The sequence below is a fragment of the Cornus florida genome, unplaced genomic scaffold, assembly GCF_030987335.1.
Source record: "Cornus florida cultivar Cherokee Brave unplaced genomic scaffold, ASM3098733v1 CherokeeBrave_3.0.0_Hap2_Chr02, whole genome shotgun sequence".
Taxonomy (NCBI): domain Eukaryota; kingdom Viridiplantae; phylum Streptophyta; class Magnoliopsida; order Cornales; family Cornaceae; genus Cornus; species Cornus florida.
In genome coordinates this window covers 76661615-76723829 of record NW_026775572.1, presented here as the reverse complement: position 1 = coordinate 76723829, position 62215 = coordinate 76661615, and the positions used below count along the sequence as shown (strand labels likewise).

Below are 62215 nucleotides of genomic sequence, written 5' to 3'. Positions count from 1 at the left end.
ATTCTTAAATTGAGTATGGGGCATTTAAGTGTTCTTTGAAATATTAATCGATACTTTTGGTAGCAAGAATATAAATTTGTTGGTCTTAGTCAAAGCAATATACCCAATATCACCTTCTCCTAGATAATTATTGATAGTGGTAATCTCCTGCATATCAAATAATTTGTGTTTATGTGTATTGTAATTATAAGAAATTTTTTGATTCCTAGTTATTTCGAACGGTGATCTATAAAGATACGAGTTTCTTATACTTTCATAATTAATAGATTTATATGATAAAAGATCATATCTCTGGAGACGTTAATACAACTTCTGAAATTTTTTGGTTTTTAGTTACTTCAAACGGTGATCCATAAAGATATGAGTTCCTTTTATTTTCATAATTAATAGATTTATATGATAAAAGATCATATCTATAGAGACGTTAACACAACTTTTGAAATTTCTTGGTTCTTAGTTACTTCGAATGGTGATCCATAAAGATATGAGTTTCACTTATTTTCATGATTAATAAATTTATATGATAAAAGATCATATCTATAGAGACATTAACACAACTTTTGAAGGAGAAGGTGAAAGTAACACAATCTTTGAAGATGTAGCACCGGTATAACCTAAAGCCAGTCTTATCATGTGAAGATTTGTCTATTGTAAGTAACTTTTTTTGTTTTTGATAGATAAGAAAGCGTTCAAAAGGGTAATGCATCCCAATCACTGTACAAGGCTGAAGCCAAAGAACTAGTAGTCCTACGGACTCAAGGAACCCAAAAGAATAGTCTCCTCTATAGATTGTAAGTAACTTGTCCAATTGTTGAGAACTTGATGTAAACTTAGCTGCTGCTACTTTGTACTTTTTAGGCATTCTTTAGGTTTTGTGCCTCTGTATTTTCTTGTACTCTTTTTGAGCAAATCAGTTTTCTCTTTTTCAAGTTCATCTATTATCTAGGTTTTCTCGATACTACTTTGTTAGTTTCTTCTAAAGTTTGTTCTAACTTCTTAACTTTTTTAGTTCTTATTTAGACTCTTAGCTTGAAGAGTCTCCTCAAATAATTCATTAACAGCTACTTTAAGCTTTGAAGGATCATCATCATCCTCCTTTTCAGCTCCATTTTTTTTTTCTTAGTTGGTATTCACACACACTTGTCTCTTCTGAGACTTGAACCACTGACCTTCCTTTTGGAAGTAAGAGGTGGATACCGCTAGGCCATTGGCCGTTGGTCCTTTTCAGCTCCATTCCAGTATAATCATTTATAACATCTTCTGCAGTATTAGTATTTAATTTAGAAGTTCTATTATTGAACGTATTTAGAGATTCGAGAATTATCCGGTGGCCTTGGTAGAGTGCCTAGCTCTCCGACGGGTGTGCTTGTGTTCGAGTCCCCTTTTCCCCTAGTCTGTCGGGATATTTAAAAAAAATAAAAATAAAAATAAAAAAATTGATATTTAGAGGTTCAGCAATTGCAACTAATGCAACTTGGGATACCTCTTTAGCCCAAGTTGCAACAGTGCATTTCATTATCCTACCAAGCTCAGTTGAGTTAATGACTGCAAAATAGTGTTTAATGCTCTAGAATTAAAGTATGCATCAACTAATTCATCTTTATTTCAATCAGCCATTGATTTGTCAATTACATTCTCTGCAGTAGGCAACTTATAGCCAAGTTCTACAAATTGCCTGACCTTTTCATCTAAATACATTAGGAGCTTTCTATTCCTAACTTTCCAGTAACTATAATTAGTCCACTAATTTAGACCTACGGAGAGTGACTAGGTCTTGTAGAACAAATAAAAATTATTTTCTTGTCATTGTGACTTTGACTTGTGTCTAACTAAATAAACATTAGCCAGAACCAGAATGACAAGAAAATGATTTTTATTTGTTCTACAAGACCATTTAGATGAGTGGATCTTGCGCAACTCTATATCAGTCTCAGAGTTCCGATACTATAATGTCGTTTTATTCACTTACTTACCATAAATGAATAAGGTTTTACTCTGTTGAATCATCGTACATATGTTATATTCAAATTTACATATGTTATATTTAAAATTTGAGTAATAATATTTGAACCGATCACTTAGACAGAATTGTTAGGCTTACTATATTTGATTAGTCATGTCAAATAAAAAAAATAGAACCCTTTTTTATCTAATGCATTAATGACCAATTATATATAATAGGTCTAACAATTCTGCTTAAGTGATCGGTGCAAGTATTATTACTCTTTACAAAATTCAAGTATCTCTTGATTCATTTGGATTGGTCTGACTTTTGTTGGGATTTGACTTTCTTTGAAACCTTTTCATAAGGAAGAGAAACAATATGTTTCTTCCTATTGCCAAAAAGCATTGGGAATGTCCGAATAAATTTCTTTTTCTAATTGTTTTTAAAATTGACCAATTTGGGTTTGAAGAACAATATCAGTTAATTGACGAGAAATTTTTTCATAACTCATATTTTGTTGAAGCAAAAGTATTTGTTTTTGTTTGGAAATTAGATTATTTTTTATAGAATTAATAAGCTTTTCTTGGGGAGGATGGATGAATTTAAAATGCGTCTTTTCTCCAGCAAAATTGGAAATTAATCTTTTAGATGTTACTGTGAACGGCTGAAGTATAGCAAGGAATGGAGTTCCCAAGATAACTTGTTGGTTCATATTTTTGACAAGTATAAAATGAGTATTTATACAAATACGATTATTGCATGCATAGGCAGAAGGAAGTTTATACTTAATTTGTAGTCTGCTCCCATCAGTTGTATGAAGATAATGCTTTGTTTTCTAAAAATATTGAGGGGCATGGCCTCAATCTTGGTTAATAGTATTGTAGATGAAAAGTAGGTGATCCAACGTGGATAAAATTGTTCATGTTAGGATGCAATTGTAGGGAGAAGTACCTTGATTTTTGCAGACAACTTCCTTGTTAGAGGCTATTATTGTAAGTCAGGGTATTATTGTACTTTTGCTCATCTTAAAATATAAAAAGTGAAGGGTGTAGGGTATTTGATTACATGCTTCTTCTTTCTCAAATTTCTCTCCTCCCTCTTCTCTTCTTCTTCTTCTTCTTCTTCTTCTTCTTCTTCTTCTTCTAATCTAAAACTAATTTTTGAACTTATTACTTGTTAAACTATTTAAAATACTTGCGAATAGCTCCTAACCATTAGTGTGTTGTTAAAAATTAACATAACTTAGTCATGTGCAATGCACATGACTAATATTTTTTATGTTATAAATTTTAAGAGTAATGATACTAGCACCGATCACTTAGGCAGAATTGTTAGACCTATATGCAACTAGGAAGCATATTGATAATTTAGGTTTATCATATGATTTTGGTCATAAAATTGTCTCCTTTTAATTTATCTTTTTTTAAAATAAGTTCAAGGTACAAATATATAGTTTGGTTCATGTGTCCTTAGGCTTAAAGATAGTGAATACAACAATTAGACACATCCACAGTCTATATAACATATATTGGAATATATATCGCTGTAAACATGGTTTTGATTAATATGGAGCAGATTTTATACTTCTCTAATTCTTTCTCTTGAAGAGTATACTCTGTGAGATGGTATAGTACTATTGTTGACATGAATATTATTGCATTCATATGCGTTGGGGAAAGGAATGCCAACAGCCTCCAGATTAAGTTTGCCCCAAACATCGTTAAGTATTACATACAATCATTTAATCAAGGAAAGGGAAGGCCCAAGTAGACCTACCCAGGGCCTAAAGAACCCAACAAAATAGAGCATTGAAGCAATGAGGAACTGGCCAACATTAAGCATTCCGGTAACCGTGGAGATCATTGCCTCCAAACTTCATCATCAGTTTGTATGATCAGGTGGCTCGAATCCTCCCTGCATGAGGCCAAAAGGGGTAACATATGATAGAATTAAGGGCTGTTTGGAGAAGCGAAAGAAAAAGGCAAAAAAAAGGGAATCTTACACTATCACAAGCTGAAGAAATCCAATATTACCAACTCAGACATAACTTTAAACTAATTTATAGATAAAAAATACTCTATACTCCGGTATTTTGTTCACAATCCATCCTTTCAGAATAAACTCTAAGGTATTGATATCTCTTCAAGCAGTTAGAATACTGTAACTTATAAACCCTATACTACTGAAATGTTCCATTTCTCCAGTCCATTGTCTGATTTATATGATATATCTCAAAAATCAATATTACAATCCTTCTGTTTACTAGTTACTAAGTTGTCATGAACTGATTTAGTTATCTACCTTGAAGGGAGGACAGTAATACATCAGAGTTTGCTACATCCCAAGTTATTTAGCTATATGATCACTTGAGGCTTCGAACCTAATCTATGTAAAAGTAGTACCAGCTTCAGTAATGATTAAGAGATAGAAGATGGGAATAAGTGACTGGCCAAATATCTAAGGTTTTGATTCCAGGAGGGTAAGCATCAAACATGGTGAAAATGATAACTTCTTGAAAAGAAAAAACTTCATTTGGAGTCCGGATGAAGAAGATATGAAACTCCAAAGTTTCATAAAACTAAACTTTTAGGTTTCAAATCAATGTAGCAAGGGTACTTGATAAAGGGTAAAATGGTCTTTTCAAACAAAACTGGATGCAATTGAGCATACCATTAGATATACAAGGAAAAATTAACAAATCTTGACTCAAGAATCACTTGATTCGGAGTACGGATGAAGAAGATATGAAATATCAAAGTTTCAAAAAAATCAACTTTTGGGTTTCAAATCAGTGTGGCAAAAGTACTTGATAAGAGGTAAAATGGTCTTTAATAAGGTTCCATTGGCTTAATTAAGTTTTTAACTTGATATTTGTAATGATTAGGACTTGTTTACTAGCATATATTAATTTGGGACCATTTGGAATTTGCATCGGCGATATTTTTAAGCCGTGGACCATTGTAGTACATCTTAATAGGTAAGTTACGTTTGCGTGCATGATCGTTTTCAAGAAAAACCTATTCCTTGGTGATTTGAGCCTCCTATGGACTCATTTTGCATTTTTATTGCATAATCTGGTCTTAAGGCATTTTGGGGTTTTCCTTCGAGAACTGCAAGTTACAAAATTTAGATAATCAAAACAATATATAGAACAAGGAAAATGAATAGAAAATTTCCATTTTAGGTACTACTTGCAGAAGAATTTGAGAGTGAACATTGGTAGTACTTTAATTTCTAGAAAAGTCTATTTATTATTTTAGCGGTCATTTATTCATTGCACAAGTGATTATAGTAACACTTATAAGGGATTGTGATACATTATCACATTTTATTTGTCCCTCATGGTGGGAATCAAGTGTCTTCCTCCCCTAATTATGTTCATCATTCATTTAATGAAACATGCATGACTTATTCTAGTGTTTTACATTCTACTTCCAATTGTCCCCATGGACATGTGCAAAGTGAGCACCATGAACAAGTAAATGCTACTTTTGTTAACCAAGGGAATAATCCTTATGGCACATATTACAATCTCGGGTGCCCTATCATAACCTTTTTGGGTTAGGCCAACAGAAACTCTTCTTCTCACTGCCCTTCCTCTTATCATTGGCCCACATTAATTCATATGCGTACGGAAAGAAACCTGTTTTGGCAAAGAAGAATGCTGAGATGAACTAAGAGCACTAACAGCTGACAATACTCCAGAGTCAAACAAAACACCGGCCCAAAAACCAAACACTGAAAATATACCTCAGAGAACTGATGGATAAGAAGATGTATCGGCCTGTGCAAGTGCAAAAACACGTCCCTGTGGTGCCTGTGCCTGAGAACTGCCAACATTCGGAGGGGTTGGGATGACTTCTATAAGCATGTTCATTTTTGGATTAAGGATGGTAGGAGGATCAGATTTTGGGAGGATCTTTGGTGTGGGGAGCTTCCTCTGTCTACATATATATATATCACTCACGTGCTTCTGTAATTTTTTAATTATAGATTTTTTTGGACAAGGAAAGAATTTTCAGAAAAAATGCTCGCCAGGGAATGCACCGGTTGCCATTTCGGCATTTTTTCATTTTTCGGACAAGAAGGTTCCGTGTGGGACCCGTTACCGGAATTGTTACGTATGGGGGTGTTGTTTGGGCCTTGGCGCACGCGCTGATGCCCTTTTGTGTGCTCGCACTACCTCTGTGCGCATGCGTGATGCCTTTCTGAGTGCGCGTGACGTCTTTGCATGTGCGTGCTTGCACGCCCGCAAGCTGATGCTTCTATGCGAGCGTATGCCTGCACGTCCGCGCGCACTGATGCTCCTGTGCGCTCGTGCGCCTGAACGCCCACGCGCACTGATTCCGTTATGCGTGCACGCCACTGCACACTTGTTTGCCCGGGAAATTAGGTTTCAAGACTATCAGAAAGATAGTGGAGATATTCCTGAAGAGTGTAGTTGGTGTTCTTTAAGGAGATCCATCGATGATCATTGCATCTGTGGTGAGAAGAACTTTCATGCTCGGCTGCAGGAGCGGGTTTCCTCCTAACCTGAGGTTGGGAGTCGGAGAGACACATCTCCTCATCCGTAGCCTCATCATCGTCTCTCCTATCAATAACCACTACATATCCTTCATCACCAAACTCTATCGCATCTCTCCGATGTGCCGGCATATGGGACCAAACTTTATTCCATTCCCTCATTCCAAATTTTGGAGATTCTTCACATGATTCCAAATTGTGGAGAATCCATTTGGACTAACGTCTTGGTTCTCAGACTAATGGTCACTCATCCATGGCTCGAGCTTTGCCTCCAAGGCTCGAGCACTGTTACGCGAATCAATGCAGAATTCTACTGTGAACTTATTATTTACTGTTTAAGGATTCTAAGGCATGTTTCTAGGTTCCATCAATACTCAGATATGAAAATACATCATTTAAAACATTAAAATGATTATACCTTAACTAGTTTTCTTTCTCCTCTTCCTTTATTTTGAGTGGAGCGCTTTGGAGCGCTAATATCATTATCTGAAATTAAAATATTAATATAATTATATCTCTAAATTAAGACATTAAAAATAAGTGCAACACAAAAATACTTTTTACTCCCTCTGCCCCTTAATAATAGTCCAATTTCACATTTCACACTTTTTAAGGCAACAACATTTATTATATTTTATTAGGTTGGCAAAAGATGCATTGACTAAAAGAGTATTTTGAGACTGTTTGTCTTTGTATATTTTAAAATTATAGGGTGAAAATTATTTTTGGAGTATATTTCATAATTTTTCAGTTCTTAAAATTTCAATAAAGTTTGACATTTATTTAGTATTTTGAAATATTTGGAGGCATAACAGCTGCACTTCAGAATCAGCCACAGGTTCAGCAGGCACCTGTGCCATTACCGGTAGTTCAGGCTAGTCCTTGGGAGAAGGCTAAGAGTTCTTTCACAAAGGGGAGCCTCCCTAAGTTCTCAGGCTCCACCAATGTGAGTGTGGCTCATTAGTGGAAGAAGGACATAGAGCGTCATCTTCGCATGGTTAAGTACACGGAGGTGCAGAAACAGATGCTTGCTACCTTCAAGCTTGTTAGGGATGCACTCCAGTGGTGGGAGTCAGTTACCAGCGTAGAGGAGAGGACTTCATTAACTTATGATCAGTTTAGTGATCGCTTTGATGAAAAGTACTTTCCATATGCAATTAGAACAGCTATAAAGAAGGAGTTCCTTAACTTAGATCAGGGGAACATGACCGTAGCAGAGTATGAGCAGCAGTTTACACGCTTATCTCTATTTGCTCCAGAAAAAGTGGATACCGAGATGAAGAAACGTACTAGTTTTGTTAAAGGGCATAAATTGTCACCATGTCAGAAGGAGGATTTCGTACTGGTTTAGGTACTTATTGGAATGACATCGATTGAGGATAGTAGACTGAATAAATCTTCATCAGTCTATTCTTAATCAAGAATTTTATTCACGAGGCGTGTCATTAGGAGGAGTTGCCGTTGTTGCACATAGAGGAGGAAACAAAGTCTCTTCATTGCATAAATAATATAGATTTTTTTTTTTTTTTTTTTTTTTTAAGGTCATAATTCGCAACAATTAGTTGTTGCTAGACTTTTGGTAGTATTCTAAACCAAGTAGGAAGAATAATCAGAACAGGAAACTAAGTTACCAAATCTTGCTGAAAGCCTTGAACCGGTTCAAGGAAAGTTGAACCGGTTTACTTCTAAAACATTCTTTAATCCACAAATTCATAAAAACTTTCTATAATTCTCTACATAGAAATGCCAAATAGAGTCTTTAATGTTTGAGTGTCACCTACATGATGTTCGCGAGACCAAGCTAATTAAGAACTTGTAATAATTTTATTATCATTTTACCTTAAGTCAAAACGCGAGCAAGAAAGCGTTAAATTCTAAATAAAAAAAAATTGAGAACGAGAATGTCATGAAGGTATCTATATTTTTTTACTTATATATTGCTGGAATGGTTTGATATTAGACTGGGTTACTTAGATAAAACAATTGGTATATTGAATTGTTAAAAATCAACAAGACATCAACTATAGTCGCCTTTGTATTTTTTGATTAAATGTGGTATAACTGTAGTTTTGTAACATACTCAAAAATAAAATGTTTTGTATGAGGTTTTAGGATGCCGTAGAAGTTTTTTCTTTATTGAATTTAGGTTCCTTTTATTGTCAAATCATCATAGTGAAAAGCTCTGGGAATTCACTGAACAAGCCTACTGCCAACCCTTGGATAGTTGTCCGAAAGCAAGGCATAGGTGGTGCAGTCGTGTTGTAACACCCCAAATTGCATATAAAAGTGTGGCCAAGTTTAAATTTATAAAGTGCCACTACTACCTCTAACTACTAATATAGCTAGGGTGAGTAGGGATCGTCCCATGTGCCTGCAATTTGATAATTTGAGTAAGGAGTCTAGAAAATGCAACATTATGAGTAGAAAACAAACAAACATGTGACCACCGTGTTGAGGCATCAATTAAGACCATAAAATAACGAAATGGTCCGCAAGGTGGATGAATTGGGCCACATATATCCCTGTGAATTCATTGTAAAAAGGAGCATCCTTCCCACCTTAGGGAAATGGACAGCTCAAGACAAAATAAATGTGGCAACTCCTCTACAAGTGTCCAAATTATAATCAGCCATTAGCGAAAAATCAGCCGCCAGTGGTATATCAGCCAAAACCTTTGGTACTCGGGGGGCAGTCGATGGCTAATCAGCCACAAATGGTAAATAAGCCGCTACTGGTAAATCAAGATCGACTAATTGTTGATCATCCTAATCAGCCAACGGCGGTCGATAATGTTCAGGTGACTGATATTATTAAGCAAGAATATGGTAATGGCCTGAGGAGAATGGATTCCCGAGTTGTACTCTTGGAGGTTTTGGAAAGGTTGGATTATATTAATCTTTATCGTTTGGAGGATTTTAATATTTAGAACTCTTTTCAGCTTTTATTATTTTATTTATTAATTCATTTTTGTATTCCGTGTTCAATTACATATTAATTGTCCAAACTTCTCTTGGAAAAGCCAAGGGGAAGGCTCAAACCCTCCCCAAGGTGGTTTTGTGATATATTCTGGTGGATGGAGTTGATATGTCCCAGAATTAATTATAAGTAAGTATCATATATCATTGACATGAATTAAAACCAGTTTAAAATCAACCAGATCAAGATTAAAGCAAGAACATGTATATATCCCTGACCCACCATTTGTGAGTTGGGGTGGGATGTGGGGACTCTAACTCATAGTCGGTGAGTGTTGGGATTGGGGTTTTTATCTTTTTCGATTGAAAAGGATGTAATCGTTTAGCGGTCAAAAGACTTAAATGATATGGAGTACTATTAATGTTGGACTTTAAATGACTAGAATGTTCTAGCGATTTTTATTATTTAAGCCTTCATTTGCGTTTATATTACAGCTAATACCTAGGTGTTATGCGCTTTTGTTTCACTTATAGTCGTTCGACTACCCATGCCTATATAAGCAAGGTTAGCTTAGTAGACCATATTCACAATAAGGTTAGCAAGCAGTCCGGATATCTAGCTTCTAGGAAAAATACAAATATATGTATATCTATTTATACTATTATTAAAAGTGTAAAGAGTTTTAGTATTTTAATATTTATTTATTAATTTAAAAAATAGTATAACTCTTTACACTTTTAATATAAATAGAACCCATTTCTGCGAGCCCAATGTGGGTGCTCTTTATTAGGGTGCGTTTAATAACGTTTTCGTTTTCTGTTTTTGTAATCTTAAGAAAGTAGAAATATAATTTTGTTTTCTTAAGTGAAAATAGAAAGTAGAAATGATATTTATTAATACTTGTTGTTGCCACAAATTTGAATCTATTCAACGTACTCCTTTGTTTGATGGTTATAACTATACTTTTTGGAAACCTAATATGACAGCTTTTCTTTGACAATAATTGTAATTTGCTTTTTCTGCTTGGGTAGATTACATGTTATTTTTAGAGTTTTGTCATGAAATTGCCAAAGGGGGAGATTGTGAAATATATATTTTGGGGAAATTGTGAAAAATATATATATTGTATATTGGCTAATTTCGTTGTCAAAACAAGTCCGATCGAGTACAAGATAGAGCAATTGAGAGAGATTGAGAGAGAATTATCCATTGTAATTCTTCATCTTCTTCATAGTGAATTTGTTCGGTGTGCTCCATGGACGTAGCCCTAAGATTTGGGTAAACCATGTATATCTTGTGTTCTTGTGTGTGATTTTTTTTATTCTTCATGATCTTGTTTATTTTGCGTTTCGCCAAATAACCTATTTCTCTCTCTCTCCTTTATTTCTTCTTTTCCCTTCCTCTCTGTAAAACTCCATTAACATTATTCCTTCAAGCTTTTAAGCTCCATTTACACCAACTTCCCTCGTGATTCAAGCATTGCTGTAAAAGGGCAAAAAGGATGGGGGCACTGAGGCCTACAAAACCCTTATTTTTGTTTTGAGATCGGAATAACAAGGTTAAGTATCAAATTGTTTTATGTGAGCAAGAATGATGTGATTATCATATCTTTAATAGGTAAAGGAAAATTATTTATCCATTAGTGGGTACCTAAACTATTGTAGCTAAGACATTTATCATTTTTCACAATTACACAATCAACTCCAATAGACTACGCTAATTAATTAAAAATTTTATTAATTTATTCGTGTCAAATACTTCAACAAGACCTTAAGAATGAGTTTCTCTGCCACTTCCAGAACCTCGTGGACAAACCTACAGCAATTACACAGGTATGTCCTCTTCCTCAAACTTAATTTCCAAGTGTGTTCATACCTTTTACCTCCACTCACTCACATACCTACAGACTTGGACATCTTTCATGGCTTTTTTTTAATTCACGTTTTTTTGCTTCTGGTCAACTAAAAGCACAATTCACGTTTTTTCCATTATATTATATAACTCCACAACTACAAAATAATTTTTGGACATATTGTAATTTTTGAAAATCCTATTCTAGGACATGTTGGCCCACATTGAAGACTTTCCATGCTAATAACATGTGATGTTTGCTTTAATTTCAGGATTGGATAGGAACTTTTAGTCTATATAATTGAGGAGGCCATGGAGAACTCAAACACAAACATTCCAATTGTCATGATAAAAATAAATAAATAAATAAATAAAAACAACGTAGGACTACTTGGACAAGTAATTTTTCTTGATTATGCTAGGCATCCATATTAACCATGATCCTAATGTAACCCACTGAATAATGTTTCACTGGAATCGTGTTCTCCAAAATCATACAAAGCAGCGTAAAAAGCCAAAAAAAACTATTACTATGTAAAGAGGCCGAGATATCACATAGGTGGTTCTATACATGGTCTAAACACAGTTTTGATCAAAAATATATATATCTAGTTCCATCCCCTATTGCATGACGCTGCCAGTACTTGGTAATGGCCTTCTGTGCACATACAAGGGGCATGTCGTAGGTCGTTGATAATAGAAATTGCTATGATGTCAAATAGGCTTATTCTTAGTCCGAATCTTACATGTAATTGTTATATAATTACCTAAATCGTTAATATTTCTTTGCACGCTAAAGATACTAAAAATAAATAAAAAAATAAAAATGAAAAGAAGCTAAAAAGGTTTTGACGATCCTTCTTTGATTTCTCCACGGTGGTATTTTCTTTTTCATTCTTTCCCTCTCTTACTCACGGTTCTCTTTTTTACTTTGCAAAGTTGAAGGGAAAACAAAGGATTGAGAAGTCTCTATTGGTTCATAAAATCAAAAGGGAAAATACATATAAACGTATATGTTTGCTTGAAGAAAAAAAAATAAATCCTAATAAGATTGAAAGAATGTATTCATTTGGGGATTTGATTAGAAATTTTTTTTTAATAAACTTCAAAAGTTCATTACAAAGTGGATCATATATGGGTTACTCTTTTAGCATATCATATATAAGTAAAAAGTAATGTTGAATATAATCACTTGGATGAAAACAACACAAATTTATCAAAGGATATAATTATTGGTATCCTCGAATCATTCATTAATTCTATTTGCACTATACATAGTATTTACCGATATGTGTTTTTCCCTTTGATTTTATGAACCAATAGAGATTTCCCTTTGATTTTTCCCCTTTGATTTTATGAACCAATAGAGACTTCTCAATCCTTTGTTTCTCTTGAATTTTGCAAATTGGAAAAGAGAACCGTGAGTCAGAGAGAGAAAGAATGAAAACAATCATTTGTTTTCCCTTCAATTTTGCAAAGTGAAAAAGAGAACCGTGAGTCAGAAAGAGAAAGAATGGAAACGAAGATACCACTGTGGAGAAATCAAAGAGGGATCGTCAAAACCTCTTCAGCTTCTTTCCATTTTTACTTTTTTATTTATTTTTGATATCTTTAGTGTGCAAAGAAATATTAAATATGATAAGAAAAATTGAACCAAAATAAAAAATTGCAGAGGTTTTTTTATTTTTATTTTTTATTATTCTTAAAAATTATGTGGGACCCACCAGAGGAGAACAAGCAAGGTCATTTCTGAAATTTGAAAATTTTGTTGGACACATTAATTAAATGAGAGGTAGTTTTGAATATTGGAAGTTTTTATTTTTTCGGTCTTTTGTAAATTCTTTAGGAGTTCAATCGGGGCACTCTTATAATTATCAAAATTCGTGTATAGAAAATACAAATAACAGAAAATTTAATAGCAAAGGAGGGTTTTTTTTTTTTGATTCTTGTACATGGGTCTACTGAATTTTAAAAGTCTTATTGGGTAAATGATTTAAAAAATGAGGGATCTTTTCACTTTTGCAAGTTTTTATTAAGGTCTTTAATGAATATTTTAAAAAATCAGTGGGGGCAATTTTAGAATTATAAAAAATTATAAGTAAAAAATACAAATAAATGAAAAATTGTCCCAATGTGGCTCCGCCACTGGTCGTCCCAACCACCAACCCTCAATCATAACCATGTACTCTCTTGCTCCATACCAAATAACAAGCCCAACTAAACAATAAAGATGACACATTTGGTCGAGAGGTTAGGCATGATGAGTAAGAGAGGCATACTGTCTCCAAACATGAAAAGATTTTTTAGAAGTCTCGAAACTTGACCCGTGACTTCGAAGTTAAGAACCAAAGCCAACAAGAAACAGGTAGACTCGTATAAATTTTGTAATATTGAATTAGCTACTGTTGGATTATTCAAAAGCAGCATTCAAAACCAAAGAATGAGCGGATCACTTCAAGTTGTGGATTTGGAGTATACAAAGAGCTGCTGCTGTCAAATAAGTTTCATCAAAATCAACTTTCCTCCTACTTGTTTAAAGATGTAATGAGAGTCAAAATCATTGCAACACTTTTAAATTCAACTTGATGGAATTTAATGCTAACTAGAAATAAAGGGTTTCTTTTCTTCTTTTTCCAAAAATGGTGCTTCAATCATAATACAGAGGGATACAAAGTAAAAGGATATAAATAAGTGACCTGTCCGATCCGAGAAATTTTAGTCACTTGTGGTTTCTGTAAGTATTGATCTCTTGCAGTTTGGTTGCTGATCAAGTCCATCACAACAGCAACCTGTAGTTCCTTCTGTTTTGGGGAGCTTTGAATCCATTTAAGTAACGAGAATTCACCTAATGAGATTTCAGTGTCACGCCAGACATATAATATTGGCAGCTTCAGCTTGTAGAGTGATTCAAAACACTAAGGAAATGAGACGATCAGTTGTTTCATCTATGTGAGGTAGTGGATCCAATAGCTGCGGCATTTATTAGCTTGTCATCCATGCTTTCTGGGGGATACACATGGATGGTCCTGTCCCAAACAAGCTTACCAAATGCTCAACAATACATCCAACTTGAGCTTCAGCTCACATTATCAATCTATTTTATCAGACTACTCGTGTAGCTTTCACGATGTCTTCTACTGTAACCAGGAGTAAAGTCTTGAGATGGACTTCTGCCATATTTGAACATTAGTTTCCTTCCCCTCATAATGAGCTCACCATTGTTCATCTCATAACTGCAGACTGCAGTTGAGATATAAAATCACCAAAATAAATAGCTTTCATCTTCTCGCCTTTTTCACAGAAATATTTATGTCTCACAATCACCAGAAGTCATTGCATGAGCAAAAACCATCTTTGAAATGATGAAAACGGTTCTTATCTCTCATAATGATCTCTCTCATTGTAATTTCTGACGCAAGCTTAGAGAAAGTGTGGCAGTCATCACAAATTCTCAGATTCTTTATCACTCTAATTGGGAGTTCAGGTCTAACATTGAGAAGACCAAATGCAATAGCGAGCTTTTCACTATGACTGTTTAGTGTGGCTTCCTTTTCCTCCATGTCTACATCATGTAACACGGAACTAGTCTTTGGACTGTAACCCATACTCTTCATATGTTTAAATAATTGCTCTAATTTCTTGTATATCCTTGTTGCCTGGGGGTGCAATCTGTCTCCACTATATAAAACATGGATTTGACCATTAAATTCAACTGAGCTATAAGCAACCACTTTCTTTGCACCTTTCTTTTTCATTTTCAGCCTCACCTTCTCAACACAATGCCACCTCCCAGCAGCTGCATACATGTTTGACAACAGAACATGATATGAACCAATATCAGGAGCTAATTCAAAGAGTGAATCCGCCACATGCTGGCCCAATGCTACATTATGATGTATTGTGCAGGCGCCTAATAAAGCTCCCCACACCCCTAAGTCCGGTTCAATGGGCATGCTCTTGATGAAGTTATAAGCCTCGTTAAGATGTCCTGATCGGCCAAGAAGGTCAACCATGCAAGCATAATGTTCTTTTCTGGGTTTAATATCTTTTTTGTTGGATTGAACCATGTAATTGAAATAATACCATCCTTCTTTTACTAGCCCAGCATGGGTACAAGCAGATAGAACTCCAAGAAAGGTGACATAATTCGGCTGCACCCTCTCATTCTGCATTGAAGAGAACAACTCCAGTGCTTTCTTGCTCTCCCCATTCATGGCATACCCTCCAATCATAGTACTCCACGAAATGACATTCCTATTATGCATGTTTTCAAATAAGCTCCTTGCCATGTCAATGCTTCCACATTTCACATACATGTCAAGCCGTGCATTGTCAACAATTACATTGATATCAATCCCTTCTTTTCTTGCCAACCCATAAATCTCCTCTCCAATTTCCAAGCACCCTAAATGAGCACAAGCAGAAAAAGCACTCACAATAGTCACAGAATCAGGCCTAATTTCACCCACAACCATTTGATGAAACAACTGCAGAGCCCTACTAGCATGTCCATTTTGTGCATACGCAGATATCAAAGCATTCCAAGCCACTAAATCCTTCTCAACCATACTCTCAAGCAAGTAATCCGCTGAACCCATTTCACCAAACTTCACATACATAACCATCAATTCAGTCCTCACCATAGCAATGAACTCCAACCCATATTTCAAAACATGAGCATGAATAGCCACCCCAACCCACAACTCAGATAACTCGGTACAACATTTCACAACAAACGGAAACGTGAAAGGGTCAGGTCGAACATCGATATGGTGCATTTGTCTATAAACTGAGGCAACTTCATTGGGAAGTTCGTTTTTGAAGTACCCTTTAATGAGGGTGTTCCAGACGAAAGGCCTTGGCTTGTGCATTTCATCGAACAGTTGGCGTGCATATGACATATCACCCAAGACACAGAGAGAGGTAAGAAGCTGTGTTATGAGGCTGTTCTTAACGGAGAGACCTGTTGTGAGGAGTAGTGAATGGATTTGTTTGAGATGGTTGGGGTGTGAAGAGTGAGAATGTAAGAGAGAAGTAAAGGCTTGTTTGGTTATGGTCAATGATTGGCCAGAGAGGGTTTCATGGGCTTGAGATAGAGTTGAGAAATGGAAAATTGAAGGAATGAATTGAAGGTGGAGTGTGAAGAATGAAGGTTTATAGAATTGTGTTTTTGGTAGCATGGTTGTTTATGCATCAATTCCTATTGGATTTGCTGTTATTTTCACCAGCTTTCCATGTGATCGCACGTGTGTGTGTGTGTGTTTCCCCCAAAATATATTCAACGGTTTAATCAGTGAGGAGGGGATGGATCATTTGGTCCGGTGATAAAAAATCAATCGGTCATGGAAGAGAATTCAATTTGGAGCATATAAAAAATTTCTCTTCTTCTACCATTTCTTTTTTAAAATATAAAAATAAAAATAGAAATAAAAAATTAACCCTTTAATCCTGTGTAAGCACTACTCTGTTTCCATCCCCTAATTGTCATATAAGATAATTGCTGGAAATATATAAGAATATTTTTTTAAATGTTTATTTACGTTGATTTTTAAGATTTAAAAGTTATTTTTTCAGAATAGACACAACGTATACGTTGGGGTTTCAAATTCAAAAGATACATTTTCAGAAACGTTGTAACTATTCTGGAAAATTGCCTCTCATTATAAATGTGAAGGTGAACCCACATTTCTGGTAGAAATACAAACCTGCAGATTCCTTCCACCTCTAAACCTCTCGACCCAAAATACTTTCTGTTTCTCATCTTTTCAATTATTGGGTCAATGAACAGTGTTTACCATGTTTGGTTAAAAAATATATTTTTGTAATACAGAATTTTCGTGTATATATATATATATGTATATACTGTTGAAGAATACACCTTTTTTGTTTTCTCCCTTATTTCTTCTTCTTCTTCCCTCCCTCATTTCAGGCGTCATTTGAAATTAGAAATAAAATCCCGCCACTAGCCTTCTTCTCTCCCAAAATATGAATAAAGCCATTTTAGAAATTTATTTCTTTCCAAATAGAATCTGGAAGCAGCGATTGTTGTGTGAATCAACCCAAAATTTGGATGCTACAAATTGTTTCCAAATAGAAACAGTGCATCTGTCAGTGACAATAAAATTGCATATTATGATTTCCTTCCAAAAAGAAGCAGGAGTGTATTTCCAAAGCTAAGCAGGAGTGTATTTTCAAATCGAAGCAGGAGATTGCTTTATTTCCAACCCTAAGCAGGTACGATTCATAATTTCGAGATTTGATTTTAAAGGAAATTGTCTTATTTCTATAAGAATTGAATGACAGAAACAAATATAATTAGTAAGAATATATAGACACAATTTTGGTAAGAAACTCAGAAATAGAAAATTATTGGTGAATTTGAATTGATCGTTATTTTATTGTGCAGTTATTAGGGGTTTTAATGTTTGTTTGTGAGGATAAAAAATGAGAAGATTTGTAAAGTACATAACTGACCATTCCAATACTTTGGAGTGTTTGATTCTAAAATTTTCGTAATATAAATCTTAAAGTATTTGTAAAGTCTATCTCATAATTTTCCTAATTTGAATCCCAAATGTTTCTTAATTTACATCCCAACTTCTTGAAAAGGTACATCCCAAATTTTTCCTAAGGTGAGTCCCAACTATTTCGTAAGGTGAATCCCAACTGTTTGCTAACGTAAATCCCAAATTTTGCGTAATATTAATCCCAATATTTTCAGAAAGTGTATGTGAAATTAGCATCAGTTGGTTGGATATATATGTTCTGTTGTGGCAATGATGATTTTATCCTCGTTTGTCTGGGATATACTTGATTGATATATGTAAAGAAATAAATGAGATATATATCAAATTTAATTTTTCATACATGTGAAAATGTTTTTTATTTGATTGGTCATATATGGTATGTAGAAGTAAAATTATTTTTTGTTAATTTAATATTTTGTGTATATGTTAATGGAAGGTGAAGTAAATAATATTCAAGACACAATAAACAGACGAAACATTCTTGTTGTAGAACCGGAAGTGATTAAATGGAAACCAAGGTATAAAATGGAGTTTGATAGTGAGAAAGAGGCATATGATTTTTACAATGCATATAGTGGTCGAATTGGTTTTAGTATCCAGAAAGAGTATGGCAATAAAGTTAATGGAAGAATTACATCAAGGGCATTAGTTTGTAGCAAGGAAGGTGTGAAGGGGACTGATAAATGAGATGTATTTAGAAAGACTCCCGGGCTAAAACACAAACCAATTGCGGTGCATGAATGGTTCTTAGATATGACAAGACAAAGGCAAAGTACATAGTTTCTAAATTTGTAGAAAATCACAACCATCCATTCATAATTGCTGAATGCAGCCACATGATGCCGTCCTAGCGACGAATTTCCTCAGTCCAGGCCATTGATATTGAGTTGGCTTCGGATTCAGGAGTTTCGGCTTGTAATGCATATGAGTTGATGGGAAGGCAATCTGGTGGCAAAGAATCAGTTGGGTACTTGAAAGTGGATCTTAAAAATTATCTAAGGACGCGAAGACAAAAAGAGCTTTTTTATGGAGAGGCTGCATGGCTTGTGCATTATTTTGAGACGCGTGCTTGTGAAGATTCTTTGTTCTTCTATTCCTTGCAACTGGATACTGAGCAAATGATTACAAACATATTCTGGTCAGATTGTAGAATGATCATTGACTACGGCCATTTTGGAGATGTTATTAGTTTCGACACAACGTACAAAGTGGTACACGATAATAAACCATTTGCAATTTTCTTGGGTATGAATCATCACCGGGAGACCACTGTGTTTGGAGCAGCCTTAACATATGATGAGACAGCGGATTCATTTGTCTGGTTATTTGAAACGTTCTTGAAAGCGATGGGCGAAAAAGCGCCAAAGACGATTATTACGGATCAAGACGCTGCAATGGCGAAGGCATTAAAGCAGGTGAATAACTTTCATGCATCTCCATTCTTGTCACTTTCATGCTGAAACAATCGTATTATTTTAGTCGTATTTTTTGTATTTGCAATATTGTAATACAGGTATTAAGTTAATTAATCTTGCAGGTCATGCCGGTGACGAAACATCATTTATGTGTTTGGCACTTAATGAATAATGCGCAGAAGAACCTACTGTTTCTATTTAAATGCGTGGAAGGAATAAAGAAGGTCATCTCAAAATTAATGTTCCAAATTGAGGAGGAGGATGATTTTATCAGGGAATGGGATTTAATGATTGCAGAGTATGGTGTTGCTGGTAATAAGTGGCTTTCCACTGTGTTAGATTTGAGACATAAATGGGCCTTAGCATTTGTCAAACACGACTGGCCTGCAGGAATGAGTAGCACGCAATTGAGTGAAAGCTTCAATGGTCAATTGAAGTATTACCTTTCCAGACAAATTATTCTACCAGAATTCTTCACACACTTTGACAGATTATTGTCGGACAAGTGGTACAAGGAGTATCAAGCCAAGTATGGCTTGGTGGAGAGGCAACTGGAACTAAAAACAAAGTGCCACATATTACGTCAAGTGAGGAAGGTGTACAACAAGGCAATATTTTAGCTTTTCTAGGAGAAGTTTTTAGCTACCCTTACGAGTCAGGCTGCTATTAGTTGTAGCAACTTGGATAATAATGGACACAGTGTTTATAAAGTTACTGGTGAGAACGGGGTGCAACGTCGTGTAATCAGGACATTTGAAGATGAATTGCCATGCTCATGTTGTAAATTTGAAAGAGAGGGTTATTTATGCAAGCACAGTCTGAAAATCCTTAAAGACTGCATGTTTGTGAATGAGTTGCCTTCCCGATATAATAAAAAGGTGGACTAGAAATGCTAGAGATGGTAAGTTGGATGAAAATTGTTTCCACCGACGTGAATCCGGATCCTCAACTTGAGATTAGTCGACGGCATAGGATACTTTGCCGTATACTGACTGAAATATCTTCTATTGCATCGCACGATCCTGAAGGATATAATGATCTATTAGAAAAAGCACTGGACTGGAAAAGAACAGTACAAATAAGTTGTGGTCATAGGTTTGTAGAGAAAATTGCAAGGGGTAAGGGAAAAAAAAGGGTCAAAAGCAGCAATGGAACAATTCCCATGTCCCTGAAAGTTAAAGATACCTTTAAAGGACGATTCAAGAGGCTGAAACCAGCCATAGAGTTAAATAGTGGGAAGAGGAGGAAGTCAATGAAAACAATAGGCCATGTATACGTTACTGTCGCACGCACTGCTATTTCATTGTTTAACTATTTGAACATGCGAAAGAAATAAATTCGATTTCATAGCATTATATCATTCCTCAAAAAACACTCGTGAGTGGAAAAAACTAAAATTTTATGTTTTAGATATAAAATGAAACTGTTGTTTTGGGAGAGGCCGGTGGCAGCGATAGTCCATCAACCCCATCCTACGTGTTAGTGAATGTGAGTATTATTGTAAGTATATTATAGATAAGTAGTTAGTATTCAGGATTGTTGGTTAACATGTTGATTAATGTTCATATGAAATATTTTAAGGTGCATAAATTCCTGTCCAATTTATGAATGAAGAATCTTATGTAACACCACTAGATGTATTCTACAATAGATAGCTTAATATTGGTGAACCATGTACTTCATCAACTAACCATATAAGTGTGTTAATTAAGATGCATTATTTTCCTTGTTTTTCCATGAATCTTGTATTGCAGAAAAAGACTGATGTAGATCAGTTGGAATATTATCCATTTTCATCCCCAAAACCCTTGATTGAAAACTGTATGTGAATAACAAATTGACATCATTTTACCATCACTCCAAGGATGAAGAAAAATGTTGATGTCAGTTCCATTTTCAATAACATACTTACAGTTGATCTTTATGAAGTCCCCCAAAATGCAACTATACTTTTCCATATAAAAGAATCTGAAACGTTTGGAATGACCTGCCAAAAGGATGTATTCCTTAGGTAACATGAACAATGTTTATACCCAACCACCAAAATCCTATCTTTGGATAGTAAAAAATCCGAAACTAATGCACATTTTTCAGGTAAATCAATATCCAAAACTTTTCTCGCCCCCAAACCACCTTCTTCTTTAGGAGCAACAAGCTTCTTCCATTCTAAATTCCTCGTATCTTCATAATATCTTCATCATGCCCCCAAATAAAGTTCCTTATTGTATTTCACATGCCCATAATCATGTATAAAATTCGTTTCCGCATCCTGAATGATAATAATATTGGTTTGAGCCGTATGTTCTTTAATTTGTTGATGCAAAAACCTTGTGCACCTGTCTTGGTCCTTCATCCATGTAATTCTTGTCTTTTGAGACAGAATAATTGCTTCATTAGAGTTAGCACATTCAAATTTCTATCTAATATCTTACTCCTCAATGAAAACATCATTCATAGGATTCTTAGTTAACTGAATTGCACTTGCTTAAGAGACTTTGTAATAACAATAACCTCTAAAAAACAAACCCAAACTTCTCAACATTCTATTTTTTTACAGCCCTTTTAACCAATTTAAAGTTGTACAGTAGCTTCTGGATTGGATTCCTATAACTATTAGTCTTCCACACATCAGAGATAATGTGGCCAACCACTTCCTATTTATTCTACATTAACAAAAATCTAAAAGGCTTTGGACCTTTACTAATGTGCAAAGGAATTTTCAGTTGAAGTTGCCTATGATCTGAAATTAATGTTGTGGAGTAAGAATAATGTGTGAAGATGGAAATACATTATCCCAATCGTGGTTCATAAGACCTCATCCAGCGTTACATAAATTCTTCTCTGACTAAACCTTTTATTAACCTATGTAAATTATCCATTATCCACTGGAATATCAGATAAACTAAGCTGATCAATGGTATGGTTAAAATCATATAGCAGTCTGGGGGGATGCCTAAGGCCTCCCTTCTTCCTACCTTAATATGTATTGTCAACAATATAAATGTTTTAGGCTGATATTGGCGATCCAGCCATGTTATCATTTCAACTATTCAGTATTCCCTCTTCATATGATGAATCAAGTGCTCATCGTTTGGGAGGTGATGAGATAATCATTTATTTATTCATTCTCCACTAATAGATTTCATTGTTCTCATTATAGTAACGCATATAACAGTTTAGTAAAATTAGTTGGATTACATTTGCTGTTGTTTTGGTTAATTGCAGACAACTAGGCAAGCGAATGTGACGCCAACATCTCAAATGGCAATGACGTCGGGGATGAATCATCCAACTCAGCATCGACTCTTTCAATATTGAGAAGAAACTTATCATGTAATTGACTTTTCATTGATTGTGTGTATGTTTGTAACGTTTTGGACTTCTTGTATAAAGTTTATGGCCTACTTCGGCTGGCCTTGTTACCTTTAGCTGTCATGTAATTGACATTGTATTCATTGTGTGCATCCTTCTAATATTTTCCACATGTTGAGTATCACCATGTTTTGTAAATTGACTCTTCGAATATTACAAAACGTAAGTCTTATTTTGGGTATGACCATGTTTTGTAAGCAAGGAAGATATAGGAGGATCACTGTCAAATTGGATAGACTATTTGTTCAGAAATATTAATGTAACTTAAGCTACTTAAAGCATAAAAAATGTACCAATGAAACACTGAGACCAACAATGGACTCTTGGCTTAGGTGTTGGCAAATGTTGACCTTTTGTCCTGGATTTGATTCTCAGTATCATCGAGTGGCAAGTTTGAAAAAGAGGTATTCCAAAATACCTCCTTTTTCTTCTTTTATTTTTTTAATTTTTATTTTGTACAAAACATTACAAGTTAGGACAAAAATAAAGTAATGTGTAGAAAACATTCCTACATTGTTTTACCTACATGGATCAAAGATATGAATTATTTATATTGGCAATTGTAACTGGACGATAGCAAATGGTTATACAAGAATTCACCCCAATTTTAACACTCACCTTTGCACAAGTTTCACTATGTTACTTGAAGGATAAAAAATGTATCAATCAAACACTAAGACCAAGAATGGATTGTTGGCTTAGGTGTTGGGACATGTTGACCCATTGCCCTCGGTTTGACTCTCACTATCCCTGGCTAGCAATATCTAAAAAGAGGTATTGTAAAATACATCCATTTTTTTTATTTGTTTATTTGTTTATGGTAAATGAAAGGCAATGATATAAGTTGATAAAGTTATATAAGTCATATCAATTAAAAAATTTGAAGCTAAAATTTATATTGATATAAAAATAAGAGTATATATTTATGGTTTGAGACCAACAAAGCAATTACTTAATTCTGCCAGAATCGTACGAACATGTACATATGTATTTTTGCATTATAACCTAATAAATACGTAATTTTGTCAATATAATTCGTACTAAATATCCCAAAATAATCGTGCGAATACTTACGTGCATAACATCCACACACGTACGCATATAATACCTCAAGAAATTCGTACATTAAAACGCAATACATACGTACAGAAAATCCCAATACTTATAGTACATAAAATCACAACATATACGTACATAAAATCAATATAATATGTAAATATATTCCCAACAGAATAATAAATGTGTACTGGGGTAGTTCAATATTAATTGAACTATGGATTAGAATCATAAATGGTTTCAACAAACACTCCCACCCACAGCTCCACCACTTCTGCTATAAATATGTCATGAGTAGTATTAGAAGCACCCATAAGAAAATGTCTTCCTCTAGGCCAACCAATGGTTCACTACCAAACCATAGAAGACACACAGGCAGCCCCAATTACCCCATCTTTAGTTCCATTTCTGTGCGACAAGCACCCTCTGTTCCAGATCCTCCCCTACCCTGTAATACCTTATTATGCGCATAGATAATTTTGAGAGTGACCTGACTCGCTTGTCGAGTATGGTGAGGACAGTGGATCGGCGCATGAAGAGGCTTGAATCGCTGTAGAATGACGAGTCTGATAACCAGGTCTTAAAAGTTCTCAACTCCTTTAACGCCACAAATGACAACAGAACCTGAGGAAGGACGGCTATTTTGGAGGCGGCTGGTTGTGAAAGACCCCTTATCGATGTGCGGAAGGTAAACACCCTCTGTTCCAGATCCTCCCCCTACCCTATAATACCTTATTATACGCATAGATAATTTTGAGAGTGACCTGACTCGCTTGTCGAGTATGGTGAGGAGGGTGGATCGGCGCATGAAGAGGCTTGAAGCGCTGTGGAATGACGAGTCTAACAACCAGGTCTTAGAAGTTCTCAACTCCTCTGACGTCACAAATGACAATGGAACCTGAGGAAGGACGGCTGTTTTGGAGGCGGCTGGTTGTGAAGGACCCCTTATCGATGTGTGGAAGTTTGGTGTGAATGAGTATTTGGAAGGTTCTCTGTTTTGCTGTGTTTGGCTTGGACCTTCTATATATATTTATATGATGGTATTTTTTTGTATGTTTTTTGTGTAAAAATTATGTGTATGATGTATGATATTAAATGATATATGAAGTCATATATATTTAGAAATGAACGTTACTAGTTATGCAGTGTGAACATTACTATATGAAGCTATTAATATGAAGCCATATATATGTATAAATTCACGTTACTATATATATGTATGGGGGCAGTGTGAAAAAAAATGATGAATAAGAATAATATTAGACAAGTGAAGAGGAAAAAGGAAAGAAAAATTAAATATGTATGATGGCTTAAATTATGAGTAAACTACCATAAATGGGGAGTTAAATGGTGACAATTTGGTACTTAAATTGATAGGAAATGGCTGTCAATTCGCAGACACTCCAAAAACTCTACCATTAAACTCGTCATAATTGTAGTCTCTCTCATTAAGCCATAAATATGAAGCCATATATATGTATGGGGGCGCAGGGTGAACATGACAGAGTAGTGAAGCCATAAATATGAAGCCAGATATATGATCGACCAAATTTAAACACTCACCTTTGCACAACAGTCTATATGTTACTTAAAGGATAAAAAATGTACCAATCGAACACTGAGAGCAACAATGAACTCTTGGTTTAGGTGTTGGCAAATGTTGACCCTTTGTCCTGGGTTTGACTCTTAGTACCATCGAGTGGAAAGTAGGGAGAGAGGTATTATAAAATAACTCCTTTTTGTTTTTATTTTATTTTTGTTTTTTTTTACAAAACATGACAAGGTAGGAGAAAAATAAACTAATGTGTTGAAAACATTCCTACATTATTTTACCAACATGGATCAAAGACATGAATCATTGATCCTTTCCCTTGGGTTCCAGTCTCAGTATCCTTGGCTGCCAACCTCTAAAAAGAGGTATTCTAAAATACCTCCTTTTTGTTGATTTTTTTTGGGTAAATGAAAGGCAAGGATATAAGTTAATAGATATAAGTTCATAAACCTATACAACTTATATCAATTCAAAAAAATATGTCTGAAATTATTTTCTTCAAATTTAGATATAAAATTTTATGAAATATAAAATAAAGAATATATATTTAGGATATGAGACTAACAAGGCAACTACTTTATTCTGCCTGAAATTATACATATGTGTTGTACACAACATCCCAATAAGTACGTAACAAAATAGAAGTACGTATATAAAATCTCAACTACTACAAACATAAAATCAATTTAATTTATATTATCCATCCCAAGAACTGGGGTAGTTGAATATTTATTCATGGATTGGCTTATAAACATAAATTGGTTCAACCACCAGTCCCACCCACAATGCCACGACTTGTGCTATAAATATATGTGCTGAGTAGTATTCCAAGCACCTATGAACATCATGTCTTCCTCTAGGCCAAGCAACAATGGTGCACTACCATACCACAGACCAAGTAGACCCAGCCCTAATTACCCCACTTTTAGTCCTTTCTTTGTTCGTCAAGCACTCACTCGTTTAGATCCTCCCCCTACATTGCAATACCTAATCATGCGAATTGACAATTAATTGACCTCACTCACCTTTGGAGGTTGTTGATGAGGGTGGAACGACGCCTGAGGAGGCTTGAACAGGTGTGGAACTCCGAGTCTGATGATGACATGGTCATCGAGGTTCTCGACTCTTCTGATGCAACAAGTGACGATGGAACTTGAGGAACGACGAAGGATTTCGGAGGACCATTTTTGCCTAGTTGTGAATGAATGTTTTGGAGGGGGGTGGGTGTCCTTTTGTATGTGCAGAAGTTAGGTGTGACGCAGTTTTTTGAAGGTTCGCAGCCTGTGTTGCTGGGTTGGGTTTGGACCTTGTATGTTTGTTTATATTATGTTGTTTTCTTTTCTGTGTAAGAAATTTGTGTGTATGATGTGTGATGTTCAATGAAATATGAAGCCATATATATTTCAAAGTTGACGTAAATATATATATATATATATATGCATGGGGGCAGTGTTCAGAAAAATTAAGGCAAATAAGCATATTTTGTCATCCAAGAGGAAAAAGGAAAGAAAAATGACACATACGAGATGCCTTAAATTATGATGAAACTACCATAAATGGGGTGTTAAATGACGACTACTTCCGACTTAAATGGATCGAAATTGGGTGTCAATTTGCAATAACTCCAAATCCCGGCCCATTAGGGTACAACAGTTGAGAAGGACATTTAACAATTTATTGAAGTATTAATTAAGATTACTACTAATTAGGTAATCTTTTGTGGATTGATTGATTAGGTCTGGGTCTTTATTTGGACTATTAATTCTTATTAATTATGATAAGCAATATATATAATTCATAAACAATATATATAAGTCTTTTATTTTTATTGTGTTTGGTAAATTAAAGGCAAGAATATAAGTTCATCGTCCAACTTGTATAATTCATATCAATTAATCTTAGTATGTGTGAAATTATGTATTTTAAATTTAGACTGAAATTATTAATTGATATATAATTAAGACTATATATTTATGATATGAGACCAACAAGGCAACTATATAAATCTACTTCAGAATATATAATGTGCATTACATTCCAATAAATGCGTACTGTAATTAATATAATTCGCAATAAGTATCCCAACATAATCCTAGGCCAAATCCCTTGAAGGTAACCAACATAAATTTGCAACATATATAGATCCGTCTGAAATGAAAACTGCAGACATATAGTAGTCTACTTAATACATCATAATTCCCAACAACCCTAACAACATTTCACTTTCTTTTGGACGTACTACTCTTTAGCGGTGGAATTTCAAAGTCATCATCTTCGGAGTCGGAAAAATCTGACAAATCGGAATCCGATTTTAGGTCTGGCTCAATCATAATTTTTTCAACATCTTCATCCAGATCCTCGTATGTGTTTATTGCCTTTGTTAGTTTCTTCATTTTACGCCATCTTACATTTAATTGATGGATCTCACGTTTAAGTTGGATAATGACAGATTCCATATCTGCGACATTCGACTCTTGCATTTCAAGACGCCGTGCTCTAGGAATGGTCACCTCGAGTAATCTGCACTCTGCCACAATCACACTCCTTGCACCCACCAACTCGTTATACCTAATATGTTATTGAGGTTGAACTGGTTGATTGACGTCTACTGCTTCGACTTGAGAGTTTGATGTAGACCCAAGCTCGTGCATGTGCCATCGATGAACTGCTTGAACGGCCTATGCATGGCTATGGTAAGGATAATACTTACCATTAGGAAACCCTCGAGTCTGCGTTATCGCTTTTGCCCATTTCGTGTATATCCCTACTTTCTAACTAACAAAAACAGCGTAATATCGACGTCCAACCATTGATGTGGACAAACTTGGTGTATGGGTTTCGTTGGATTGGCCCTAGGGTACAATATATATAGCACTCACTTACAATATATATAGCAGTTGAGAAACCATTTACTTCTTTACTGCCTTAATTGATTAGGTCCGGGTCATATTAGGTTTATTGAACTATTAATTCCAAGGATATACTTTCACTTCTTTAGTACATATAGCAATATATATAGCAGTGAATTATGGATATGCCGAGTTTGGTAGGTTTGGAACTTTATTAGGTGTGGGTCATTCAGAACTTATTGAACTCTTAATTCCTTTCAACTACTTTTACTTCTTTAGTACATATAGCAATATATATAGCAGCAGTAAATTTTAGATATGCTGACTTTTGTAGGTTTTGATTGATTGATTACCTCTGGGTCATTCATAATTTATTAAACTCTTAATCCCTTTGAACTACTTTCACTTTTTTCGTACACTTACCACAATATATAGCAGTTAATATTGTATATGCACTTTTCATTATTATGAAGTAGTTTGACTTCTTTATTAGAATAATAAACCATATATATAGCAGTGAATATTAAAAAATACAATATTATATGAAACGCTATTTAAAAACCTATTTTAATAGGTGTCTTATTAATAAGAAACCACCCAGTAGTTTGACTTCTTAAGAAGCCATGCAGTAGCAGTTAATTTTGTATATGATGATTCATGAAGGTATAAAACGTTGTTTACAAATGTATTTAAATAGGTGTCATATTAATAACAACCCACCCACAATTACAAAAAACAATTGAAAACTTTTGTGATTACAGAGCAGTGATCCAATAGATAAAGAAATGCAATATTGGATTGACGATGTCATTCGCAGAGTTGATACTTTATGCTTTAACCATTTGAAGGACAAGCATGAATGGTTAGTTCTTATTTTTCAGTGCCCATGCATGACAGAATAAATATTTCAATAAAGATTTGGACTAAAATTTATATATCATGTTGAAGGGAAATGGAAGAACTTGGAAATGCACTGTGGACGGTGACATAGGAAGGTTACGGTGTAGCAGAGCATGTACTTGGAAGTGATGGGCCAGAATATATAATCGGAGATAGGTGTATGTACATATAACATAGCTTTCAGTTCATGAATTATGATGTAAGGTTTATAAGAAGAGTGATACGTGTCATAAGATTCTATTGTTTATATATTTAAAAATTAAAGTTCTGTACAATAATATCGTGCCAACTTTAATTTAGACTATATCACGGGTGGATTGGATTGTCTTCAATAAACGTAGAGCCTTGGCGTTCCTGCCTCGAAATGGGTTTGAGTCGTTATATGCCATATGCATTGCATTACTCTTTTGTGCTGATGATGACAAGGAGGCCGGAATTCATTTATTAACTTTGTTATGGAGAAATGAGCATCTGCGGACAGCATTGAAGACTGTCCGGAAAAAAATTCTTACATTAATTCAGAAACAAGACTGTGGGAATACTAAATTCTTTGAATATGTTCCTCAATGTTATCCGTAAGGGAACTATATTAACTGGCAATGCTGGATTTTGAACGAGGATGTCATAACTTGCCATCGTTGTTTGTGTGATTTAAATGTCATGTTATTGTAAGGAAAACTTTCAACAAATTACATTGAAGGCTTATTTTAAATGTGATGTTATGTACGTATGCATGGGGATGTTTTTTTTACGTAAAGATCGGACTTTTATGTACTAAAGTCTTGGGGTTTAATGTACGAATATTATGGGATTTAATATAGGTAAATGTTGGAATGTTATGTACGAATTATGTTTGTAATGACCCGAGTTTTTATTTAACCCGGTGCGTCAGTGATAAACCGAAGATTGACCCGTTAACGGATCCAGATGCAGAAGCAAGAAACAAGACAATGGTCTCCTAAGGCATAACACACCTCTAAGACCCTAAGATGACCTTTCATGAGGTCACGAAACCCAAAGGAATCAAGTGTGTAGACAAGAGATAGGAAAAATAACAATTACGCCCCTAGAGACGAAATAGTCATTTTTAAAATATGGATTCGGGTGCCACCGAGTACACCACTGGAAAAAGAACAAAAAACTATCAAGATGGACTCAATAATCGCATGATTCGGAGTCCGAATGAAGAAGAAACGATAAGATGCAGAAAAATGAGCAAAAACCCGTTAATCAAGGGCAAAATGGCCAATTTACAAATGAGAAGGGATATTTGATTCTATACAAGTCAAATGGGGTCCACATAACCTAAACTTATCATTTCATAACATTCCAAGAGGTTCTAAGAACTTTGGATACGAATTTCACAAAATGCCCTTTCGCGATTCAAACCCAATCCTGACACTACTTCACTAAAACTTGAATAACTCTAACTATGATTTGAATCTGAGAATGGCATTGGTATCATTGGAAATCTGACTCAAAATCCATGAATTTAGGCTCAAGAATCACCCCATTTGGATTAGAAATGAAGGAGATATGACCATTTGAAGTCGGAACATCAGTGTTGAAACAAAACTAAAGAGGCTAGTGAATGAAAGCTATTTCGGTCGACCGAAATGGAGTTTTGGATGAATGAACTGGACAAAAACTTTTCTAAAAACATATTTTTGAGGGGAGGTTACTTCGGTAGACCGAAATAAGGAATCGGTCGACCGAAATAGGCCCAAACAGTGAAAATGGCTATTGGAACAAGTGTTTTACTGTTCAATGAAGTTTCCAAAAGCCATCAGTCAACTGAACTAGTATTTCAGATGACCGAAATAACTTGAGATGGTGCTGAATGTCCTGTTATGCACAAGAAATGTTGAGGCTTCACTCAAGCCTCAAACCCCAACATGAAATTGGTTCAAAAACAAGATTTTAAGCTATGTAAGTATGCCAACAAGTGTACTTTAAGTATAGAAGTGTGTTACAATGGCCCATGACCTCATTACATGTCATTTACTCCAAATCACATATCAAATATCCAAATTTATAAAAGTTACATTTCAAGGGAAAAACTTGGAATCTAAATGCATACACTTAAACTTTAAGGTTTGTGACCCTTGGCCTCATGTCATACATATCAAATAGATCTCAAATAGTGTATCTAAGTATACTTTACATATAATAAGGCAAAAAGAGCATATTGAACTAACTAAGTGTTACAACATCAAAAGTAAAACTTAAACGTGCTAACACTTGCATGTGAACAAGAATACTTTAAAAGAAACTTCAAATCTCCAAACCACCCAAGGTAAGTGCAAATCTCCAAATCTTGAATCATGTACCTGAACAATACCCCCAGAAACTTCGGGGTGAGTAACATAAAGCTACTCGTAGGAGATGAGCATGTAAAGACATAACATTTTACGATTATATCACCTTAAGGTGAAACATGATGAAGGGCTCATGCTACCTAACATCTATGTTAAAGTGGGACTCAGGGAGCATCCTAAGCTATCTTAGAGCATTTCTAGCATAAATCACATAATTCTTGCAATTTAAATAACATAGGAGCATATAGTACAATGCAACAAGACATAGGTATCCAAAGTTATCAACTTTTAACCTAGATTGCGATAACTACTGAAATGGTTCATGCCACCTAAAATCTAAGTCAAGATGCTCATATAGGATCATTCCTAAGTCATATCAACATGAAGCAACATGAATCATGATATCTATGAAATCGAACAAGGCTGTGATAATCCAAAGAACGCGACAAATTTATAATTTAACATGAATTGCACTATCAATGAAATTGAATAAGGTTTGGCATAATCCATACAACATGACAAGAAGGGTACTTGAATATAAGGATCACATTATCAATGCAATTAATATGATTGGAATATTCCAATTAACACGACAAGAAGAATACATGATATAAAGGATAATGCATAATACCTATGCAAGTAAACAAGATTGAAACATTCCAATTAACATGACAAGTTTTAAATCTTTAAGGAATAGCAACTTGAAATTTAAAGAGTGAAATCAACCAATGTGGAAACTCGGATATCGCCTGGATTAAAACCGTACTCTTGAGATCACTTTAGGGCTACTAACCCATGGGTACCTTCCCCTAGTGCGCACTGTAGTATAGGGAGCTCTTTATCTTCCGTACTAGAACCAAGTCCTAGCCATGTCAATTCTTGATTGATATCCCAAGTTCCAAAATCAACAAGTTGTACAAATCAAGATAGTATCAAGATACAAGTAATGCATTAAACCACATTCCATGCACAACCAAGATTTGGGAACACACAAGTCATACCCTAAGTTCTCAACTATGATGGCATGTGAAATGTCAAGAAACCACGTCAAGGACAAGTTTAATATCAAGTTACAAGTTTATTTCATACATGACACAACCATATGAATTAAATTCCATACAAAGAGAATAAATAAATGTAAGTCTCAAACTTATCCGATTATTCCCAATTTGATACACGTGAAGGAACTTGTCAAGGAAATCATGAATACTAAGTTAGAAACTTAATCAAGTCCATGGAACCATTGAATGGATTTTAAATAATTCATTTAATTAAAATCTCTAGATTTTGAAACTCATTAAATGCTTTCAAATTAAAGTATGTCATTAAACATGTCAAGACTTAATTTAATACCATGATACAAGTGAATTATATACAAGCTACAACCATGATAATTAAATCTTCATACAAGAAAAATAATAAATGAAAGGTTTCAAACCTAATCAAATATTCTAGATTTAATATATGTGAAAGTATATGGCATGCACATCAAGAATATCAAGTCGGAAATCCAATGAAGTGAATAGTACACTTGGAATAAATTAATTAATCTAATTAATTAATTATCTCTAGATTTTAAAACATCACTGATTTCTCTCAAATTCACATATGTTGAAGAGCATGCTAGGGCCTAATATAATATGATATCACACATTAATTTCAAGCTAGATAAGGCCACATGAATTAAATTTTCATTCTAGAAATATATTAAATAAAAACTCCAATACTTGTCCAAATGCTCTTAATTTAATATATGTCAATGAACATACCAAGGAGTAATTTAATGTCATGCCACACGTTTAAATCAAGTTATAATCAACCGAGAAAATCAAATCTCATACAAGAAAAATAAATAATAAAATCTCTAGATTTTATATCAAGGCATGTAAATATGTTGTATAAGCATCCATAGCATGCAATACATTAAGAAAATGAAACTATAACACCCCCTATCTCCATTTGAGATGAAATCTCAAATTCCCACCGAAAGAAAAATGCTCCGAATCCGACGATACTCTTAGGTTATATCGGGGACAACGAGAGGAACACTAAACACCAAGAAGGTACCATGAAAATCCAAACTTGGCTTCAAACCCAAATTTTAAAAATGGTCAAAAATGGGTTCTAATAAGGGGGAAAGATGCGCGTCGTCATGGCGATCATAAAACACTAAGGTACTATGGCATTTACCACGAGGGAAGAGGCTGGAAAAAGAAGAAGAGGGGTGGTAACCCCTTGGCTGCCGGCCAAGAGAGGGGAGAGAGAGAGAAAAATCTGACTTTTTCTCTTAAGACCTCCTATTTATAGAAAAACCCTAAAAGTGTCCCGGAAGGGCCCCGTTGGGTCCGGAAAAGTGAAATTTGAGTAGACGCGCCCAAACGGCAAAACTCCGTGAATGAAAAAGAACTGAAATGAGAAAATATGAACAATGAAAGAAACGGCATCGAAAATTAAGTCTCGAGCAGAAAGATATGCCCTAAACAAGTTTGGTGACAACTAGGGTCAGAAATCCCTAAAACTGGGGAGAACGTCCGGAAGGAAATTCTACGAGTTCACGACTTGACGAAAAGTGAAAATGAATCCCGTGCTAGAATCCAGGCTCAAAACGAGGTATTTTGCAATAACTTTCGTTAATTGTACAATGGCCCCTACAAAAAGGGTTAACTGCAAAACGGGCCCAAAATGATATTTTCTTAAAAACCCCTAAAATAAATATCTTCAAAAGATATTTACGAAAAACACCCCAAGAAAAGGAAATGTTTCTGAAGAACTATGCATCCATGATCCTATGGACACCGGGAGCAACCAGAGTACATTTCTGCAAAAGTAAATATACGTATTTCGTGGAAACCACTTAGAATGAAGATACGTGAAGTAAAAAACCAACTCCAAGCTTGAAAAGTGAGGTTGTGCCAAATAGTGACAAACGGGGAAAAGACAAAATAAGGAAAATGATGAAAAGTGAATAGTGTCCAAAAAGTGAAAATGTGGAAATGACTCGGTCCTTAAAAGAAGTTGTCAATTCAAACGAAAGAGTCTCAGAAACCATTTCGAAGCACTCGAGACGACACCAAGTGACGAGAAACAGAACTCGGAAAAGAAAATTAAACGAAAAAAAAAAATTTTATACATAAAATTTGAGAAAAAGGAAAGAAAGGAAAATGACTGGGTTATTACAATGTTGACAATTTATCCTTCGTATTTGTTTCCTACATATTTTATTGGACAATATTAGAGTAAAAATTTTTTAATTCAAAATTTGAAAAACTTACCGTTTCTGTACTTTGATTGTCATTACTATTTATAAAGTCCTATAAATCATGACTTCCCAAATTTACTTCATATGAATTACGGTTATATTCTTCTCCTATTTGCAGATGGACTCCTATGTTTCGTAAACCAGTAGGTGTTCTCTAAAATCCCATAACAGAAGATCATCAATGACCACCTACACCAACAATCATGGAATCGCAGATCACTGCGGCCATCTAATGTTCAAAACATAGTAATGGATTCCCTCTCTTCATTTATGAAATATATTTACTTAATTCAAATAATTTTTACTTCCTGCATGATGAAATTGGATTATTGGCATTTTTTTGGAAGAAGGTTTGGTGAAGCCGTATTTAATGTGTTGATTTCCCTTTATTCAGGCTGTATCTGCATCAGGCACAGGGCCAATCGACTTACCTGACATAAGGTATATGAATACACTTTGTTGGTGTCAAGAGATAGCAGATGTTAAAATTACAGAAAAATAAATGCCAACAAAGGAAAGTTATATTATGTATGTTCAAAACCACAACATGAACGTTGTGGATTCTGGGAATGGTGCCATCCTATTTCTTCTACCAGATTTGGTCTATCTTTAACTTTCTTTGCAAATCAACCACAACACTTATCAACCGACCAGTCTATGGGAGATCGCATTAATTTGGTGGATGAAGTTGAGGAACTTAAATTTGAAACCGGAGACCTTGCTTCAACTGCGAGACTCATCCAAGCAAGTAATGCATTGGTTAAGCTACTGGCAATGTCTACCCTACTTATAACTATCTTATGCTTTCTGTTAACTGTATCTGTTTTATTTCATATGTAAGGTTTCGGTTGTAAGGTCTGATCCCTCTTTGTGGTTGTAAGCCAACTTTTGTCTTATGTTTCTTTAAACACTGCAAATTTCATATCCGCATTGTAATGGTTAAGGTGTTTTTGTAATGATGACAATGTTGGGATTTACAGTACCAAATGTTTGGATTTATCTTATGAAATTATTGAGATGTTAATTAGGAAAATATTAGGATTTAGAGTAGGAAAATGTTACGATTTCTTTTAGGAACATGGTGGGATTTACAATACGAAAATGTTGAGATGTTAATTAGGAAAATGTTGGGATTTACAGTACGAAAAAGTTGCGATTCATTTTAAGAAAATATTTGGATTTTTCCTACTAACATTTTGGGCTACGAAGTAGAAAAATATTGGAAATTTACATACTAAAATGTTGGGATTTAAAGTAGGAAAATGTTGGGATTTAAAGTAGGAAAATGCTGGGATTTATATTAGGAAAATGTTGGGATTTAAAGTAGGAAAATGTTGGGATTTAAAGTAGCAAAATTTGGGGATTTAAAGTAGCAAAATGTTGGGATTTAAAGTAGAAAAATGTTGGGATTTGGAGCATCTCTAACAGTATGTTCAATAACCGTTTTCTGTAAAATATACACCAGCATATATGATTTGTAATTTATTTTCATTTCCAGCACTCTGTTAAGATATACTGCCACATTTAACCAATGTGTAGGAGGGTTGTTTATTTTACAGAGCCCTTTCACACAGCCACGTAAGCATATTTCTCTCTCACTTGATTGACGGATATTAAATGCATGTTTACAGACATACATTCACGTGTCTATTAAAGGCGAAGTAAGAATGATATAAAGTCATGGCATGAAGTTTGTTTGAAATTTTCTTTGCAAGATCTGAACTTTGTTTTTAGAATGTTACTATTACAGGTATTATACGACATTATTACTTTATATATTCCAATAAATTCCTAACATATAAATGTGATCGACCGAAACTGTAGGTCACTGTTAAACAAACAAATTTCACTATTCCAGCAAATAAGTAACTTATTTCCCAAACTTCAAATTACTCACATATGTTGGTGCGACAATTCTGGGTCGTCACTCCCGGAACCCACACGGTTTGTGCACACCGCCAAAGGAGATAGCGGTGTAGAGCTATAATGAATGTGGCCAAGTTTTACATTTAGAAATTGTCACTATTACCTTTTTCACTAAAAATATAGATAGGGCAAGTAGGGATCATCCCAAAGGATTGGTGGGTCGTACTAGGTTGAGGAATCAAGATTAGGGTTAGTAGGTCGAATGATCAAAATAGTGGTTGGTGGTTGAATTACACTAAGATGCAATTTAAACTAAAGTAGGCAATTAAATATAGATGAGAGAAAATAAGAGAGAAATCTTGGGGTTTAGAGATCACCACTAAGCATAGCTTTTCTACACCCTTAATGAATGATTAATGAGGGGAAAAACATGTATTGCAACAAGGTGTGTGTGTGTGGTTGTTTCAACAAGCATGGATGACAAATTAAGCATATATTGTCTAAGCAACATGGTGGATAGCACAACATATCAAATTAAGCCATTAATCCTTTCTTAAAGCTCACAATCCAAACACATCACAAGGTTAGAGATATATGTTACTTGCTTTCATAAGTATGGAATATCAACAAAAAGCATGGATTGTCCTCCCATTTAACATCGAAACTACAACTACACTACAATTAAGCTAATGACATGAAATTAAACTAATTAAACTAAGGGAGCGGTACAATCCATCAAGAAATGAGTATGAACCATCAAATAAACCACAAGAACATTCCATTAAGCACTATATCTTGACATTCTCTAGATCTATAGCATTAATATACATAAACATGCATCAACAACACAAGAAATAGAGACAAACACATGAACATCTATTCTAGCATACATAGACATATGGATAGAATGAAATGATCAATTGGAAGCATTAAACCATATAAATCATTGAATAAACAAGATCTATATATATAAAAGTGTCAAAAAATGTATCACAATACAAATCCCCTCAAAAATACATAAATCAAGAAATAGAAAGCATGCTGAGGGCTAACTCTAGCCCCAAGAGAATGTCTAGCCACTCATGGATGATGTCCTCCAACCCTCAAGGGCAAGCTCTATTGAAGAAATCTGCTCTTTGGTTGATAAAGAGCCTCCAATGGTGTCTCTAGCCTCCTCCTTTCCTTTGCTTCCTCTCTAAGTATAAGAGTATAAAGTCTCCAAGTCTCTCTTAAAAAGTGGCTCATATTCCTTATATAGGTAGGTTAAAAATCACCCCAAATGAGCTGGGCTCGTACACCAATAATCCTCTAATGATTGGATATGAGACAACTTTTAATGAGTTGGAATTTGGAATTTTCTCGGGATTTGGGAAGTTTGATCGATCGAACTTGTGGTGCGGTCGATCGAACATGGCTGAGATCTATCGAATTGAAGCTGGATCGATCCTCAATGGCGGCGCCTTTTTGGATAAAAACAAATCTGAGATATTTTAAAGATATTTTTGGGAAAAGGACAAAAGTGGTTGGTTGGGTGGTACAGCTGGATAAGATCTGGCATGTGGATAAGGACAAGAAAGTTCGATCGATCAGAGAATGATGTTGGATCGATCGAACTTTTGGGAACTCTGAAGATAACATTATGGCCTGGATCTGTCTTGAAATGCTGAGATCGATGAAAGTTGGATCGATCGAACTTTTGGGAACTCTGAAGATGACATCATGGCCTGGATCTGTCTTAAAGTGCTGAGATCGATGAAATTTGGATCGATCGAACTTTTCTTGAGATCGATCGAAGTTTCTGAAATTCCACCTTTTGCTTCCTTTTGCTCTACTTTGCTCCTTTCTTTGATTCATCCCAGAATTGCTTCATTTTTGCTCTTATTTGGCTGAGTTAGCTTATTTTGGGGATAAGTACCTGAAAATGGAAATAACACGAAATCAATACAAAACAGAAAAATAAGATAGATAAAGGTTCTAGAATACCTAAGCTTAAAGGGTTTAAATATGCACTTTTCAGCGCTCATCACACCCCAAAACTTAAATATTGCTAGTCCCTAGCAATGAACTAGAAAGTAAAGGAATGAAATGAATAACTATACAATTATGAACTAGAAAACAATAAATGGATAACACCACTTTTCTAAGGAACACGATTACATTTAGCGTATGCAACAAGTTTTTTAAACCCCTAGGTTACCCCTAGTGGACGAGTGAAGTCTCATGAGGGTTTCCAGAAATGATACCCACAAACATTAAGCTCATTCTCACAAAAGAGGAAACAATATTGCAAACAAGCATTGGGAGAAAACTACCTCAAGTATGTAATTTTTCAACCCTTTCCAAGCAATCTCTCAAAAATTCAACATCAAGCAAACAAGTATGGTCCTCCACACATCAAGAAAATGATCATGCAAATCAAAACAACTCTACAATCCTTTTTGAGTGGACCGGCATCAAGTATGTTGCAATCTTAGCCAACTAAAGAAATAATCACATCCTTACCCTTAAACTAGCACACAAATCTAGTATCAATCATCAAGACAAAAAGTGGATCTTTTATTAAAGTTTTGTTGTTCTAGGTGTGCTTATTCTTTTCACTCAATTTTTTTTTTTTTTTTAAGGATCAAAGATGGAAGCATGGTGCAATTTGTTAATCTATTAAGCTTTCTAGCGATCCATGAGATCGAGCGTTAGGTTAATGACTCCCAAACCAGACGGCTTTAGGGCACTAGGTGTTTAAACACCCCTAAGGATTTACAAGCTCAAATCAACTAGGCTACAAATCACAATAACCTCCATCTAATCATTTCCCACTTCTCACCTTTTGGGAGAAATCCTCACTTTTTTTTATTACTTTTGGAATTGTTTTTTTTTGGTATTCAATTATTAACCTAGAGTTTGGGCCCTCCACCTTTCAGCGCGAGAAATTCAGTGCTTGATGAGGCTAGAATCCCGGCTACTCAATGAAAAGGGTTTGTTATCCACCTTTATCAAGAATGAAAACTTTCAATGCACTACTAGCCCAATTGGGATATAACCAATTCAATAATCAACAAAGCATGTACCTCACAAATGAATGCTAGTGTGCGCCTGTGCTAGTGTAGAATACTAGAGTGAATCTCAAAACAATCACAAAATCAAAATGATGTGGACTACAAGTGCAAGCAAGATATCAATCTTTCGAAAAATTTACTCCTAAATGGCATCCACATGGCATATAAGGAGTATTGGACTCTCAAGTCAAGCAATTTTTAAATTTTAAGCAATATAGTTCTCAAAAGATCAAAATCATAGCTAATCATGGACCAATCATAGAAAATCCACAAATATACAAGTCATGCTCAAAATTTTGAATTTAAAAACAAACACTGCAAAGCACCTTTACCCCCAAACTTAAATGGCACAGTGTCCTCAATGTGGAAAGAGAATGAAAGGGAAAGAGTATACCAGTGCAACTAAGGCAAAGAAAGGTCGGGACAAAAGTATCCAAAGTGGGTGGCATAGCCCCCCCTAACTTGGGATTAACTGTGGTCCTGAAATTTTGGCACTTGGATAAAACTCATCAGATAACAAAAGGGATAATCACAGTGCATAGTGGATATGCAAGTGTAAATGGGATAGCAACTAAAAATAGAGAGAGGTATAAGGGTAGTCCTGAAAATCGGGAAGTACTTTCTCTCTCACTAATGTTACTGGGATGCACCTGATGGAGTCAAACAGATAGATATAAGAATATGAAAATAGGACATCCAAAAAGAAAGCATATAAACCAAAAATAAAGTATAGTACATCCAGTATCAAAGCCGACAAACACAGCTGCAAAAATAATATAACAGTATAAAAAATATGCAGCTATCACAGATATGTGAGAGGAGTTAAAAAATATGGAAATCATGAAAAAAAAGTAGGACGGGCAAGTTGCACTCCGTGGATGTCTCTGGATAGATCTCTGAATGCGGTCATGACATCCGTGCGGAGGGAAGCAATGTCAGCTCTAATAGAGACAGTCTCTGCGCGGATAGATACCATGGTGTCCTCCAGAGTCTGAAGTTGCTCTCCAAAGTCGGGTATGTAAGCAGGGGCCTCAGGTGTGGCTAGATCGGGAGAATCGTGATCTTGAGCCTCCTCCTTATCGTAAACGGGTGACCCAACTGGAGAGTGCTGCTCTATGTCCTCTGCAGGCTACTCTAAATCAATATTTATGTGTACGGCAGCCGGATTAACTGGTATATCGTCCGCTGCTGGGCCTGTTACTGCTGCCGCCTGCTCCTCTGCCCTAGATCCTTAGCTGGCACTACAATATCGTCCCGCAAACTCTTGATAAGAGCGTTATAGCTCTTATCCTAGTCCTTCTTCTTGAAGGAATAGGCCCCAGACTCAGTCTGCTCCTGTGGCTGGAAGGGATAACACTGGTCTCGTAGAATCTGGGTGATGAGGTGGCCAAATGTTAGATACTTAGCCCTTTTGGGCTTGGCCTTGCTAATGTGGTCGACATACAACTTCATTATGACGCTCCAGATGAGCGCTGGGATAGATAGCCAATGCCCTGTATAGAATGCGTACAGAGCTGTCAGATAGTCACCATGCCTCCATGTCTTGTGGCCGGCTATGAAGATGTTACGGAACAAGACAGAGTCGAAAAACCACAGGTCAGCTGGAAGATAGGTCCAGGTGGCATAGGTCTTACCACCGGCATAGTGACCTGTGAGTAAAACGGCCATGTCTGCATATGTGGGCCTCTAGAGAGTGGGATAAGTGTCCTGTAGCTCTGGAGGGCAGATGTATGGACACTGGCAAGATCTGGACAATGTGTCCACAGTGATGCGGATCGGGTAGCCATCAATGGTGGTCCGCAGCTCCGCCAAGTTACTTGGGGCAGGCATAAGACAGGGGCAAGTATAGCTGATATGCCCCTCCGGAAAATATCATCATATGCTGACCGAGTAAGTACCAATCTGGAAAAGAAGTCTGTGTCAAAGACCAACTCGTGCACCACTGAAAGGCGTGAATATCTATACAATGGCTGGTCTAACTCCTGGGCTGGCTAAGCTGGCTGTGGTGGTGGAGATGGTATGTGCTCAACCTCAGCGTCAGAGTGTAATATGCTGTCAGATAAGGGAGACTGAGGTGGAGTGGGCTCCTGGGCATGAGATGGACCGGCTTCGTTATCTAAACTTGGCCTGCCCCTGCGGTGATAGTGTCCGCGAGCTACAGTCTTGACCCTAGCCATGTCTTACAAAATAAAAGTAAAACTTGCAAAATGGGAGTCAGTGCTAGTTTAAAGAATTAAAATACAATTTATAGAATCATGTATATCAAATATGATAGACAACACAGATAATGAACATGAATCCATGTAAGTGACAAGAATTGAGTGACATGATGTGAAGCATGCTGGACAATATAAGTATGAAATGCATCCAATGTGAAAAACACAGGCATTGGGCATGTGTGAGATAGCATGAAACACAAGAGATGGTGTGTGAGATGTGTGAAGTAAATCTATGAAGTTTGATCGATCACGAAAATGTGAGATCGATGCAAGTTCGATTGATTAAGAATAAGTGAGAACGATCTGTGACAGATCGATCGAATAAAAAGTTCGATCGATCAAACTGGGAAGTGAAACTTGAAAAGTCACAGATCTGTGAAGTGGATGGCACGGGGCCTTCATGAGCATGGTCGTAGGCCTATCAACACAACAAATTAACCTATTGGGTCACTTGGTTTGGCCCATAACTCCAAAATTAAATCAAAATCACTAAAAATACAAAAACATATATACATATATATACAAAGAGCTCAAAGCTTCATCAATGGAGTTATTCATCATGAAAACAACTTAGATCTACCATTTAAAGCATGTATGCATCAAATCTAAGCTTGAATCAAAGAGGTTAGGTTCGGATCTCACCGGAATCAAGAGAGAAGTGGAGATGCGAAGGGGGTGAGATTCGAATCAAGATCCGAGAGGAGAGAGAGTGATTCGATTCGTGGGATGCTTGCCGGAGATGGAGAAGAGTTGGGATACAGCGGCGAAAGGGGAACGAGGGTCTGAGATCGATTATAGGAATCGATCGAATGACCCTAAATTGATTTTTTAAAATATTCCCTTGCCAGTTCAATCGATCGAACTGAATCCCCAAATCGATTGAACTGACATCGTTCTCTCCTCTTAAGTGATAAAGTATTTTTGGGATTTTTGAAAAAGTAAAAATAAATAAAAAGAAAAAGAAAAATATTTTTAGGATTTTTTATTTTTTTTTAGAAAATAAAAAAAAAATGACTATAAAAATTAAATAATAAAATATATATTTTTTGGAATTTTTGAAATTCAAAACAAAGTCAAAACAAAGTCAAAATTGAAAAACAAAGAACAAAGATCGATCTCCCCAAGATCAATCACAGAATACTTTCGATCGATCGAGAATGTATAGAATTGAAGAAATGTTCGATCCATGAGACAGAGAGGCTTTTGGATGCAGGTGGATGCAGGTTGGAAATTTTCTAAGTGTTGGAACTACAGATCGATCCAAGATGAAGTTGGATCGATCGAAGAAGTTTAGATCGATCTAGGAACAAGTTCGAACGATGGGACAGAGAGTTGAAATATGCAGGTTTTGTTCGAACCATTGGACAGAGAATGATTTGGATGCAGGTTTGATGCAGGTGGGAAGTTCGATCGATCGAACTCATTTTGAGATCGATCGAACTTATGTAAAATGCTCAATTTCAACATAAAAGTGCATGCAATCTTAATCACAGTTCCTAGCAATGCATATGAACCCAAAGCTAATATCTAGACTTTGAAAGAAATGAAATTAAAGATAGAAATGAGGGAGGAATAGGGTTTTGACACCCTACGAAATGTCTTGCTAGTTTTTAACGTCTCTAGCAAGACGTTGGGCTCTTTTAGCCCAAATCAAACATCTTATAGTGCATCCCCTCCTCGATGGGGTGATAAGTGCTTTGAACCCCACCCAACTAATGGTTCTTTAAGGAACTTGTTGGATTAAGCTCAAAAGATGTTTTCGGTCCTTGGTCAAAACAATCTTTGGGCTTCCACGCCCTTTCAAAACAAGATTTTGAAACGACTTTCTTTGGTTTTAAGTTTGAAGATGGACTTTTTGGAACTTTGGTCTCACACAAAAATTCAATTCCTTTATTTTTAAGGTCATGACATTTCTCTACAACATTCACTTCTTCATGCTTGTCAAATAAATTGGGGGTTGGGTTAAAAATATTCAACTTTACCTTCATGTGGCCAAATGAAATCTTCATTATCCTCGTCCTACAATTAATGTTGGCATTCGCGGTTACCAAGAAAGGACGGCAAAGGATAGCAGGAATTTGGCTCTTAGGATTTGGGACCGGTTCCGTGTCAATGACAACGAAATCAACGGAAAGAAGAATTTATCAATCTTAATCAAGACATCCTCAATGATACCCCTAGGCTTTTTGATGGATCAGTCGGCAAGTTGTAAAACTACCGACGTCGGTTTCAAGTCTCGTAAGCCTAATTTGACATATACCGAGTATGGAAGAAGATTAACACTTGCTCCTAGGTCAACAATGATGCATGAAGTAGTAGGTGAACTGGGGTCCTTAAACTTTGAAAGAGTGTTATGCTGCAATATTAAGCTTACTTGCTCGGTTAAGACCACTTTTCTAGGTGCTTGGCTTCTGTTCTTCCTCTTTTGGGTGCACAAGTCTTTTAAAAACTTGGCATAAGCCGGAATTTGCTTGATTGCATCCAAAAGTGGAATATTGACTTTCACTTGCCTAAACACTTCCATAATTTCATTTACTTTGGCCTTTTGCTTGTCATTTGAAATGGATCCTTTTAAGGCATCCGGGAATGAGGCTTTTGGCTCAAAAACCTTTTTAGAATTTTTCTTTGAAGTCTCTTCAACACAAGAAGTTTTGAAATCATTTTGCAAATCTTTCTTTTCAAAATCACTTTTCAACACATTCTCATTTGAAAGATCATGCATATGCAATGAAGGAGGAATATGATATGAAACGGGATGGGTGTCAACTTTTGGTTGCACAGGTTCACTCTCTTCATTGGACATACCCACTTGGTTGTCCACAATCTCCCACTTCTCAATGTAGTCACCGCATTGACATGCTCTGTTGTGTGACCTTCCAATGAGGAATGAGTCTCCACAACACATTGTTGCTTAGGTGGGGCATTCAAAGGCATTTTCCCTTTCTCTCTTGCATTCAAAGTACTAGCTATTTGACCTACTTAGGTTTCTAGCTTTGCAATGGATTGAGAGTGAGAATGAAGTAATTGTGTGTTTGCCTCTAAAGTGCCCAAAGCGGTCAAAACTTTCTCTTCAAAAGCGGGACTTCTAATATTTCCTTGGGAATATGATGGTTGATTAGGAAAATGAGAATTAGAGAATTAGTTTCCTTGTGATTGGTATGATGATCTAAAACCTCGGGAACCTTGGCTTTGTAGTGGAGGTGGAATGTATTTCCTTTGAAAACTGCCTTGGGGAGGGTTTGAGCCTTCCCCTTGGTTTTTCCAAGAGAAATTCGGGTGATTCCTCCAACTAGGATTGTAGTGATTGCTATAAGGATTGTTCTCTTAATTCACAAATGTTGCATTTACTTGTTCATGATACTCACCTTGCACATGTCCATGGGGACAATTGGAAGTAGAATGTAAAACACTTGAACAAGTCATACATGTCTCATTAGATGCATGATGAGAATGGTTAGGGAAGGAAGATACTTGATTCGCTGAGTTTTAGTTGATAAAAAATTGATCAAACTTTTGAGATAATGATTTCATCTCGGCGGCAATTTCATTGGAGTGGTCAACTTGATGTAAGCCAACACTCTTCCTACCACTAGAATTTCTACCATTCTTCGAAGATAAGGTACGATGCAAAAAATTTTCACTCATGCTCTCATAAAGACGCCACACATCATCCTCATGTCTATCAATGTAAGAGCCACCCATGGAAGCATCAACCATGCCCTTGTAATTATTCGATAAGCTCTCAAAGAAATATTGAACTAATTGCCATTTGGGTATGTCATGATGTGGACACTTCCTAAGCAATTCATTAAAGCATTCCCATGCCTCATGAAATGTTTCCCCATCCCCATTTGAAAATTCCGTAATTAAAGTTCTCATGGCATTGGTCTTAGAAACCTGATAGTACTTCTTTAAGAACTCTTGTTGCATTTCTGCCCAAGAAGTTATTGAAAAATGCCTAAAATTGTTAAACCAATATTTTGCCTTGTCTTTAAGGATGAATGGAAAAAGTTTAAGCCTTAAGATCTCTTCCGGCATGTCCATGTATTTCATGATGGAACATACTTCAAGAAACTCATCCAAATGCTTGTAAGGTTCTTCACTTTGGAAGTCCATGATAGTTAGGAAGCATTTGAATGGTTTGTGGCTTGATTTCATAGTGGTGTGCTCTAAATGGTGGGAATTGAATCCATGTGGGTGCATTATATTCATTAGGCACATAGTGATGTCTTAAAGCAAGGGGAGGATTAGCAATTGGAGGTGCAACATGGGCACCTTGATTACCTTGAATGATGGGAGGTGGTGGAGCATAGATTGGCCTTGGCATTCCCAATTGGACTTGGCCTTGTTGTTGTGGTGGATGAACGAATGGCCTTGGCATGCCTAATGGAACTTGCATGTTATCATGATGCACATTGGGGTGGAGGATACCTTGTTGGTCTATGTGACCAAGGTCCTCCACATGGTCCTCATTGCATCCTTCCATTGGTGAAATGGATTGACTAGAACTACCTTTTCCCCTAGGGTTTTGAATAATGGATTTAAGATGAAAATTTAAAGGGACAAGAGTGGGTCTAAATGATCTATGACCATGCATGCACAATGCAACACAACAAGAAATAATGACAAACAACTTTCACAACAAGTCAATAATCAACAAACTTCCGCCACATACAATGTTCCCATACTCCCATGCTTTAGATAATATGCAAGAAAAGTAAATTGCCTCTACATGGGCTTATGATTTATCTAAGAATTGAAATACAAGCCTCTACGCTGGCTGACGATTTAACTGAGGGTTTGAGTAAGAAAAAGCTCACAAAGGTCCTTTAGCACTTTAACTCCAAATTTTTAGCTTTTAGCTTCGCAATTTATTTATTTATGATTTTAGCCTTTTTCCTTGCTTACTTAGCTCCTTTGCTTAGATGTTCCTATACTCACCTTCTTAGCTCAATGCATCTTGTCAAACAAGAACAAACACAATGAGTAACAAAAATTGAAATGAAAATAAAGTATAGAGACGATCAAAGGAGTACTAATTCCTAATTAATTCCACAAATACGACGTTGCCTTTAATCAATCCCTGGCAACGGCGCCAAAAATTTGGTGGGGCGATCCCGGATTTGTCACTCTCGGAACCCACACTGTTTGTGCACACCGCCAAAAGAGATAGCGGTGTAGAGCTATGATGAATGTGGCCAAGTTTTACGTTTAGAAATTGCCACTACTACCTTTCACTAAAAATATAGCTAGGGCAAGTAGGGATCGTCCCAAGGGATTGGTGGGTCATACAAGGTTGAGGAATCAAGATTATGGTTAGTAGGCCGAGTGATCAAAATAGTGGTTGGTGGTTGAATTACACTAAGATGTAATTTAAACTAAAGTAGGCAATTAAATATAAATGAGAGAAAATAAGGGAGAAATCTTGGGGTTTAGAGATCACCACTAAGCATAGCTTTTCTAAACCGTTAATGAATGATTAATGAGGGGAAAAACATGTATTGCAACAAGGTGTGTGTGTGTGTGGTTGTTTCAACAAGCATGGATGACAAATTAAGCATATATTGTCTAAGCAACATGGTGGATAGCACAACATATCAAATTAAGCTATTAATCCTTTCTTTAAGCTCACAATCCAAACACATCACAAGGTTAGAGATATATGTTACTTGCTTTCATAAGTATGGAACATCAATAACAAGCATGGATTGTCTTCCCATTTAACATCTAAACTACAACTACACTACAATTAAGCTAATGACATGAAATTAAACTAATTAAACTAAGGGAGAGGTACAATCCATCAAGAAATGAGTATGAACCATCAAATAAACCACAAGAACATTCCATTAAGCACTATGTCTTGACAATCTCTAGATCTATAGCATTAATACACATAGACATGCATCAACAACACAAGAAATAGAGGCAAACACATGAACATCTATTCTAGCATACATAGACATATAGATAGAATGAAATGATCAATTGGAAGCATTAAACCATATAAATCATTGAATAAACAAGATCTATATATATAAAAGTGTCAAAACATGTATCACAATACAAATCCCCTAAAAAATACATAAATCAAGAAGTAGAAAGCATGCTTAGGGCTAACTCTAGCCCCAAAAGGATGTCTAGCCACTCATGGATGATGTCCTCCAACCCTCAAGGGCAAGCTCCATAGAAGAAATCTGCTCCTTGTTTGATGCAGAGCCTCCAATGGTGTCTTTAGCCTCCTCATCTCCTTTGCTTCCTCTTTAAGTATAAGAGTATAAAGTCTCCCTCAAAAAGTGGCTCATATTCTTTATATAGGTGGGTCAAAAATCACCCCAAATGAGCTGGGCTCGTACACCAATAATCCTCTAATGATTGGATATGAGACAACTTTTAATGAGCTGGAATTTAAAATTTTCTCTGGATTTGGGAAGTTCGATCGATCGAACTTGTGGTGCGATCGATCGAACATGGCTGAGATCTATCGAATTGAAGCTGGATCGATCCTCAATGGCGACGCCTTTTTGGATAAAAACAAATCTGAGATGTTTTGAAGATATTTTTGGAAAAAGGACAAAAGTAGTTGGTAGGGTGGTACAGCTGGCATGTGGATAAGGACAAGAATGTTCGATCAATCAGAGAATGATGTTGGATCGATCGAACTTTTGGGATCTCTGAAGATGACATCATGGCCTGGATCTGTCTTGAAGTGCTGAGATCGACGAAAGTTGGATCGATCGAACTTTTCTTGAGATCGATCGAAGTTGCTGAAATTCCACCTTTTGTTTCCTTTTGCTTTACTTTGCTCCTTTCTTTGATTCATCCCAGAATTGTTTCATTTTTGCTCTTATTTGGTTGAGTTAGCTTATTTTGGGGATAAGTACCTGAAAATGGAAATAACAGGAAATCAATACAAAACGGGAAAATACGATAGATAAAAGTTCTAGAATACCTAAGCTTAAGGGGTTTAAATACGCACTTTTCAGTGCTCATCATATGTCAATATAACTGTACAAACATATAGTGCATCTGTCCCATATTACTACTCCATTATCTCATTTTTAGTTGTTCGTAATTAGTTGTCGACTTTGAAAAGTGAAAGCAAATAATCCAATTTTTTACCATAATTGGCAAATGCATATTTCCACAAATACATAAGGATAATACTTTAAAACAATTGGCAAATAACAGAAATATAAATTCCGCCTCCATTGGATTCATTACCTAAGCTAACCTACCAAACTAGGAAGCATGTACAGAGTTCATCCAGATAACCCAAAATCGTATCCTTGTTTTGGAAATTATCTTTTGGAAACAGTTCCACAGAATTAGAGGAACTAGACATGGATAAAGTCCAGTTTGAAAAGTGAAACCAAATAATCCAATCGTTTACCATAATTGGCAAATGTATATTTCTACAAATTCATAATATAATACTTTACAACAATTGGCAAATAACATAAATATAAATTCCTCCTCCACTAGATTCATTACCTATGCTAACCTACCAAACTACGAACCATATATAGAGTTCATCCATACAACCCAAAATCGTATCCTTGTTTTTGAAATTATGTTTTCGAAACAGTAGCACCAAATTGGAGGAACTGGATATGGATAAAGTCAAATACATCAACATTGCTAACTGAATTTTTAAACAATTGTTGCTTTTACTAATACATCATTTTATCCCGAATGTCTAAAACCGTCAATAATCTACTTTCTTCATTGTTTTAGGTATGCATTGCCTTCCCAATTCCCTCTCTTTGCTGCACCTTTTTTCCTCACCATTCTCTTTTCCCAACATGTATAAAACCCTTACCACAGCCGTTGATCCTCCATCGACACTACCTGCAAAAACATTTTCTCTATTTAACTATCAACCTTAACTTCTACAAATCAGGAACTACTATTATAATTACATCAATCTAATTTGGATTGGGAAAAGAATGAAAGGGGTAAGGTATTTCATACTTCACCGCCATTTTACAGGGACATCATTATAATTATACATAACATATGGAAGTGAACAAGTTTGAATCCCCCATTCACCATGGAAGGAAGTCTGTTAAGCATAACAAAAACCATAGTAATAGACCATCTTGGTCTAGCCCTACCCCAACACAAAGAAGCCTATGAGAACTCTTGAGCTTCAGACCTATAAGAAATCTAAGTTTTTTTAAAAGAAAACATGCCTCCATCCCATAACATTCTGTCTTCAGTACCATATTTAAGTGGCACCAACACTAGAAATTCTATAAACTGGAGTAACGCAGGCTCCTGAAACAGATTTAAATCCCACCTTCCATTGTTCATTAGGCTTTCCAATGTATCATTTCTGGATAAGTGTAAATACCTCAACACTCTATGTCTAAATCTTTGTGTAACTGTCAGCCCTTTATACCATAGATCTTCTACAGTAAAAAGCTTTCCATTACCCACCCTGAAGCTGATATAATGCAACATATCATCTCTAACTTCCACCAAGGCTTTCTAAAGAATCGAATTGGTCATCCATGGAATGACTGTCCAATAGTCAGAATTAGGAGTATATTTAAGCTTGTACTAAGAAACCCACAGCCGATTCTTACTTGTAAAAAAATCCCAAGCTAACACCCGCTTAGAAGCACTCTGAATATCAACCAATTTTCTCAGTCCCAGCCCCCCTTTAGCTTTACTTCTTATCATCAAATCCAGCTAAGTAAATGCATCTTTTTTAAATGTTCAGTACTGCCCCAAATAAAATTCCTACAGAGTCTTTGCAATTGATTAATTCGACTTTACCTGCAATTGATAGCATCTTGGTACTCCAACACTGAATTCTGCTAGAGACTCTATCTATCAGCCCCTGACAATGAATTCTCCTAATGCCATAGGGACATAATGGCAATCCCAAATATCTAATAGGGAATTGAGCCTCTGAACATTGTAAAACATTTAGCAACTGCTGCCTTCATCTCACTGCTCTGGAAAAAATAACAGTACTTTTCTGTTGACTGACTTGTAGCCCTGTAGAATCCTCAAATTGCTTGAATAAATCTGATAGCACTCTAGCATTAGAGATGGAAGCCCTACAAGCCAACAACAAATCATCTGCAAAGAAAATATGGCTCAAAGAATAATGAATTTTAGTAGCTGTATGTGTCAACTCTAGATCCCCTTTCTGGACAGTAGCATTTATAGTGTTAGACAAGTGTTCTGTAACAAGTGTAAACAACAAAGGGAATAAAGGACATCATTGTCTTAATCCCCTACCTAGTTGTATAAAACCATTTAGAGAGCCATTGATCAAGATGGAATATCTAGTAGAGTTCAGAACAACAGAAATCCAACTGATCCATACTTCACTAAAGCCATAACCTTTCATAACCCTCAACAAGAAACTCCAAAACACAGAATCATAGGCCTTCTTCATATCCACCTTCAATGCCATGGAAGCTTGTTTAGTCCATTAAAATCTTTAACCAATTCATATGCCAAAATAAGAGAATCTTGAATTTTACGCCCCTTCACAAAAACACTTTGCTCATGACTAACCAATGTTGACAACACAACAGCCAACCTATTTGCCAAGACTTTTGTAACAATTTTATAAAGTAAATTTCACAAAACTATGGACCTATACTCTCCCAGTTTCTTTGCATTACCCACCTTAAGAATAAGAGTCAGAAAACAACTACTCACTCCCATTGGCATAACATTTGTATGGGAAAAATGTTGAATTGTTATAACCTCCTTGCCTACAACACACCAAAATTTCTGATAGAATCGAACTGGAAACGATCTAGTCCTGGAGATTTGTTAGGATGAAACCCCATAACAACCTCCTTTATCTCCTCCTTACTCACAGTTCTATTAACAGAAACCACCTCTTCAGGCTTCAGAGAAAATCTAGAAGTAATATTTGGCTGAGAAACCTTAGGACTCCTAAAGAACATTTGCTGATAATAGTCCACAAACCATGCCCTAATCATCCCCAAATCCATAGTAGTCTGTCCATTATCATTCTCCACAGCAGTATTTGCATTAAAATTTCTATGTTGTTTCAACTTACTATAAAAATACCCAGTACTTTTATCATTATCTTTCAACCAAAGTACACGACATTTCTGGGCTACGAGAATTTCTTGATCACTGACAGCGGAGTCATAAGCTAATCTAGCTTCTTGTTCAATTTGGAAGGTTGAATCACTGGTATCATTCAATAATTGGAGCTGGACTTGATCTAAATGGTCCTTAGTTTTAATCACTTTCTCACCAACATTACCAAAACAATTCTTATTCTAATCTTTTATGATTAACTTGACATTCCTGAGCTTCTTCAGCAGAACATGGATTGAATTCCCTGAAACCTTAATATCCAAAGCTTTTTGCACCATAGGAGGCATACAATCCTGCATACACCACAACTTGAGCATTTTAAAAGGTTTGGGACTTGCTACAAAATCTTTGGAGATGTGAATAGCAATTCCATAGTGATCAAAATATGAAGCAGTAGTATACAAAGCCTTAGTACCAGGCAGCTTGTCCAACCAACTCTTATTAAGATGCATTTTTAAATTTGTTCAATGTTCGCAAGCTTGTATAATTCATCTCGTTTTGCATTCCTGGGATTGTCCAGTAGATCCAAAATGAACTGTGAACGCAAGGGCTTAGCCTCTTCCTATATCATATAAAAAGTATATAACACTATGTTATGTACTTTACACATTACGACGCATGAAATAAAGTTTGAATAAATAACCCAACTTACATGAAAGGTACTTGATAATTCATTGCCATTCCACAACTCCATGTACCTCATTACAAATAATCCAAAAGCATTTCTAACATCCAATGAATAAATTACATATATATTGAGTGACTTATAGAATACTAAAATATAAAAAATTTTACCACATATTTCATAAATAATTATATTTAAATTTAAACTATACATACCTATCATTCTAAACTGGTATTTTCTTTGAAGGCTTTGTTTTGTACGATGGCCACTTTTCCCCTACTGCAATCTCAACCAACTGTTTCTGTCATACATAACATGATCCCATTTACGATTTTATTCAATATGATGTTTCAAAAAGCATGTATTGATTAATAATGTCAGTAGAAAACATAGATTAAAAAAATAGAATGTGTAAGCATAGAGTTGTACCACGTAATTAGCATATATAGTGTATTTATATGGTCGGCCCAATGAATATAGGTAATCAACTAAATTATTCAGCAGGTTGACGAAAGCAAAAACCAGTGACTTTCGACAATTGCAGGAAAAAAATACTATGTCACAGTGAATGAAGATGAAATAAGGACATATAATACAGCACATACAACTGACTGAAATAAAATTAATGACAAACAATGAAACAAACCAGATCACACTTCTTCATCACACCTGCATCAATTTTCGCATACTTTTTGTATTTTTCCCACAATTCTTTTATGGCTGCTCGCTACTCCTCAACAGTTTTAAAATTCACCAACTCTTTTGCAACAAGGAACTACACGGCTGTACTTGGAAAATAGTACTTGGTCATATGTTCTCCTTGTTGTTTGTTCAAAACATTTGCCTAAAATAGTATGACCTGAAATAAGTAAACACTTATATTCACCAACTATATTCATAACAATAAAGATTAATTACAAATAACATGCGATTGCAATCACTCACCAAGTTATCAATCCAATTCGGGTCAAACAATTAACCTATCTCCGTCCTTGAAAGGGCCCCACCATATATTTCTATCAATATCTCACTGTACAAATTAATTAAAAATTATATATTCATTCCAACGCAATATTATATTAATTAAAAATAAATGAAGATGGAAATATCACGACAAATATACAATTGCAAAGTATTTTAACAAGTGTATGTTGCAATTACTATGGAGGAAGCTCACGCAATGCCGCATAACTCAACAATTTCTTCTGTTTAATGCCCAATTGAATCTTCTTACCTCCCTTATACATAAACAGAGAGAAGTAATATTTTGTTAGTTTTTTTGTCCTCTTATGTCTTCTAAGATTTGTCAGGACTTTATCCTCTCCTATGTCCGTAACATTAATGGCATTTTCAGGCTCTGTAACATTTATGTTTGCCTGACTACTAGAAGCTGCAATTGCTGCTGCACTTAAATCCTGCTCCATAGCCATGGCGATAACCGTATCGACCTCTTCCCTATGTTGGTCATTTATTTTAGGGTTGGTGGTAGGAGTAAGGTGGCATACATCTCTCTTGAATACCTCTCCATCAAATGATTCCCCCTCACCAACTATTTCCCTATCCTCTTTATCCTCTTCATTGCTTGGGTCAGCAGACTGTTGCTCCTTACCTCTACAATCTGTTTTGGACTTCTTCATCATTAAAGTCTCTATTTCCTTAACCTCTTCTCTTCAACGTCTTTGTATTTTCTGCATTTTTTCTTATTTCCTTTTGCATATCTATAATGTAACGCTACATACACATGTAGTAATTGGTGAACACTAATCGAAATACAATTACGAGACAGTCTATTCATACATACATCATCATCTCTAGTATAAAAATATATATATTTACCTCCAATGCAGCATTAGACGAGCCTAACCGAGATTGGAATGGACCACATGCAGTTGGGCCAACATTGACATTGGTCAGTTCTTCTGTGCCCCATGCTGTGCTCAATTGTTCCAAATTCAAATTACGCACAATGTGTAACTATTCTTTTAGCTGATGCTGGAATGATAAAATAAAGATACACAAGCATTTAAATTTACAACGTAGCTAACAAATACTATAATACCTGACCATTTCCAAACCCTTCCATCCGTTCCTCCCATTTCAATCGATCACGTACGAGGCTATCATCCCAATAAGCTAGGCTGTTTCTATCTTCAGTAGGATAGCATGGGTACTTCACTTGACATCTCATCAAATAAACCAACTATTTTGTATGAAACAAAATGCACCAGATTAGACATAATACATATTATAAACAAAACAATTTAAATTCGTAACTTTCAACTTGCAAATGGAGTTAAATTAAAACTTGTAAACCTGCAAGAAAAGCAAGTAACCAACATATTCTCTTTTTAGCTTGCCATCACCCAAACTACCAACCACATAGTCCAGCACAAACATGCACCAGTTATAAGAACTTATTGCTTTGACTTTGTCAACAGCCAATAATTCTTGTACATGCGCATGATAACGCCCGTTTGGAGTTAGTACAGTCGCACATGCGAATAATACAAAGGCCCTTTTGAAGTCATCTCCAGCTTCACATTCTACAACCCTTTTCATCAATTTGCCTACAGACAAGGAGTCCTGATATCCACCCTCGTCTATCCAGTCCGTACAAAACTGACGGGATGTAAGCACTGCCACTGTACCGGTAGGTAACCCCAAAATGTTATGCTCCTCAAAGGCATTTATGGGAAACAACTGATTGCCCTTCCGTTTTATACCACATTTATCAGTCTCAAATTGTTCTATCAAGTAGTTGAAGAGTGGAGTCGACAAATGGGAACACTTGAGGTCCAACAGAAATCCAAAACCGATATCCTCCACATCCTTCCTCTTCTCAGAGTTCAGTTTCGCAACTATTTCTATGAATTTCAGAATGGAGCTTCTGTGGAAACCGGCCTTAATCTTGTATTCTGCCTTCTTCTATACCATTAAAAAACTAATAACATTGTCATTCAATTTTCAAGTCTATGTTATATGCAATAAATACAAACAATTTGATTTAACACATTACCTTTTTCCTTTTTTTTATTTGCAGCTTTATATCCGGACCTTCGGAACTCCATTTCAAGTTTACTTTTTTCCTCATAATATGAGGCCTTCTCTTCAGTTCTCATTATTTTCCATGATTTCGTAGCTTCAGTCTCTATTTGTCTTTTTAGAGACATCTTGATTTTTGTCGTCAATCCATGCTTTTCTCTGTATTTTCGTATATATGCCGCTCTGATCAACCATTAATAAACCAAGCATAAGGATTTAAACACATATACATCACAAGTTACTCTCAAATTCATACATCTTCCATTTACGAAAAACCAAAAATTTCATATAACTTCCCAATTTGTTCCTACTTTTTCATGACTTTAGAATTCTAAATTGATCACCAATTGGAATGAGCAATTCATATAATTATTTAAAGTTGATAATTATACATATACTAACTATCCTGCTAACATAACCCAACTTTGCTCCTTTATTTTTGATTATATTTTTTAAAAATTGGAAATTATCAATATACATCAAAGATTTTCCTTTATGTTTTAGCATATGAAATTAATATAACTTCCTAATTTGTTCCTACATTTTAATGATTTTACAATTCCAAATTAATGACCAATGCATATAATTATTTAAAGTTGGGAATTATGAAAAACTAACTGTCTAACATAATATATTGCATTCCAATGATAATAAAAAATGGAACTAAACTTCAAACCAAATTTCAATTACAAAATTAACATTAATACATACATACTTGAACAAAAGGAACACTCCAACAGGACGACGTGGCATACTTTCTTTGTTTTTCGAGGATATAGTAGTGTTTGCCTCAGTCTCAAATTATTCTTCATTTTCATCTACCTCCTATTTAGGTGGCACATAATCAGAATCACTGTCAGAGACCATTCTAGAACTCTCACCAACTTTACGACTAAATTTTAGAATAGGAGAAGGATTAGGGATACTTTTCTTCTTTGCAACAGGTATAATTTTCTTTTTCCCTTTGTTACAAGCTAGAGTCTTCAACCTACCCATTTCAAAACCTAAATTCGATTTAAGCCACCAACAAATTTAATGAACCCAACATAGCTACAGCAATTGAACTCAGACAACCTTAATTTCAGACCAACCACGAAAACCCTCACACCCAACCCTCAGACGAAGCAGCACAGACCTTCCCTTATTCTTCGTCTTCTCTTGTTCCCTTCTTCTTATTTTTCCCTTATTCCCTTGTTATTCGTTTCAGACCTCTCTTATTCTTTGTTTTAGACCAACCTCTAAAACCCTAAAGTCTCACACCTTTGTCTTCCCTTGTTCCCTTCTTCTTCGCCTTCCCTTGTTCTTCGTTTCAAACAAACCTCCAAAACACTAAAGCCTTAAACCTTCCATTCTTCCCTTCTTCTTCTTCTTCCGTTAAAACCTTCGTCTTCCCTTCTTTCGTTAAAAATGATTTAAGGGGTAAATAGACAATTGCAAACAATATTTAAGGGCTAAATGGACAATTCCAACCAATATACAGTATTATTATAATATATACCTGATAAGCGCCGAATACTGTATATTCAAGCGCCCTAAATTACATTAACAAAGTCAATTGATTATTTTATGTAGATTATCTCCATTTGCATGTTTTTGTACATTTTCAGGTTAAATTGCAAAAAGGAAGCAAAAATGATGCCTTGTGGAATTTTGAACAAAAAGGGTGCCAATTCTGAAATTCTGGCAGCAGTAGAACCTGACTTTTGTCGCCATTTTCGACCTAGCAAACTCAAGAACTGGACTTCCATCATAACATGAAAGATTTAGAGCTCTGAATCAGCTTTCCAAATCTTCAAGCGGTTCATCATTAGGAGTTCGGAGCAGAGAGTTATGATCTTCTTATTAGAGGTGCTCAGAACTGCCTGGCAGCAATGAAAGTCTGCCTTGTTCTTCAATTTCGACCAATCAGACTTGAGAATTGGATCTCCACCAAAACATAAAGTTTTTAGAGCTCTGAATTAGCTTTCTAAATCTTCAAACGGTTTGTCATTTGGAGTTTGGAGGACAAAGTTATAGCCGTTTTACCAAAGTAGGTCTGGGCAAATCAATGCAAGCATGGAGCAATCTGCTCCATTTTTGAGTGCTCGAGGCCCTATTTCGAGCACTAGAAATTGGGGCAGAATTGCCTTCGGGAATCCTCATTTTGGCAGCCACTTGTGCATTGGTTTCCTCATTTCTACTTACTTCTTTATGAGGTGGTTGGGGATGTTTTTGGAGGAGAGAGAGAGCTTTGTTGGAGGAGATAAGGCAAGGGAGGCCACACATTTACAAAAACCTTCATTTTTACAAGATAGAGGAGAGAGAAGAGAGCAAAGAAAGGTGTGTTCTTGAAGCCTAAAGAAGGGAGCTCAAAAATGGCTTGTTCATCCATGCTTCTTCCTTCTTCTAGCTCACTCATGGGTAACTAAACCTCATCTAGGGAGGTGATGAAGCCTCCCATTTTGCTTATGTTCTAGATTAGGTTCTATTTTGGGGATTATGATGTATCATTTTTGGTCTTTTCATAATCTAGAGCATATTACTTCTTGTAATGAATTCTAATGTTTATAAATGATTGTTGTAAGTGATTTATCTTGTCTTAGATGGTTTCTTGTAGTAATCATAATGCTTGCTTCTTCATGGTGACAATGGAGATAGGATTATGAATAATTTTCAAGGCATGTTGATAGAGAAAATGGATAGTCCATTGCTTAGGAACTTCCTTTGATGGGTTATGCTAGTTTCCTACCTTATGTGCTTTATCATTTGATTACAAACTTGATAGTTCTTGCTTGAGTGAGTATGTTGAAGGCTACACTTTAGTTTAGGTATCTCAAATGTATGAATTTTTGAGGGATTATTCTTGTTTAATGATTTAATGAACTTCTCTAAGGGTATATGGTAATCTAGTGTTGCTATATATTCCGTGACCATTTTATACATTGTACTTCCCCAATTTAGCCTTAATCTAGCATGTACTTAGGGTGTAGTGTAGATTCATCTCCCTAGTCTTTTCTACTTGTATCTCACTCCTTTAATTTCCTTGCAATTTATTGTTTTATGCACTCCTAATTTCCTAGTTTAGTGACTATCAAACAAACCCTTATTACCCCTTATCATTCTAAGAACAATTCTAGACTCTTAGGTTACCATAGACTAGCGCAGTCCTAGTGGTTCGACTTACCCGACCAATAGCCCTATTTTACAATGATTCGTGCCATTGCAAAGAGGTTTGATTTATAATTGATTTCGACCGTCGATCAATACCATATTTATTATATAATACTTTAATCTTTTATACCCATTTAATACAACACAAACAGTGTCTAGTAAAAATTTGTTCACCCAATTTTTTTACTCATGTGGCTAACTCTTGTCCACTTATTCTCAAATGGAGAAAATGGGGCACTATGGGACTGGAGGTGATTTTTACCCCAACTACAATGTTGTGCCAAATGGGCTGTCAATTTCAAAATATAGTAGGTGGGCTTAAAATGGGCTCTCCAATGGACTGTCAAATGGGCTACCAAAATATAACTTTGTCAAATCTTGTGCCAAATGTAGCACAACAAATAGCAACTGCTATTTCTCTAGGGCCACAAAAAGAGAAGAGAACGGTGATGAAAGAAAGAGAAGAAAACCACGACAGAAAGAGAAGAGAAGGGGCGACAGAAAGATAATGGCGTTTCCTGTATTTTCTCTTCTCATATTTGTACTTTCTCTTCCCATTTTATCCACATATATGTGTGTATATATATATATATATATCTCTTTTCAGATCTGTATTTCTTTATATATATATATATATGTCATTTTCCCTCGCTGTTCAATTTCCTCTCTCTTAAAATGTAGCTAAAACGTTATGTATGTCTGGTGAAGACCATATTCACTCTGGTACCATAGTAGGTAAACTTGATGGGGAAAGAGAGATCACTTTGGGCTTTGTTGATTTACTATGTGATGATTTTGTTGAATTCTAAACACCCAAACACTCTGGTCAATATTTTCTTCTAGTGTTTGTCTCAGCCCTCTGGTGGACCAGAAACATCAAAGATTTAGAAGATAATAGTTCGAAATTGTTGATTAATTTGTATGACCACCGAGGAACTTTTTTAATGATTTCTTGTATTTCAATAGATTTTTTTTTCTCATTTTTTGATCATCATGATCATTAAATTAAAAAATACTATCATGGCTCTGTTGCTTTATATATTTATTATTTTGTCTTTGATTTGTTTGTGATTTGTTTGTGATTCAGCAATCCCAAAGTTTTTTTCACTTAATATCGTTATTCAAGTTTTGGAGATATATATATCTTTGATTTTTTTGTTCTCCTTTTATTTGTTAATCTCTCTTATAATTTTCATTTAATTATGCTGTTTAGTGCATTAATTGTTTCTCATTTTGGGTTTTCAGGCAAATAGGTAGGCCAAATTGAAGTAGTGTAAACTTGATGCTCACTGTGAGTAGTGGCTTTCGCAAGGTATGTGAAACATCCCTCCCCTCTATTGCTTTGAGTTTTCATTTTGATAGTGTTAGTTTATGTACAAGTAAGGTTGAACTCTTTGCAAATTTAATGGAAAAAATCATTTTTGGTGGAGAAGAGAAGGCAACTGCTATTTAATTTGCTTAATTGAATTCAAATTTTATTCTTTTTTCCCCGGAAATCTTACCAATGAAGTTAATATAAGATCGAGTCAAAACTTTATTTTCCCAGTCATTTTCTCTGAATGTTCAACAATCAAACAAAGGGAAAATAAAATTTGGATTTGATTTAATTTTTGCTTTACATTGGATTTGCTTGATTTGTCCGTAGTGAATGAAAAATGGCTATCATCCATCCATCTAGTTTTTGTGAATAAATGACAGAGCAGTTAAAAAAATTAGGGACACTATCACTTTTTGCTAAATAAAATACAAACACTCAAAAAAAAAAAAAAAAAAAAAAATGGTTGTTGAAAATTGGTAGTTGGGAATGGGAGCTGAAAAATAATGGTTATTGTGTCAAAAAATAGCATTTTGGATGAAATACACCATTGGAGCAAATTGCTAAAATATAACATTTTGACACTGTAGCTCCTCTCAAAATATAGATTTGACATTCAAAAATGGCATTTTGCATTGGAGATGGTCTTACATACCACCTCTTAGAGAACCTCTATCAAGTGTTCTAGGTTGGAGTGAATTGCGTAACGTTCAACTATATCAAAAGACTCCTTATAACCTGAGTGATTTTCTCTTAACCCTCATTGCACTAGCTTTATAGCAAGGGGAGAAATTTCACTTAAAAGACAATGTATACTAATTACATGCCTAGAGTCAATCATTTAGGTCATGCGTTCAAAGTGAGATTGCTATCCAAAGTTTGTTGCAGAAGGGCTATTTGCTCATCAAAAGTTGTGTTGCACAATGTGTTGTTTGTTGTAGCATTTTAGATTGGTTAGAAATTGTTGGCCAGAAGTTGTTAGAGACTGTCAATATTTCGAACAATTAATTTTTAAGAGAAAATTTCTTCATATTATGGCTGCGACCACCAATACTTTGCATTCTTTCCAAGTGACGAATCATAATTTTATTCGTTTGTATCGTTTTGATGGGAAAAATTTCACGCATTGGTTGAGAAACATAAGTGTTGGGAAACGTGTAAGTTTTAAAAACTTTTCGAAGGATTTTGATTCATAGATCTTGATTCATTACATGGAGACAATTTTTATGCAAAAATAAAATATGATGTATCATTCAATTAATAGATTGAATACTTATATCAAGGTTTGAGTAAACCTTAGATCTTTCCTCTAAAGTGAATGTTCTCACTTATTGTAGATTCCTTTACTAGATGCCATCTCCTTGGATCTCCATCATCTTGGTAATGATTTTGCCTTTAGGAATCACCCATAAACCTCCATGAATGACCTTGGAAAACTAGGCTTGTGGGAACCTCCATTAGATGAGAACATTAACCCTAATTTTCTAGAGAGAGAAAATATATTACTTTTTTCTTCTTCCAAAAATTTTTTCCCTAAATTATACATAGACCATGTATATATAGGCAACATAAAGATAAGGAAAAGGAAACAATAAATCCATCTCAATCTCTAATTCACATATCTCAAATCTAATAGGATTCCAATATCAAGTTGGGCTATGAGTGAAAATCCTTTGGGCTTATTATTTTATTGGTTACAATAAATTAATAATTGGCCCGATCTATGGACCCGATTCATTTAATTCATAAATTAATTTCTACTCCACTAAAAGAAATTAATTGAACTCCAATTAAATAATAAATAACCTCTAAGTCAATGTTGCACTTTGACCCTTCTATGCATAATTAGTTATCAGATAAATAAAGCCATCAATCCGACTACTTAATTAATATATTTATTTTGGTACCTTTGATTATGTCTGCCTTGATCACAATAAAACATTTGTTTGACAAAAATAATAATTTAAATAAATAAATATATAATAAATCATTTTGTTTAAAAACACACGAAGGCCTTCGAATTTACTTTGTGATCAACCATAATCAATACAAAATAAATACAAGTAACAATGATGCAAATATTGAAAATATAACCTTCTAACTATTAATTACACAATTACCCAAAGTGCCGGTCTAAGGATTCCGAAGATTCCACCGAACAAATCAAATTAATTACTAATTAATAAAAGAGTCTATACTTCTATCATGCTTAAGAGTCAAATGCCATAACAGTGATAGGGAGCAATTGCATATGACGGCTCTCGCAATATATCTCAACCTAACGCGGATCCAGTTCAAGTCTTAGTTAATAATGAGCCCATCCATAATTACTGATTATGAACAATTTATAATTACTATTT

The 62215-nt window shown here is 35.4% G+C and overlaps 2 protein-coding genes and 1 non-coding gene across 3 annotated transcripts; 2 read left to right on the top strand and 1 right to left on the bottom strand.

Moving 5' to 3' along the window:
* Positions 1-13835: 13835 nt before the first annotated feature.
* LOC132295341 (pentatricopeptide repeat-containing protein At2g01510, mitochondrial) lies at positions 13836-16771 on the bottom strand. Its single transcript, XM_059793566.1, has one exon. It carries the CDS (start codon positions 16414-16416, stop codon positions 14557-14559), a length of 1860 nt encoding a protein of 619 aa, XP_059649549.1. The 5' UTR covers positions 16417-16771; the 3' UTR covers positions 13836-14556.
* Positions 16772-18288: 1517 nt separating this feature from the next.
* On the top strand, positions 18289-19798 carry LOC132296440 (protein FAR-RED IMPAIRED RESPONSE 1-like). Its single transcript, XM_059794644.1, has 3 exons — positions 18289-18427; positions 18667-19178; positions 19301-19798. Exons 1-3 carry the CDS (start codon positions 18289-18291, stop codon positions 19796-19798), a joined length of 1149 nt encoding a protein of 382 aa, XP_059650627.1.
* A 25599-nt stretch (positions 19799-45397) lies between these two features.
* Positions 45398-45504, top strand: LOC132297938 (small nucleolar RNA R71). Its single transcript, XR_009479461.1, has one exon. It is a non-coding gene; the product is annotated as a small nucleolar RNA R71 (small nucleolar RNA).
* Positions 45505-62215: the final 16711 nt, after the last annotated feature.

Bases quoted from the DNA above. Each gene is read 5' to 3' on its own strand.
- LOC132295341 (XM_059793566.1), bottom strand. From the start codon at position 16,416: ATGCTACCAAAAACACAATTCTATAAACCTTCATTCTTCACACTCCAC.
- LOC132296440 (XM_059794644.1), top strand. From the start codon at position 18,289: ATGGAGTTTGATAGTGAGAAAGAGGCATATGATTTTTACAATGCATAT. The intron at 18,428-18,666 runs GTGTGAAGGGGA...CTTCGGATTCAG, and splicing joins ATTAGTTTGTAGCAAGGAAG to GAGTTTCGGCTTGTAATGCA. The intron at 19,179-19,300 runs GTGAATAACTTT...TTAATCTTGCAG, and splicing joins TGGCGAAGGCATTAAAGCAG to GTCATGCCGGTGACGAAACA.